At 36.2% G+C, this 61326-nt stretch overlaps 7 protein-coding genes across 7 annotated transcripts; 3 read left to right on the forward strand and 4 right to left on the reverse strand.

The window, feature by feature from the left end:
• Positions 1 to 370: 370 nt before the first annotated feature.
• On the reverse strand, positions 371 to 968 carry LOC140144989 (histone H2B.1, sperm-like). Its single transcript, XM_072166783.1, has one exon. The coding sequence runs from the start codon at positions 781 to 783 to the stop codon at positions 406 to 408; it is 378 nt and encodes a 125-aa protein (XP_072022884.1). The 5' UTR covers positions 784 to 968; the 3' UTR covers positions 371 to 405.
• A 271-nt stretch (positions 969 to 1239) lies between these two features.
• LOC140144988 (late histone H2A.1-like) lies at positions 1240 to 1608 on the forward strand. Its single transcript, XM_072166782.1, has one exon. It carries the CDS (start codon positions 1240 to 1242, stop codon positions 1606 to 1608), a length of 369 nt encoding a protein of 122 aa, XP_072022883.1.
• A 2140-nt stretch (positions 1609 to 3748) lies between these two features.
• On the reverse strand, positions 3749 to 4236 carry LOC140144991 (histone H2B.1, sperm-like). Its single transcript, XM_072166785.1, has one exon. It carries the CDS (start codon positions 4159 to 4161, stop codon positions 3784 to 3786), a length of 378 nt encoding a protein of 125 aa, XP_072022886.1. The 5' UTR covers positions 4162 to 4236; the 3' UTR covers positions 3749 to 3783.
• Positions 4237 to 4540: 304 nt separating this feature from the next.
• On the forward strand, positions 4541 to 4984 carry LOC140144987 (late histone H2A.1-like). The gene has a single exon (XM_072166781.1). The coding sequence runs from the start codon at positions 4616 to 4618 to the stop codon at positions 4982 to 4984; it is 369 nt and encodes a 122-aa protein (XP_072022882.1). The 5' UTR covers positions 4541 to 4615.
• Positions 4985 to 5679: 695 nt separating this feature from the next.
• LOC140144982 (uncharacterized) lies at positions 5680 to 6322 on the reverse strand. Its single transcript, XM_072166775.1, has one exon. It carries the CDS (start codon positions 6298 to 6300, stop codon positions 5680 to 5682), a length of 621 nt encoding a protein of 206 aa, XP_072022876.1. The 5' UTR covers positions 6301 to 6322.
• Positions 6323 to 7021: 699 nt separating this feature from the next.
• Positions 7022 to 7613, reverse strand: LOC140144990 (histone H2B.1, sperm-like). The gene has a single exon (XM_072166784.1). The coding sequence runs from the start codon at positions 7522 to 7524 to the stop codon at positions 7147 to 7149; it is 378 nt and encodes a 125-aa protein (XP_072022885.1). The 5' UTR covers positions 7525 to 7613; the 3' UTR covers positions 7022 to 7146.
• A 7049-nt stretch (positions 7614 to 14662) lies between these two features.
• LOC140144993 (uncharacterized) lies at positions 14663 to 25921 on the forward strand. The gene is made up of 4 exons (XM_072166787.1): positions 14663 to 14708; positions 19285 to 20174; positions 20517 to 20639; positions 21873 to 25921. The coding sequence occupies exons 2-4, from the start codon at positions 19332 to 19334 to the stop codon at positions 23055 to 23057; spliced, it is 2151 nt and encodes a 716-aa protein (XP_072022888.1). The 5' UTR covers positions 14663 to 14708; positions 19285 to 19331; the 3' UTR covers positions 23058 to 25921.
• Positions 25922 to 61326: the final 35405 nt, after the last annotated feature.

The raw sequence follows: 61326 nt of genomic DNA on the forward strand, positions 1-61326 counted from the left end.
TAGTGGTTTAGTGCACTACTTCATTTATATTGGGCTACTCTGAGGCAAATGCTCAAAAGATACACTATTTATTTATTTTTCTATTAGTTATTTACATGGTATTTGAACAAAATTACTGACACACTACCTTCTTGTTAACCTATGCGTTGCTCTTTTTTTTTAAAAGTATGACTAGGGCTAATGTGAACTACAAACAAATTACCGGTAACAAATTATGAAAAAAAATCTGCATCTACACGTGTAAAAAAAATGAATTTTTAAATCACATTAACACATAGACGTTTAAGACAAGACTTAATATTTAATTTATAATCTAAAATTGTGACAACACAAATCATTCTCTCTTTTAGGACTTCTTGGTGGCTCTGAAAAGAGCCGTTTGGTTTTAAAGATGCCTGTCACATTTTACCTGGAAGTGGTGTATTTAGTGACGGCTTTGGTACCCTCGCTAACCGCGTGCTTGGCCAGTTCTCCAGGCAGGAGAAGGCGGACAGCAGTCTGCACTTCACGGCTGCTGATGGTGCGACGTCTGTTGTACTGTGCAAGGCGAGATGCTTCACCAGCAATGCGTTCAAAGATATCGTTCACAAAGCTGTTCATGATGCTCATGGCACGGCTGGAAATACCAGTGTCAGGATGAACTTGCTTCAGTACCTTGTAGATGTAGATTCCGTAGCTTTCTCGTCTACGGCGGCGACGCCTGGCAGCACGCTTTCCCTTGCGACGTGGGCTGCCAGCTCTCTTGGCTCCTTTTCCACTTCTTGTCGGACTTTTGGGAGGCATTTTACTTGTCTCAAAAGGCACAAATTTCAATTTTCAACTGAAACATAAAATCAGCAATTGCCGGCAACGCGGGTATTCTCGTTTTTATATGCTGGCACAGGGATCTTGAGCTAGATAACTTTCAACCAATCAGAGGGTCGCTCGGTTCAACTAATTTTTTGATTGGACGATATCTTTATGGCTGCCGCTGGTCAGATCCATCAAAGTTTTTAGTTTTTCTCCGTATATTTGGCGCGTTGTTTGCGAACCAATCAAAAAAATTAAATACGCAAATAATTATTTTATTGGTTGAAAGATTTATTCTTTTGACCAATCCACGTCAATCTTTTTATTCTTTAACGTTTCAGGATCCTTTTTGAGATCCTGAAACAAATTCGAGGTATGGTATAAAACAAACTTTGTCACCGATCGATTACGTTTGCATCATCATTGCAGTGTTTTGATAAAGGTGTGAAAATGTCTGGTCGTGGTAAAGGAAAAGCAAAGAGCAAGGCTAGGAGCCGATCTAGCAGAGCTGGGTTGCAATTCCCAGTGGGTCGTGTTCACCGTTTCTTGCGGAAAGGTAACTACTCAGAGCGGGTGGGTGCCGGTGCCCCTGTTTATCTGGCTGCCGTGATGGAATATTTAACGGCAGAAATTCTGGAATTGGCAGGCAACGCAGCTCGAGACAACAAGAAGTCCAGGATCAACCCACGTCATTTGCAGCTAGCCGTTCGCAACGACGAAGAACTGAACAGGCTGCTAGGTGGAGTGACCATTGCCCAAGGAGGTGTACTACCCAACATTCAGGCTGTACTCCTTCCAAAACGTACCAAGTCCAAGTAAACCCTCTTAGTTGGATTAAACCAAACGGCTCTTTTCAGAGCCACCACATACAAAAAAGAGAAATGATTCTTATGTCAGACATGTAAAGAAGGTGAAAAGATATTGAAAATGTTGAATCTCTTTTTTCTAAATACATGACGTACTCATTTTCAAAATTCTATTTTGTTCGTTGAGATTAACCATGTTTAATGGTGGCAATCATGGAACATGAACATTATTGATAGCGTTTATTATTTTCAAACATTTTTTTGTCTGCATTTAATACTTCATTCCATTTTGTTCTTTTCAGTTCACTAAAAGTTAATTGATCATATAAATAAAACAACATGATAGGCCTACTCCCTAACTATAAACGTATACTACAATAAAATGAATAAATTTACAATAATTATAATGATCTTATGAAAATTAGAGTAGACCTTTTGGAAGTTTCAAAATTAATATTGTAGGCCTATCTAATTGTGTGTATTTTAAACCAAAATATTAGAAAATTTTAGTTGAAAATGCGCGTCTCTCTGAAAACATGGCCTACATGTTTGCTATATTTTGTTATTTTGTATCCTCTGATTTAAATTTGAACATCGGATCATCAAATGAACATGATGAATAGGTTTTAGGACAGTGGGTCATTGCTCTTTTAGATGAATTGGTGGCTCTGAAAAGAGCCGTTGGGTTTTTTTTTTTATGGCTGATAAAAGATCTACTTCTTTGCCGAAGTTCTCTTTGCTGCCTTCTTCTTAGGTGAAGACTTCCTCTTTGGCTTTGTCTTCCTCGCTTTCTTGGACGCAGCCTTCTTCTTTGGTGCTGCTCTCTTCTTTGGCTTAGCCGATTTCTTGGTAGCTTTCTTCTTCGGCTTCTTGGCCTTCTTCTTTGTGGCTCTCTTTGCCGCCTTGGCTGCTCGTTTTGCCTTCTTTGCTGCAGTTTTCTTCGCTCTTGATGCTGCTCTCTTGGCCTTTCTCTTTTGGACAGCTGCCTTTTTGCGTTGTGCTGCCTTGGCTCTCTTTTGGCTTTAGCTTGTGCAGCATCCGGACTCCTTTTACCCAGACGGAATGAACCGCTCGCTCCTTTTCCCTTGACCTGCACTAGCGTACCCTTGGCTACACCGTTGCGAATGGCGGCCTTGATGAAGGAATTCAATTTGGCTACATCGCATTTGTAATTGGCAGCGATGTATTTCTTGATTGCTGGAAGAGAAGAACCACCTCTTTCCTTCAAGCCAGCGATTGCAGCTTGCACCATGGCAGCACATGTTGGGTGTGAGCTAACTGCTTTTCTTGCCCTTTTCTTGGGCGATTTCTTTGGAGATTTTCTCGGCGAACCCATTTTGCTCTCAATATCCGTATGACTCGGTGCCAGAAACTAAAGAGCAACTTGTTTTATATTTCATACGGGATCGTAAATAGGATCCTAGCAAGTATCAAGAGGTGATTGGTTGATTATTTACCGCCGATTGACCAATGACAAAATTACTGAATTCTCATTGGTGGGAAGTTGTGAAATGCAACATGATAATGGTTACAAGGATGGCTGTGCTTTTTGTGGCATTGAACAAAAACACACACATTATTTTTTTAATGTATTTATTTATTTATTTATTTATTTATTTATTTATTTATTTATTTATTTATTTATTTATTTATTTATTTACTTATTTATTTATTTATCTATTTATTTACAATAATAAAGTATGTCATTAACAAAGAGAAGAGTTCTCAATACTTTTAACAAGTAGGCCTATATAGAGCTATTATAAAATGATAGGCCTACAATTTAGTGGTTTAGTGCACTACTTCATTTATATTGGGCTACTCTGAGGCAAATGCTCAAAAGATACACTATTTATTTATTTTTCTATTAGTTATTTACATGGTATTTGAACAAAATTACTGACACACTACCTTCTTGTTAACCTATGCGTTGCTCTTTTTTTTAAAAGTATGACTAGGGCTAATGTGAACTACAAACAAATTACCGGTAACAAATTATGAAAAAAAATCTGCATCTACACGTGTAAAAAAAATGAATTTTTAAATCACATTAACACATAGACGTTTAAGACAAGACTTAATATTTAATTTATAATCTAAAATTGTGACAACACAAATCATTCTCTCTTTTAGGACTTCTTGGTGGCTCTGAAAAGAGCCGTTTGGTTTTAAAGATGCCTGTCACATTTTACCTGGAAGTGGTGTATTTAGTGACGGCTTTGGTACCCTCGCTAACCGCGTGCTTGGCCAGTTCTCCAGGCAGGAGAAGGCGGACAGCAGTCTGCACTTCACGGCTGCTGATGGTGCGACGTCTGTTGTACTGTGCAAGGCGAGATGCTTCACCAGCAATGCGTTCAAAGATATCGTTCACAAAGCTGTTCATGATGCTCATGGCACGGCTGGAAATACCAGTGTCAGGATGAACTTGCTTCAGTACCTTGTAGATGTAGATTCCGTAGCTTTCTCGTCTACGGCGGCGACGCCTGGCAGCACGCTTTCCCTTGCGACGTGGGCTGCCAGCTCTCTTGGCTCCTTTTCCACTTCTTGTCGGACTTTTGGGAGGCATTTTACTTGTCTCAAAAGGCACAAATTTCAATTTTCAACTGAAACATAAAATCAGCAATTGCCGGCAACGCGGGTATTCTCGTTTTTATATGCTGGCACAGGGATCTTGAGCTAGATAACTTTCAACCAATCAGAGGGTCGCTCGGTTCAACTAATTTTTGATTGGACGATATCTTTATGGCTGCCGCTGGTCAGATCCATCAAAGTTTTTAGTTTTTCTCCGTATATTTGGCGCGTTGTTTGCGAACCAATCAAAAATTAAATACGCAAATAATTATTTTATTGGTTGAAAGATTTATTCTTTTGACCAATCCACGTCAATCTTTTTATTCTTTAACGTTTCAGGATCCTTTTTTGAGATCCTGAAACAAATTCGGGGTATGGTATAAAACAAACTTTGTCACCGATCGATTACGTTTGCATCATCATTGCAGTGTTTTGATAAAGGTGTGAAAATGTCTGGTCGTGGTAAAGGAAAAGCAAAGAGCAAGGCTAGGAGCCGATCTAGCAGAGCTGGGTTGCAATTCCCAGTGGGTCGTGTTCACCGTTTCTTGCGGAAAGGTAACTACTCAGAGCGGGTGGGTGCCGGTGCCCCTGTTTATCTGGCTGCCGTGATGGAATATTTAACGGCAGAAATTCTGGAATTGGCAGGCAACGCAGCTCGAGACAACAAGAAGTCCAGGATCAACCCACGTCATTTGCAGCTAGCCGTTCGCAACGACGAAGAACTGAACAGGCTGCTAGGTGGAGTGACCATTGCCCAAGGAGGTGTACTACCCAACATTCAGGCTGTACTCCTTCCAAAACGTACCAAGTCCAAGTAAACCCTCTTAGTTGGATTAAACCAAACGGCTCTTTTCAGAGCCACCACATACAAAAAAAGAAATGATTCTTATGTCAGACATGTAAAGAAGGTGAAAAGATATTGAAAATGTTGAATCTCTTTTTTCTAAATACATGACGTACTCATTTTCAAAATTCTATTTTGTTCGTTGAGATTAACCATGTTTAATGGTGGCAATCATGGAACATGAACATTATTGATAGCGTTTATTATTTTCAAACATTTTTTGTCTGCATTTAATACTTCATTCCATTTTGTTCTTTTCAGTTCACTAAAAGTTAATTGATCATATAAATAAAACAACATGATAGGCCTACTCCCTAACTATAAACGTATACTACAATAAAATGAATAAATTTACAATAATTATAATGATCTTATGAAAATTAGAGTAGACCTTTTGGAAGTTTCAAAATTAATATTGTAGGCCTATCTAATTGTGTGTATTTTTAAACCAAAATATTAGAAAATTTTAGTTGAAAATGCGCGTCTCTCTGAAAACATGGCCTACATGTTTGCTATATTTTGTTATTTTGTATCCTCTGATTTAAATTTGAACATCGGATCATCAAATGAACATGATGAATAGGTTTTAGGACAGTGGGTCATTGCTCTTTTAGATGAATTGGTGGCTCTGAAAAGAGCCGTTGGGTTTTTTTATGGCTGATAAAAGATCTACTTCTTTGCCGAAGTTCTCTTTGCTGCCTTCTTCTTAGGTGAAGACTTCCTCTTTGGCTTTGTCTTCCTCGCTTTCTTGGACGCAGCCTTCTTCTTTGGTGCTGCTCTCTTCTTTGGCTTAGCCGATTTCTTGGTAGCTTTCTTCTTCGGCTTCTTGGCCTTCTTCTTTGTGGCTCTCTTTGCCGCCTTGGCTGCTCGTTTTGCCTTCTTTGCTGCAGTTTTCTTCGCTCTTGATGCTGCTCTCTTGGCCTTTCTCTTTTGGACAGCTGCCTTTTTGCGTTGTGCTGCCTTGGCTCTCTTGGCTTTAGCTTGTGCAGCATCCGGACTCCTTTTACCCAGACGGAATGAACCGCTCGCTCCTTTTCCCTTGACCTGCACTAGCGTACCCTTGGCTACACCGTTGCGAATGGCGGCCTTGATGAAGGAATTCAATTTGGCTACATCGCATTTGTAATTGGCAGCGATGTATTTCTTGATTGCTGGAAGAGAAGAACCACCTCTTTCCTTCAAGCCAGCGATTGCAGCTTGCACCATGGCAGCACATGTTGGGTGTGAGCTAACTGCTTTTCTTGCCCTTTTCTTGGGCGATTTCTTTGGAGATTTTCTCGGCGAACCCATTTTGCTCTCAATATCCGTATGACTCGGTGCCAGAAACTAAAGAGCAACTTGTTTTATATTTCATACGGGATCGTAAATAGGATCCTAGCAAGTATCAAGAGGTGATTGGTTGATTATTTACCGCCGATTGACCAATGACAAAATTACTGAATTCTCATTGGTGGGAAGTTGTGAAATGCAACATGATAATGGTTACAAGGATGGCTGTGCTTTTTGTGGCATTGAACAAAAAACACACACATTATTTTAATGTATTTATTTATTTATTTATTTATTTATTTATTTATTTATTTATTTATTTATTTATTTATTTATTTACTTATTTATTTATTTATCTATTTATTTACAATAATAAAGTATGTCATTAACAAAGAGAAGAGTTCTCAATACTTTTAACAAGTAGGCCTATATAGAGCTATTATAAAATGATAGGCCTACAATTTAGTGGTTTAGTGCACTACTTCATTTATATTGGGCTACTCTGAGGCAAATGCTCAAAAGATACACTATTTATTTATTTTTCTATTAGTTATTTACATGGTATTTGAACAAAATTACTGACACACTACCTTCTTGTTAACCTATGCGTTGCTCTCTTTTTTTAAAAGTATGACTAGGGCTAATGTGAACTACAAACAAATTACCGGTAACAAATTATGAAAAAAAATCTGCATCTACACGTGTAAAAAAATGAATTTTTAAATCACATTAACACATAGACGTTTAAGACAAGACTTAATATTTAATTTATAATCTAAAATTGTGACAACACAAATCATTCTCTCTTTTAGGACTTCTTGGTGGCTCTGAAAAGAGCCGTTTGGTTTTAAAGATGCCTGTCACATTTTACCTGGAAGTGGTGTATTTAGTGACGGCTTTGGTACCCTCGCTAACCGCGTGCTTGGCCAGTTCTCCAGGCAGGAGAAGGCGGACAGCAGTCTGCACTTCACGGCTGCTGATGGTGCGACGTCTGTTGTACTGTGCAAGGCGAGATGCTTCACCAGCAATGCGTTCAAAGATATCGTTCACAAAGCTGTTCATGATGCTCATGGCACGGCTGGAAATACCAGTGTCAGGATGAACTTGCTTCAGTACCTTGTAGATGTAGATTCCGTAGCTTTCTCGTCTACGGCGGCGACGCCTGGCAGCACGCTTTCCCTTGCGACGTGGGCTGCCAGCTCTCTTGGCTCCTTTTCCACTTCTTGTCGGACTTTTGGGAGGCATTTTACTTGTCTCAAAAGGCACAAATTTCAATTTTCAACTGAAACATAAAATCAGCAATTGCCGGCAACGCGGGTATTCTCGTTTTTATATGCTGGCACAGGGATCTTGAGCTAGATAACTTTCAACCAATCAGAGGGTCGCTCGGTTCAACTAATTTTTTGATTGGATAGCCCAATACACCAAAAAGCTTTCCGTCTTTTACCGGAACTTATTAGGGTTGCACAAATGGCGCATTGATTTATAGTGGTGCTACATTGTACCCACTTTGCATAATACATGATTTTATATATTACACAGTCAAGTTAAACAGGGCCAGGGGGTACGGTAGTGAATAGGGTAGGCTGGGGTAAAATGGGACACATGGTAAGATCATGGAGGTATATAAATAAATGGAGAATGATCGCCAGAATTCTAATCTCTTAAGTGGAGATTATCCCGTTACCTCTATTCAATGAGTAACCGAATTTGAATTGACCAGCCACTTCAGCCAAGCTATTGATATCCACGATGGTTATGAGCCTCTACCATGGTTCATTGATTGTCACTCCCAAAATTTCCTCATAGGAATTGACCCTACATTGACCCGTACCGGAAGAGCCTTATAAAAGAGATCTGTATAATGACGTCAGCTAGTCAAATCAGATGTTCAAAGTCACCAGTTTTGATAGCTTATAGTTTCAATGTATGATCGTGCGAAAACCCGAAGAAATTCGGATGTTCTGTTCTCAAGTTATGAAACTGTTTTCTACACTAGTTGTGCCGTAACTTGACAAATATACTTAGTTTTCATGTTCATATATTAAGCTTTTAAGGGGTCTGAGGGAGTTCAAATATAGTGCAAATGAAAGCAAAACGTTTTTACCTTCCGATTGTGAAAAAAATTATGTTGGGCCAATTTGGGCCATTTGAGTTACGAGCGAGCAAAATTTACCGGAAGTACTTCGGAATTCAAGCAAAAGTGATGATCAGACAATCTTTTCTAGAGAGAAATTGATATACAGAATGTATAGGCCCTACATACTTTGTTTAAACAGTTTCTCATAGTTTAGTGTATGATAACCGTGATTTTGGTTGAAGCTTCCGGTCAAATTAATTGAGTGCCATGATGGATATGTCATGTTATTGTTTTTTTAATTTTTAATTCTGTATTTTCATGAAATCGTATAGGCCGCCTAAATCATCATCATTAAACTTCTCATTTTATAATAAATAATTATCAGTATTTAGGCCTAAATGATTATATTAATATTATTAGGGGGCTATCATTTTCTTTGGAGGGAGGGGTTCCAAATATACGGGGGGGGGGGGGTCATAACTTTTTGGGAAAAAAAGTCATAATTAAATTTTTCATGACCAAAATGTAGGGAGTCACAAGATGACAACAGATAAGGTGTTTCTTTTTTCAAAAAGACTGATTTCTTGATGCAATTTAACTGAGACTAGTATACCTAAACCTAGGTAGGCCTATACTAGTCTCAGAATTTAAGCACTCAATTTTTGGCGAAAATGAGATTTTGATATTTTGAGCACCTTCCAATAAGTATAAACTTCATTTTACCCCATTGAAATCAATGGCCAGTGAAACAGACTTCACAATGTAATAAGCTTAGCATAATCAATATAAACCTGAAATTGCCTATTCAACAATAATTGGTCATAACCAACGTAGTAAATATAGATAAAACTAACTTCATGATCTTTAAAAATAAATATAGCAATAAACCTGACCAAAATTTTAACATTGATATTGACAATAAACACATTGAAAACGTTGAAGTAACTAAATTTCTAGGAATCTTAATTGACAACAACCTTTCATGGAAGACCCATACCTCCCATATTTCTAAAATAGTCTCAAAGTATAATGGTATAATTAGAAAAGTCAGACCCTTCTTAAACCAGGATTCCCTCCAAACATTGTATAACACTTTGGTCCTACCATACTTATCCTATTGTACACTGGTATGGGGTGACAAAAATAATAGTAATCTAGAATCCTCTTCATCATGCAAAAAAAAATCATCAGAACTTGTACTTATTCACTTTGGCTGGATCATACAACTCCTCTTTTCATTTCCTTAAAAAATTAAAATCCGTGATATCTACACTTTTCAGCTTGCAACTCATATGTATCGTTACCACCATGACCTCCTCCCACACGACTTACCAAATAATCAGTTTATAACCAATTCTGATGTCCATAATTACGCGACCAGACAGGCCCTTGACCTTTACATCGCGACAACAAATACCCAACTTGCAAAAAATACAATCAAAACCCAGGGACCTACAATTTGGAATTCACTGAAAGACGAAATAAAAAACTCGCATTCCCTCTCTTCCTTTAAAAAAAGAATGACAAATCACATTTTAGATCAATATCACTCTGAACAAATCAATAACGAGTACGCATCAATCATGTAAATTCCCTTATCCCCTGCACCCTCGTTTTTCTGGATGTTCTAGTTTTATTCAAATCAATATTTGTTTCATATTATTCATGAGGTACACGCATGTACCTAATATGACATCCTCTTCATGTTTTTATTGTTTCATTAATACACTAGTTCACTTATTCTAGTTAAATTATTTATTCATTAATAGTTTTTTTTCTAGTGTTATTATATTCGTTGCAACTTTGGGTGCCATCAGCCACACGCCTAGCGTTCTTGATGGCATCCACATCTCATGTATTTAATATGTTTTTGCTAAACTTAAGATATTTACAATTTCTTGTATTTGATAAACTGTATTTATTTATCCTTATATGTATTATCTTGTTTTATAATATAACCTGTTATATGAGATGGAAAAAAATAAAATTGAATTGAATTGAATTGAATAGTACAAAGGAGGCTTGGCTGGATCATTCTCCATTTATTTATATACCTCCATGGTAAGATGGGACAGTGATTTTCGGAAATTTATACATTAAAATAGTCACATTTTGCCCATTTTTGCAACAAAAGAACAAAATATCTATTTACACAGCCGTGACGTTAGTCACGGCTGTGTCTTTTTTCTTACAGGTTCTTTACACAGCCGTGACGTTAGTCACGGCTGTGTCTTTTTTCTTACAGGTTCTTTCTTCTTTCTTTCTTTCTTTCTTTCTTCTTTCTTTCTGCCGACCACTACATTTGCCGCACTTACATGCTTGTACCGATTTTGACCTAACTTGGTCACAACCATCATTGACCATGCCCCTACATGTCATATGAAACTCGTGGGGTCAAAGGTCAAGCAGGGGTCATAGGGGTCAAAAACGTGATTTCAACTCAAAATGCTTCTTCTCTCACAGATTACGTAGGAGAGTGACACCACTGGCACACATGCATTGTTATTAGCAGGCGCCTATGGGTCCCCAAAAATTTTGACGTCAAAGGCCATTAAGGGTTCCCTCCCGGTATAAAACGAAAAACATTCAAATTTTTTTATTTGCTAAGAAAAACATAGGACAGTAACGGTATGTTCACAAATAAATTGTAGTTACTCTGTGCATATGTGGTATTTTTTTATTTAGAGTCAAATGTCATTAAGGGGCTACTTCCGGTATAAAACGAAATTCCTTTAAAATGCTTCTTCTCCCACAAATAACGTATGACAGTGACGCCACTTGCACACATGCATTGTTATTACCCAGTGTCTATGGGGTCCTCACAAATTTGGAATCAAAGGTCATTAAGGGGTCACTTCCGGTATAAAACGAAAAACCTTCAAAATTTTTTATTTGCTAAGAAAAACATTGGAGGGTGATGGTATATTCACACGTGAATTGTGTTTACCTATTGTACATGTGGTATTTTTTCATTTTGGGGTCAAAGGTCATTAAGAGGTCACTTCCGGTCTGAGACGAAAAACCTTCAAAATGCCCCTTTCTGCCACAAATAACATAGCAAAGTGGTGCCACTTGGACCCATACATTGACATTAGCCAATGTCTATGGGCGTTTTATGTATTTTGAGGTCAAAGGTCATTAAGGCGTCAAAACACGGCTGTGTTCGTGGTCTTAGACCACAGCTAAGTCTAGTTATTATTTCGAACCAATTAAAAGTACCGTTCTTCATTAAATAGGAACTTCTGAAGGCCGTAAGCCTTAAACATCAAAATAAATACCGTATTCCATTTTGTTATGTGTTAGCAGAGGTCAAGACTTGAGGCTATAGCTGAATCAATGGCCCCGATTAGTGTTTCTCAAATTAAAAAATAACTATATACTAAGCCAACTTTTCAATTAAATAAGACAAAAATTGTTAGGCCTTACTTAAAATTATAAGAAAAGTTTTCTTTTTGAAATGTCCCAAATTGGGGTAAAATGGGACACCATTGATGTGCTAACTCGCACTGTCCCATCTTGCCCAAACAAACAAAATCCCATAGTAGGCCTAAATCAATGGCGTCTCATGTGCGAGTATGGGGTTCAAGGGGGCGCAACACTAAATCACTACGCATTCGGCTAATATAGTCCATAGTGAGTATGAGATTGTAGCGACCATATGGTTCAAAGACGTGCTTAAATTGTTGTCTGTCACTAGTTTTAGTGAGTTTTGTGCAAACTCTCGCATATTGGAGGAAAAGTCGAAATATGCGATTTTCCGCGTTTCGGCACTGATCTTTAAAACAACATTTCTCTTGAACGAAATGTCGCAGAGACATGAAATTTTCGGTGTTGAGCTACAAATTTTCTCTAATTTAATTAATAAGTGATAAATGTGGATTTTGAAGACATTAAAATCCCTAGAAGGGGGCGCAACACTAAATCACTACGCATTTTATGTAAGAACGAAATTCGGCTAATATAGTCCATAGTGAGTATGAGATTGTAGCGACCATATCTACCGACATGTTCACTTTAAATCACTCAATATCAGCTCATATGAATTCGACAAGTGTCTTCAATGATAACATGCAGAAAAAACCGGACATTTTATCTCAAAAGCAATTCTCTGTGGCGGATGAAGACAACTTCCGATTTTGAAATGTGAGTGGTGAATTTAGTATATTTTTAGGCCATATTTTTGCACCGCGAAATAGCGAAAAAAAGTCAACGGTCATCGATATATGCCGACAAAAGTTTTGGAATCTACAGAAACAGAGCTTTAATTTGATACCAAATTTATTTTGCCAAGTATTGCAGGGACGCCAGGAATTGCGCTCGAAGTATGCCAAAATCACACGTTGTCCTATGGGACGCTTATTTAGTGTTGCGCCCCCTCAAAGGAGCGCACCACCATTAAACGCGCCCATTGAAATACACGGTAAAAGACCTACATTTGGATCTCGTTATGGCACTTGAAAAACGTAGGCCTATATATTTCAACTATTAAGCTTGTTATCAAATTAAAGCTGCTGATCAGGGGTAGCGCTAGGTCGCTTTTTAGGGTCCCGGATCCACCAAAATAGAGTTCGGACCCCCTGTTTTTCAATTTTCTGCAAGTTCAGGGGCCCCGGTTTTTCAATCTAGCGCTTTTGCAGACATAACTATTTATGCTGCATTTGTGCAACTCGGACTCACCAAACTCTACTCAGGACCCCTACTTTTTAATTTTCTGCAAGTTCGGGGGTCCCAGTGGACACTGGAGTATTTTAGTTCTAGCGCTACCCCTGCTGCTGATCATGTGTAGAATATATTGCAAAACATCGACTTTTTTTGTTATTTTGCCGCAAACAATAATTGAATTTAACCCTAAAAATCACTCAATTTTGGAAACCGAACGTTGTTTAAATTCGCGCCAGAACTTCAACTCTGAAATAAAAAAATTGGGACTTTTCTCAGATTTCTTCATGTAAACACTTGCCGGAAGCAAATGAGCTGACACTTGGCAACTCTTGACTATACGTTTAGAAAATAAAGCCGCAACAAGCTCAGATAAAAAGCGGTGGACTATTCTGTTCTGGAAATGAGGGGTTTTCCCAAACATCTAAATTTAGATATGATTTTATTCAATTGGTTTTGATCACTTGAAAGGGAATTCCCCTAGACATGTCATAACACACAAACTCTTGCATGATTACTTCCACGGTGTTTCCCCTTGTCTCATTTCAGCTTGTATGTGAACAACTTAAATAATTTAATTTAATTAAACTACTCAGGGCACAAGCCTTTGATCACGAAAACTTTAGTACTGGAAACCTTTTGCAAGTTGCTACACAATATAGGCCTATTACTGTCGAAAAATTTCTTGCAGATTTTCCTTTAGCAAAACGAACGTCAAATTTGAATTAGGCCTACTTTCTAGTAGGCCTATAGGCCTACCAGAACAAAATTACAACACAGTGGCATATGGAGCATGTGATAATCATGCATAACTAGGAATCAACTGAAATTTTGGGAATAACGTTTTTTTCGTGGATATGTACCAAACATGTCATAAAAAGCGGATGTAAAAAGATGAAATATATTAAGTGTAAATTAGGACATAAGCAGGTCACAAGTGTAAAGTCTCTGTAAACATTAAGTCAAAAAAATGGTTTGAAAAACATTTTTTAAGGGGCTGTGCAATAATTATGAGCCCCCAGGGTAAAATTTCAAACGGGTCGCCAAAATTGCTTGCCCCCCTCGGCCCGCCAAAAATCGCTTGCCCCCACCCCCCCACCCGGCCCGCTAAAAAATCTTTTTGCCCCCACGCCTGCACATGCCAAATTTTTGGCATCCCAATTTGCATACCGTACATACATGTTACCAGCGCAGCGAGCAGGAAAATTTGCATAGGCCTTTTTTCCTAAGCCTTTTTAGAGCGTTTTATTTAAAAGGCGCCCCAAGAATGTGTGCCAAAAATCACTTGCCACCCCCCTCTCGGGTTGCCAAAAATTGCCCCCCCCCCCTTCGGCTCGCCAAAAATTTCTTGCCCCGGCCCCCCAATTTTGGGCGCATAATTATTGCACAGCCCCGAAACTATCAATAAGTAGAACAATCACAATTCACAAACCACATGAGTGAGACAGATAATCCAAATAGGTTATGAAATGTGCATAGGATAAATTTGCTGAAGTATGGACCCGAGGATCCCGCAATTTAAGCTATTAAATTTACTCCAAAAATAAATTCCTACTTTCAAACGCCGGGTCATCCCCTTTTTAAAGTTTTGTTTTTCATAAAAATATAAACTGGCAACGTCAGACACTTGACCTTTGACCGATGGGTAATTCCCGGATATCGCAGCGGATCCGGTCACAGAAAAGAATATGTAAGAATTTTGATTTAGTTATTCTTTGCCAAGCATTATTACATAATATTAGCAGCATCTGAATTTGAATCTGATTTGGTACTGCCTAACACTCCTTGATTGCTTAGCAAATGTACATGTAGAAGTATTTAAATCCAGGCAGGGTTGTGACAGTGTCAGTGATGTTACCTGTGTATTAAAACTAAAAGGAGACAGATACAGTCTCGATACATACAGTGTGAGTGCTGATCATGATGGGTGATGTCTGATCAAAGTAAATACTTTTGTCTGATGATAGATGTAATTTAAAATGGTGTGGTTATTTAGATATATGATGTTTTAGGTATGAGAGGCAAATCTTAGTTGACACATTTGCAAGTCAGCCAAATTGGCCTCACGGGCCCGGGGGGCACATCAAAAATTTTGGTGGGTATGCTCCCATGCGTACCTGTAAAAGGGGTCTTTCGGAGCTTCTATCCGGGCTGTGAACAAGTAAAATGGGGTCTTTTTGAGCTGCGAAAAGTCAAAATCAAGGGTCTTTCTTGGCTTTTTGGTTGAAAATCGCCTGAAAAAACAAGAAATATGAGGAATGAGTACTTTTGGGTCTTTTAGAGCTGAAATTATCAAAATCAAGGGTCTTTCAGAGCTTTATTTTGGTCAAATATAGGGGTCTTTCAGACTGCGAAACCCAAAAGGGGGGGGTCTTTCGGGGAGCATACCCGTATGGTCATTTGTGTTGAGTGCCCAGGCCTACGGGGCCCAAACACAATACACATTGACATGGAAATTTAAAAGAAAAGGGTTGTTAAACCTACATAAATATCATTTAATATCATGATTTTTTGTGATGAGACAATCGCACATGGAATTTTAGAGGGATTTCACACAGAAAAGTTGCATTACATGTATCTCACTCTAGAGTACCATCAAAATATGTTGCAAGGTTTTGTGAAACCTACGTGAATACCCATGTACCCCGATATGTTAACACGTACCTTAGTAGTTGTTGCAAACACTGAAATTGAACCAAAGTGTCCTTAAATATACTGTTTATCATGCAAGCTATATGATTAATAATGTTTTCAGGTTCACATGATTTATGCATTTGAGAAAGAACTCCTAGGAAATTCGAAAATTCATACCGTATTAAACATACATTACCATAAAGTGCGGATTAAAACAAAAAGTGACTCTAAACTGTTGAGCAAATTATAGCTGCAGGTGCACTTGATAAACTTTATTAACATTATTTCATTAACGCATTTTCAACATACTTGTCGGGCATTTTGACGTCAAGTCAAGTCAAGTCAAGTCAAACTTTATTAATCCACAAGGGAAATTACACTCATGAGTGCTCATACATACAAAACACATAATTACAACAAAATATCATATCATATCAAAAACACAGTGAAAAAGATGAAGCTCTGTCAATTAGGCCTACGTGTTACTAAGAACGGCGCCCGAGTGTAGTTAGAGTTATGAAGTCTAATAGCTTGTGGAGCGAAGGAGGAAAGATACCGGTTTGTCAAGGCAAAGGACAAGCGCATCCGACCAGATCTGGGAATCAGCTGACATGAGAAAGCGATCGTGGAGTGGATGACCAGAGTCATCCATCACATCAGTCAACTTCTTACTCAACAGATCAGCATAAACAGCTTCGAGGTCCCGCCTTGACACACCTATGATCCTTCCAGCTTCATTCACAATTCTATCAATTTTGTCCCTATCCCTTTTGCAACATTCCTCCCCAACATAATAGACAATATCTCCAGACACTTTCAATGACGGAATCATAAAACAGAGCAATTATTTTTACATCAACATTAAAGTAGTTCAGTTTTCTGAGACAATATATTCTGGAGTTCAGTCTTTTGATCAAGTAATCTACATGTGCATGCCAATTGAGTTTGTCATCAATCATAGTGATGATAGTGCCAAGATATTTATATGAGGACACACGCTCCACATTACTACCCTTTACCACTATAGGGCTTGGAGTTGTACCTGACGTCCTAAAATCAATAATCATTTCCTAAGTTTTGGAAACGTTTAATTCCAGGTAATTGGCATCAAAGTATTTTACAAAATCAGCAAGCTGTTGATGGTAGACAGAAGCATCATCATTTGTAGTTAAAGCAATCATAGCAGTATCGTCAGCAAATTTAATTAAAGGACATGAAGGTTCTCCAGATCTACAATCAGATGTATATAGCGTAAATAAAAGCGGCGCTTAAGACTGTACCCTGTCGGGCACCAGTATTGGAATGGAGAACATTGGATAGTGTACCATTACATGATATTTTAAGATACGTTAAAATGTAACCTACATTGCTCGAGAACTCTGGCTTCGAATTTGCACACGATAGTTACGCATTCGATGCTAGAGTACTTTACTATGGTTTTTCAGGCGGACAGCGGTTCAATTTTTTACACCGGAGGTTATTTATTCTGTTAATGTTGAAATTTGGATGAAAGTTATTTCGATGAGTCAACTGTATCTTTTGAGCAAGATTTGCGTATTTTGGACAGTCTAAAATTTTGCTGAAGTGTAATTTTAGCAACTTTTTTGATGCAATCGCCTGTCGTGATCGGCTGTGTTTACTTCTGACCTTCCATTGCTTTACACGGTGTCATGCTGCAGCGAATCCGACTAGATTTTGAATGCAAAGGTCTCTAGCCTAGAATGTGAAGCTATCGGTGAGCAAATTCTTGGCTAGAGTTCTCGAGCAAAACCTACATGACAGAAACATACGTTACCATTAATTTAAAAACCCTAAATGTACTAAAACCGCGCCTGATTACCTGTGTATTGTTTTCTAAACGCTACCATGCATTATAAGATTACAGAAAATATGCTCAATGAAAAGTATCCTAATTGTAAGTTTCATCTAGAAATTTTCAATTCTTTTTCAACTCTTTTTTGAGGCAATTAATTCCCCTTTAACAAAAGTTTCTTTTGAACTAAAAGGCAACATTGCATTATTGTTGTATGCCAAAACAATTTTTTAGTTTTTGCATTTTCAACAAAAGAGCTTGCAGTAGTCCTTTCAATCTAATGGTAACATTCGTTTCCCTTAGTAACGTGAGTTTCCCAAAACACACGGGCATTATTGAAATTGATGTAAAAATTAAAGTTGACAACTGACAAGATTTGATAGTCATATTTTCCAGAATGAAGAAGGATGGCCTTTGATTTATAAATAAAAAGGAGTAGTTTAGAGATACTCTATTTTTGCAGATTTTTTCAATTCCAATAGTACTGCCGATTTATCCATAGGTTTGAAGTTTGGATTTGAAGGTTGCTTGTTTATCTGATCAAATAATGTTGAATGGTAGGCAGTTCCAGTCGACCACCATCCGCGGAAAAAAGGAATATTTAAAGCAGTCTGGTTTGTATTCTATGAAATATGAATTTGTTTGTAAAGCAGGATGGATGTGTCGTCGAGTGGAGAATTTTGTTTACCTTGGTCTAGAATCGGAAGTCTTCTCATTTTCCTTCTCAATGCTGGTGACTCTCAGCTTAGATATCATTTCTGATGGGGCTGCTGGTATAAGAGTAGTCATTGAAAATGAATCTGGCCCCCCTGCATTGTATTTTGTCAAGTTGCAAAATTTGTTCCTGAGTATACGGATCCCACACTGTAGAGCTGTATTCAGCTATAACTATAACTATAACTGCAAAGTCAATGATAAAAATACATTTACTCATTCAAGGTGGGGTCTGACAAGCGAATTGAATGCATTGGCTCTTGTTTTCCTCAAGTATAATTTTAAGCCGGAATAAAAAATGAGGTCCAATGAATGAAAATCACTTCATTGTCATCCCTGCTCATGCTGCTACAGCATACATACATCGACATAATCACAAACAGAGATTACATTTATGGCAATCTCACAGTGACATAAAACATCTAGACTATTATGTCTATTAGTACATACATGACCACATTATCTATAAGGCCTAGCCCTAGAACTCTGGCCATAGTAACTGTTTTTTACTTCTACTAAGGCCAGAGACACTTTACAAATTACATTGAAAAATACTGGTAGAGCATGCTTGAATGATCAGTACAAAAGTTGAAAGCACTTGAAATGCTTGATCAAACCAATTATACAAATGTGTGTCAGGTCACACACAATCGTCTGTAATTTCTAAAGATGCATTTATACTTAAATACTCAATCACTTTTGTAGAAAACTAAAATAGCCATCGATTTGCATGCTGATTGCTGAGCATGCACAATTTAGTCCGTGTTTTGCAAAAGCGACATCGACATGTATAGACTGACCCTCAGTCGGTGAATGTTCACCAACAAGTGTTACACACATAACTTGTGCAGTTGTAAACGATAAGGATTCAGTATAGCATGAGTGATACTCATACTAGCAGTTTAATGTGTAATCTGCCAATCAGATTTATATCGGTCATGACCCATGACATAAGGGTCACATAGTAAAGCTCTACAGTCTACTATCGTAGCATTTTGTTTTTGTGCATGAACTCATGATATATATTCAATAAAGATGTTTCATGTCAAGGTCAAGGAATTGATGAATAATTTTGTTTTCCTCTATTTCTATTTTACATTAATAGAAAACCAACCTAAAATAAGGTGTGAACCATCAAATGATCATTTGATAATGGATTCCAAGGATGAAAGCTCAACAATTCTCCAAATCCAACATGTGCAAGAAGAAGATACGACTGAAGATGAGACTGAAATGGAAGCTTCTCCTTCTATCGGAGCTTATGGAGGAGGACCATCACAGCCTGAAAATGGAACGCCAGTAGATGGCAGTCAAGGGAATGGTGGAACTCAAATCCAGAAACAAGTTGAAACTGAATTAACCTGTGCTGTGTGTCTAGGTCTGTTTGAAACTCCAAGGGCACTTCCTTGTCAACACACATACTGCGAAAACTGTATTAAAGGACTGGCTTTATCATCATCAGCTAATGGAACAAAGATACGATGTCCAGAATGTAGAAAACAGCATGATATCACAGATGGTGATGTCACTAATTTCAAAGTCAATTACAAGATCAAAAGTCTGTGTGATTGGATGAGAGGTCGCCAACCAGGCAAATGCCCCAATCACTTGGAAGAGTTTGATCACATCTGCCATGTCTGCAAGGAACCAATATGTAAGAAGTGCACCATCACAACCCATAATGGACATGATTGTGTTAGTATTGTTCAGTTTGCAGAGAACATGATGACGGAAGTGCGAATTCGCAAAGAAGCACTGAGAAAGGCAAAACAACGAGTTGAAAAGAGTCTGTGCGATCTGAACCGCAATAAAGAGAGTGCCATGCAAGGACTACAACAGCATATCCGTAACATCAAGCTTGCCATTGATCAGGCACAACAGGATCTGGATAATAAGATAACAGATGCTTACCATAGGAAAGAGGCCAATCTAAAGAGGCAAGAAAGCAAGTTTGATGCTGACCTGAAAGATCTTGATGGATTTGGAAGAGAAGATGTAAGCAAGAACACTGCTTGTATTTATAAATTCATTTAATACCATAATTTTTGAGATTTTATTATAAAGGTTCAACAATTTTAAAATTACAATGTAGAATCAATTGAGTTAAAATAATATTAAAAATGTGCAAGTGCACAAACAAGAGCATAAGCTGGCCGGGACAGTTCCTCAAAAATGGATAAAGTAAAGACACTACCGGTACATGTGATAATAAGCTGCATGTTGAGATGACATATTTATCTAGATTAATGACAGTGGGGATTGAGCCATGAAGTGATTATAATCTTATTTTGTGCATTTCAATTAGATTTAACAATGTCAAAACCATGATTTTTGCAGGTTTTGCGTGAGCTCCAGATGCCAGCTTCCCTTCCTTTGATGTGGAATACATTACAAACCAAGACCACCAAAGGCAGCTATGCTCCATGTGAGAGCAGTACCCTTATGGTAAAGTGGGATCAGGTAGGTTACTGTAATGATCTTTTGTGAATTAAGTGATTGTAGCCATATTGTATGATCTTGATGATATGAAAATTGTTAAAAAAATTCAAGCCTAATTTGTTGCCATACATAATATTTAAATATGTCCCAACTTATACATGTAAATGGGATCAGCCAAATGTGTTGTGTTAATAGAGCAATTTTGTTGTAATGTGATAATTACCACATTAAATCAAAATATTCACTTTACCTCATTATATGGCTTTATGGACAGAAACCCTTTCCGATAGTTATCACTAATATTATTTTATAATTTTTAGTAAATTGTGGGATAGGCTTTTTGGTAAAGTTGATGATTGTCATTCAGTTAACCAATAGCTGTGTTCAATTCAATTCAATTCAATTTTATTAAAAAATAACCTTGTGGCCCTAAGGCCAAATTGCGTATTTTTTTACATGGTATAAAAGGTACAAAATCAATACATGCTTTTAAAATCAAAATACATCAGGAATAGAAAAAACATTTAATAACAAAATAAATTTAAAAAAAAATATTGCACAAGAATCAAGCACTGATATTGCCACAACGCACCAAACTTATTTAAAATTATTCATGCCGCAAAAAACCCAAATTAGAAATCCTCACTCACTCATTTATATAACTCAAGCACTTATTACTTACAGGCAACGAGCAACATACAAAATTACTCTCACAATCATTGAAGCAACAATACATGGACACTCCTAAAATACACTCACCCCAACATACTCACATGCACAGAAACATTACACTCACTTCCCATCAGCCTCTCTGGAACATGAATATATATTGCACTTTAAAAACTGCTAAACACTTAGAAATACACATTAAATACAAGGAAAAAAATATATATCCTGAAAACAAACTTAAAAGGAAATTTTTTAAATAAAACCAAAATTATTACTCAAAAGCCAGGTGTACACCACTAATGATAAAAATGTTTTCTCTGAAATGATTTGGATTGAAAATGTGAATGATGTTGATCAGAGTTAATAATATTTGTCTTTAGACAGTTAGCTAAATTTGTTTCACTGTTGTTTCATCTTTAATAGCATACAGTTTTGGAAGGACCTTGAAATTGGTTTCATAGAAATAAAATTGTTAAATAAATTTTGTTTATTTTGCTGTTAAAGATCTCAAATGTCATTACATTTTTACTAATGAGTACTCTGTAATCAGAGCTCTCTCAATGTTTCCAATATGTTTTCATGCAGGCTCTATTACAGCAACTTACCCAAGAGATCAAACTTGGTGAGGTCAAGATGAAACCATTAGCAGTTGCCTCTGAATCCTTCATCGAAGTCAACAGATTGAATCCCGACACCAAAGACTTGGACATCATCATTCACCTGAGAGATCGTCTAGGTGCAGATGCTCAAAGTGATATCACTGCAGATGTTGTTGCTATGGTTTATACTCCTGGAGGTAAAAGGGGTCAGTTATGCGAAATTAGCCGCGTGCCACCAGAAGGAAATTACCGAGCTCGATTTTCACCCAGATATGTTGGGAAGTACAAGATAGAGGTCAAGGTTACTGGAGATGTTGTCAAGAATTGTCCTTATCCTGTCATGGTTGGTCCAGACAACAAGATGCTTGCAAACAGGCAAACAAGTCCATCTAAAATGTATGAGCCTCATGATATTCAAGTGATGAATGGTGACTACATCATAGCAGATAAATCCAACAATAGAGTTGTAATTACAGGTGCAGATTTTGAGATCAAGTCAAAACTCCCCACTCCTGAAGGGGATTTTAAGCCATACAGCATTGCTGTTGTTGGCGATGAAATCTTTGTGACAGATAACGGTACAGGTAGGGTTGTAGTTTATAAAGATAGGGTAATTGTCAGAGAGTTTGGTCAAGAGGATTTGGAGCGCCCAACTGGAATTGCAATTTTCAAGAATAAGGTGTATGTAGCTGATTGGCAACAAAGTTGTATTCATGTCTTTGGCATGGATGGTGGTCTGCAAAAGACCCTATGCAATGAAGGCAAAGGTGTGAATAATCTTGACCATCCTTGGATGATCACATTCAATACCCAAGGTCAGTTGCTGGTTGCCGATGGTTACAACAAACGCATCCAGATACTTGAACCAGAGCGATCTAACGAAGTTGTTGACACAATCCTTGTTAGAGTCAAAGAAACAGCTTTGATACCCCGTGGCATTGCTGTAGATGTCAACAATACCATATTTGTTACTGCTATGGAGAGAGTGAAAGGTATTATGCCATGCCTGCAATGTGTGGTAGTATTTACACAGGGAGGGTACCCTCTGGGCATCTTCGGAGATCGCTCTGGTTTTCATTGGCCTCGTGGGATTGCAGTGATCAACAATGCTGGTGATATTCCAATGGCTTTGGTAACAAATAATCACTGTATCAAGGAATTTGTTCTGTAAGTGGAATTTAAAGTGGGTTTTCATGTCACTAGGAGACATTGTCTGTGAAAAGTCTGTGATCAGTTGAAATATCCATGATGTGTTGGATTACAGATTTTTCACAGATTTTTCAACATCACAGATTTTTGACTCCTAGTGTGTACTGCATGATTTGAGGAATAAAAGGAAGAAGATTTTATTTCAAACTCTAATTGTGACCCGCAGGTCAAATTGCTAGAATTGTACATTAAACACACCTAAACAGACACAATGCAATTTGTAGGCAGCAGCTTAATCAGCGCCAATATTGCAACATTGAAACAAACAACTATTATACAAACATCCAATCCAACCCCCACCCACCCCCAGTAGGCAATGAGGATAAAGTGCCTTGCCCAAGGACACAACACATTGGCACGAGCGGGGCTCGAACTTGCTACCTATGGATTATGAGTCGGGCGCCTTATCCACTCGGCCACACGTGCTCCCCGAGACACGTGCTCCCCGAATAACTTTGATACTGTCAGTCATACTATCTCGATCAATTCTAGGTTCAACTGAGTGCAAAGTGAATGTGGGATACAGAGTAAATGCTGTAATGATTTAGATCTTATCTGTGAATCAGGACTAGCAGAGATTGCATCAGCATGATCAGTGGTATTTTTTCAGATGAGAGTTGAAATGTTACCAGACACAGGGGTCTATGTTGTGTATTGTGAATTTTCGCTTGCAACATTGGATTGTGTTATCAAATTATTTGGCCTGCCATACCTGATGTATGTAGACTGTTGCAGCATATAGCACCTTACCCCCGGGACCTTGCCATATATCCCAAGCTCAATTTGCACCTTAATAAGCAAGGCCATGGTTAAAAACAGGTTTATGTGTGAACAGTTTTGTAATATCTTGTATATTCATAGTCTTAAGGTATTCAGAATGAATTTGGTTGTGAAGCTGATATTTAAAACTCTCAAACATGATAATGCATGTGTAAAACAGTTACATTGGCATACAGTTGAAGAAGGCATAACATTCATTCTCTTGGTCGGGCTAACGTCACAAAGGAGAAATAGCCTTGTAAAACCAGTGTGCGCATGTGCAGTTCCCCTTTCTAGAGCTGGTTGCTATGCGCGCGCTTGTGCAAAGGGGACAAGGGTACAATGTTCCCGGATGTCCGACCGAGTGAATGCATAACATGATTTATGTGATTATATTAATGTTGACTTCTTAACTTTGTAGTCTTGGTTGTAGCTAGCCGGCTTGTGCTTGAGCTCTTTCATCACTTAACAAACCGTCCATTTTTTATGGAGTTAGCACACATCAAAAATGGAATGTATGTTACTTACAGTCAGTATTTTTGAGTGTTACTTCCAGGTTTGAAATAATTCGAGGGCGTCACCAGATGGTGTGTTTATAGTGACAAGCACAAGCCGGATGGGCTGGGACTAAGACTACAATCAACAAAATTAATTAATTAGTTGGCACACCTTGACAGTATGTTGGAACTCTTCACTGCCGCTCTGATAGTTCAGTGAAATTAGTATAATTATGTTTGATGAGAAGGAACCTTCTCCTTTCCCCTTCCCTCCCCCTTCCCTCCCCCATTCCCCCTCAATCAATGTTGGCATTTGATTTTTGATTTGCGCCCTCTTGTATCATTGCTATTGCTTCATGCCATCTAAAGACATCTGTGAGGGCAGCAGATTGACAGTAGGAAAGAGAAGAGTCACCAGCCATGGGAAATGTATGTACAGGCATGACTTTTCAACTGGGGATTTCAACAGGTTGGTGCTGCCTATAAAGCTCTACCATACTTTACCATATTTTTGAAAAGATCATACATACCAGCGACATTCAATATATAACAAAATAATTTGTATAATCAGCTCTCGAAATGTAGTGCATCACATATGTACTTTTAATATGGTTCTTTTGAAATGGACCTCACCTCTCCATTTTACATGCTTATGGAGATGAAGATTAGAGGCTCATAGTCATAGGGGCATGGGCGGTTAATGGAACAAATATGGTACTTCCAGCACAATCTGGCTATTATACCCTTGAGCACTTTCATACTAAAGTAATATTTTTAGTTTATGCATTGAAAAATGAAATTGAATAATTTAAAATAAAATGTACTTGTACTTCATACCTGACGTTAAGGACTGTGGTACAGTAGAAATAAGAGGACATCAAGACTCTAAAATTTAAATAAATACTCAAGTTGACTTAAATTTCCATTTATTAGGGCAGTCCCATCAGCTTGAAGGTGGTACTTATATTCCCAGATAGATGTATGGTGTATTAAACAGATATGAAAGTGGATCCTGATACTATCCTACAGATGTAGTATATTTGGATTCTGAAGTTGTAAACAGAAATGTGACGTGCCATGTCAAAAGGAGACACTTTTGGGCAGGTTATCAATTTTGAGGCTTTTACATATCTTACATAAAGAGATATTTTGCTTCACAACGCCGTTGTCCCCAATTAAATCGGACATTCCTAAGCGAAGATATAACATCACAAATTTGCAACAAACCCAAATTGTGAAAAAATCACCCCGGGCAGATTTTTGGCTATTTCTCCATTTACGATCCTGCCCAAAAGTGCCTCCTTTTGACATGACACATCACAAATGTGTGAATCAATTCATAATTAATCAATTAATTTTTCTAACTTTTTGACAAGTTACCCATCAAGTGCAAAAAGCAAGTGATGCTAGAATTGGAACAAACCTGGCTCAACTGTAAATGATTGTGAACCTACATGTGAAGAGTTCAGATGCAAAATGCAATATATGCCATTTTCAAACTTTTTACATTTAAGCCACCAACATCTGCCCTGTAATGTAAACTTAAAAAAAAAATCCACTGTATATTTTTGAAACTTATTTGCCAAATTGTGGTTATGTAATAGTGATGCGCCCTTATCTTGATAGTAACATCAATTCACCAATCACTGATATTTTCATTCCACCAATAATATTTTACCAGTAACACATGTTTGCCATATGACTATGAGTGATTACTAAATTAACCCACAAACCCAGTACAAATGTAGTATTTTAACATTTGATAACACATTAGTGTATAGTACTGTATTACATGAACAAACTGGTATATTTGTGATGCCTTTAAGGGAATGAGTCCAGCCCTCGAATTAAGGATCTGAAGGGCCACGGCAACTTATTTTAGGGCAACTTCATAATTGCCTTCGATTTTCACTGAAAAGGCAAGGCAGCACGGCAGTTTGTAATATTTTAAGAGGACATCATGGCAACTGTTGACAATTTGAGAAGGGTACGCAATTTCTCAAAAGTGAAGAAAACACACACAAACATAGATAGATGATTTTATAATGAAGTTGCAGGGCTGGGGCACCGACGGCAACTTCATTAGAGGACATGACAAGTGACTGCCTTGGGTAAAGGACATATTTTGAGGGCATTACCTCAGTGGGGATGGGCACCCACGGCAAAATGCCATGGGTGCCGTGGGTTAATTCGAGGGCTGAATGAGTGTAATATGTCACAGTATTGATTTTGATATTATATAGATTTATATAAAACATTGCTTAAATTCTCTTGTCTCTTGTTGTTTTCAGCACTTTTTAAATTGCCTATAACATGGTAACCACAAAACAGCATTTGTCAATGTCGCTAGTTACTGATGTAAACAGCACCATTGAAATTGAATATTTTTTGACATTGGAACCCTTTCCAACAAGTGTGCCCCATAGAGACTGATTTTGCATGACTTTACAGAAAACCATTATTGGAATGAAATTTTATTTTTGCTAAAGTTATAATTATATATCTTTATGCCTGGAACAGGAGCTAAAATGAGCATCTGGTCCCAAAGATGGCTGCTGGTCCTATAGTTTGTAGTGTAAAATATTGGACACACCAGAAGCCTCACCCCTGATTAATATAAGCCTTTGTGTTACTGTATGCAAAGACTATAATTAATGAACATTATGTTACCTTGTTCAACTTAATCTTTCCTAATAAGCACCCATTAGGAATTTTTCAAATTACAACTGTCTAATGTAACGAAAATGGATTTTCGCTCATTCTCTAAAATTGGTTATTTGAGCTTGTGTGAGGCTTATGGTCTTATTTTTGTATTGTTACACGTACCTATCTCTGTTGGACTAGTTATCATGATTTTTATAACCAAATTTGATCAATTTTGATGAGTCCTCGATTCCGATGTTCTGGTCATGCATTTTTATAGGTTTACTGAATGAAGAGTATTGTATTACTCACCAGTTACTGATTTGGTCGCCAGATTTTCATGATCCAAATTATTTTATTGTGCAAATTAATAAAAGTTTATAGTAAAGCACAGGTGGAAATACTATCAAAATTACTTTTATTGAAATCTGAAGTGAATTTCAGCTCAAATTAATTGATTTAAAATGATGTGTTTCGTGCATAGTTTTCGATCTGGGAAAGTTTTGACTTGTTTACTAGTTGCCAGTTCTTTGTCGATTTTGGGTGTAATTCTCTGAATCTAGTAAAGATTCTGTCAAATTTGCGGCCCTGGCAACTCGCTTTTAATTCTGGAGATCGACCCCGTCTGGGGATGTCTGGTCGGATTCTCGCTTGTCTGGGTTTGCGCCGCGTTCGTTTTTCATGTTTTTCAGTCAATCAGAAACGAGCAGAGTGTGCTGTTTTCTTGCTCACGAGAAAATACGATAAATTGCTCGCGAGCAAGGAAAGTGATTTTTCTGCTCACTCAACTCTCGTTTTGTGCGTGTTTTCGCGATAAATTGCTCACTATAAAAGCGGCTGCTCGCCAAAATTGCTCACTTTTGGTTTGACGCTGCCAGGGGCAGTCACGCCCCTGGTCAGCTCTGTCACAGCAGATTTGAAATGAGACTCATCGGGCATTGGAAGTGATTGCCACTCACTGCCGTAGCCTCGCTTTCCTTGACATTGGTTCAGTAAACTTCAGCTTCGATGTGGAAGACATTTAATGCAATTTATGGGAACTTTCAGCCAAAAATGATGGTCACAATGTAGCAGACGACATGCAGCCGTGTCAGCAGTGTAAAGTGGGTTGTCATCATCGAGCCTTTTTCAAGGCTAGCCTAGCTTTCTCCGCTTTGTAGTTTAATAATTTTTGGTTCCCATGAATGCTTAATTGTCTCCCTCGAAGATAGGCCTATAGAACTGCACCATTTTCAGCATCTTTACAGTCACAAATCGTCATAAATCGGTAAGCTTAGGTGGCCTAGGCTGCTGCCTTGCGACTTTTAGCGCCTGTAGGTGGCCTGGAAAGTTTAAGCTTACCTAGGCTCTTGGGCCTTCTACTTCTCTTGGATATCATGGTTCAACGTGACTGATAAAGCTTCATTTTAATCATATTTAATTACGATAGAATATAAAAGGGGAAGTTCCTAGTCTTAAGAAAGGCTAAGCTTAGCCTTGCATTATGATGTGCATGCATGCCATGCAGATGGTGGCTCTGAATTTAGGTGTTATGGATTAAAGGCACACTCGTCGTTTTATAAATTAAAAAAAAAGAACTTCCTGTTTATTCTATCAATTGTGCAGTTCTATACTTCAGAATCAAGGAAAGTACGTGGAAAATCTGCCAGTGACTTCAAAATTAATCAGATAGGCTGAACTTGCCTATTATTTTTGGATTTTATTTATTGATTTTTATATCACAAAGAAATTTGACTTCTGATTGGCTTAAATTGCTCAATTGCCAAACTAATAGACAAGCTGGCATCAGTCTAAAGCTCCCGCCATGAGTAATATTTTTAAGAACCAGTGAAATTAGCAATAACAGTAGTTCACCATTTTAGATGGCATTTCGTACAGTTTGTCTTTTTGTCCAGTCGTTCCAGGTTCCGGATTCTCAGTATTCACCCAGCGGCCCAGCCGTTACAAATTTTTGGTGGCAGCTTGTGTGGATGAACTTTGCTTCTTAGGAGAGTTGACCTTCTTCATCGATGATAGACCTACCGAGTACTGAGAGCGTCCGGAACAGCCTGGACATGAATTTCGACATTCCATGGTAAGCTTACCTGGCTGTGCTGTGGCTTCGCATCTCTATTTACATGTTTAGCCTATGGTGTTGTATGTATACTGATTCTACGCCGCTTCAGTTTCTACGCTACCCATGCCGTGTCTACGCTACCAATGTCAGCCTATGGTGATATTTGTGATGTCAGAACTGAGTGAGTCTGAAATGCTTCAGAGCCTTTTGAGCATGTGAGTGCCTGTATTCCTTGATGTAATTATGGCCTAAAAAATGCAGCTTCAGAATTGAGTAGTACCAAATGACCAGTCTTATCATCTTTAATATGCAATGATGTAATTGCAAGTAGGCCTATTTACAACTGCATAATGTTCTTCATGTTAACTTTTATCAAAGTTTTTATACTTTTAGTGTTGCCAGATGGCCTACAGTCACAGCCTCATCTTACATTATCTGGTGGAACAGCAATCCTAAGGCTGGTAGACAACCCAACTACAAATTAAATAGAAAATCCTGTGTAGATGCAGGTGAGCCAGGCGCTGTAGCAGGGGCTGCAGGCGCAGTAGCATGTGATCCAAGCGCTGTAGCAGGGGCTGCAGGCGCAGCAGCAGGGGCTCCAGGCGCTGTAGCAAGGGCTGCAGGCGCAGTAGCAGGGGCTGCAGGAATATGGATACAGTAGTATTGAACTGGTAGTAGTAGGCCATGTAGTAACCACCCGTCGTTCCCAGAGAAGGTGCTCGATTAAAGGAGTGAGGAAGAGGGAGATATAGCGCCATGCCTGGAAGATGTATTTATTTAGACATGTGTATTTGTTGGAAAGGACCGGTCCGCTTATGTTGATATTTTTGGTACCTCACTGTAGCTAGGACGAGCAGGGTAAGCTCAGCAGCCAGTGGAGGTTTTTGATCGCAATGGTTGCGTAAACGTGTGCGTAAACGCATTGCTTGATCTGGTACTACGCCTTGAGACGACTACTACACAATGGGTGGAACCTTAGGATGATTACCAGGAGACACTGAGGGAGAGTTTGAGACTGCTATCATACTTTATTTGCATAAACCGAGAGAGGTAAGATGTGGCTGTATCAGCTGTGCTGTACTAATTGTACAGTGCTGCTGAGTGACTGGAAATTAAGAATTGAGTGGCTACCAACCAACAACTGTTTTCACCAATTTTATTAGATTTGGCATCTTTATTGATTTCTTCAAATAGATCTCACCTGGGGTGATGTTGAAGCATACATACCAATCTTTCATCTGTATGCCTTCCTGGTGTTGCTGATCACAGCATCAGAAAGTTCTACAATGATACAATGTTGACATTGATTTTTGTGGTACTGATCACACTATAAAATTCATTACCAATATTTCTTCCACCTATACCTTTCAGAGAGAGATGGTTTGGCTGCAATCAACCGTGATGGGCAACTTGATTTGATGGAGAAGAAAAGTCTAACATGTACCTTCAACTTTACAAAATAACTGCAAAATGTCATGTTTTATGATATTTTATTGTTCAACCAACTTTATTAATTTGGTACTACACATTGTACATGTACAATACATGTATGATGCTATCAACTTGACTGTGTTGATGTGAATTACAGAATGTACCATTGCTTTGCTTGTGTAAACAACCATCTTTACTAGTTGTACCTTTTCAGCAATGGTTCATCAGTCAGCATGTGGTGACGGTGGTTCTTCAGTCTTCAATGGTTCTTGTATTTAACCTGGAGATGGCACGCACCTGGGACATGTTGCAATGAGAAGTTTGACACTGGTATTACGGTATTTATTCTCTACCTTGGGCTCTATGTGGGATGTCATGTGAGTGATGGTCTGAACCTGTTCTGATGAGAGCCCTGTGCTAGCTACATGATGTGATGGGATGACTGCGCTACCGAGTGTGTATGGTGAAACTTTGATGGTTCTTCCAACAATACCATGTGTTAAATCTTTTCAAAGCAACATTTCCCAACTTGAGTCTTGACAGGGTGACTCTCACTGCAATCTGGAACCTGGTTCAGCATGATGTCAGATGACAGGCTACCTGTGTGATGGTGTACCAATACAAGCTGATGAACATCTGTGATAACCTGCAGAAGAAGACTATACAAAGATTCAGTTAATTCAGCATGTAAAATTTGTAAATTCACATCAAAAATCTTGCAAAAATTTTGGACACAATTTTTAATTGATAAATAAGTCATCTTTGAATTTTAAAAATTGGATTTTTGGAAAATGAAATTTATATGAATTTTGGTTCTTTTGAAAAGCTCAAAAAGTAAAATACTATTACTTCTGATATCAAAATTGTGTGATGAATGGAACATTCAAAGATTTTAGTTCATTCTGGTTAATTGGAAATTCGAAAATTGATTGAAATTTTGAAACTTGAAATTTTGGAAGATAAAAATTAACCTTTGTTTATATTTTGATGATTTCGAAATAGATTGCTGGAAATAGTTTTGACTTTGAGATGTTTTGAAAACCTTCGATTATATTTCTGGAATAACTTTTTATACTCAATTTCAGTTAAATTTGAAATAAATTTGCAAAATTAAAATAATAATAATAAAAATTCTTTTAAAAATCAAAACAAAATTAAACCAAATTGTAGAGTAAGATTTTATAATATGTATTGTGTGCTCAATGTTGACAGGGATTGTCTTGCAAAGGTCTTCCTAGTACGGTGTTATGTCTTCTTTAAAATGTTTCATAAAGCAAGCGCTGGAGACCTCAGTGGTGGAAATGTTCACGTGTCACAAGACTAATAATTTTGGCAATGATGAGTGCACTAAAATGACTTAGGTATGGAATTGGTCGATCTAACCAGTTTAAATCCTGTGCATTTTTTTAAATGAAATTTTGGCTTTTATTCAAATTTTTTGCAAATTTGATTCTCTTTTGAATGTTTTGAATTTGATAATAGTTCACAATTTAGATTGTTCACTTAATTCAGAAATTAAATTAAAATTTCGAGGACGAAATTCTTTTCAGAGGTGGGGGTAGTGTAACGAAAATGGATTTTCGCTCATTCTCTAAAATTGGTTATTTGAGCTTGTGTGAGGCTTATGGTCTTATTTTTGTATTGTTACACGTATCTATCTCTGTTGGACTAGTTGTTATGATGTTTATAACCAAATTTGATCAATTTTGATGAGTCCTCGATTCCGATGTTCTGGTCATGCATTTTATAGGTTTACTGAATGAAGAGTATTGTATTACTCACCAGTTACTGATTTGGTCGCCAGATTTTCATGATCCAAATTATTTTATTGTGCAAATTAATAAAAGTTTATAGTAAAGCACAGGTGGAAATACTATCAAAATTACTTTTATTGAAATCTGAAGTGAATTTCAGCTCAAATTAATTGATTTAAAATGATGTGTTTCGTGCATAGCTTTCGATCTGGGAAAGTTTTGACTTGTTTACTAGTTGCCAGTTCTTTGTCGATTTTGGGTGTAATTCTCTGAATCTAGTAAAGATTCTGTCAAATTTTGCCCTGGCAACTCGCTTTTAATTCTGGAGATCGACCCCGCCTGGGGATGTCTGGTCGGATTCTCGCTTGTCTGGGTTTGCGCCGCGTTCGTTTTTCATGTTTTTCAGTCAATCAGAAACGAGCAGAGTGTGCTGTTTTCTTGCTCACGAGAAAATACGATAAATTGCTCGCGAGCAAGGAAAGTGATTTTTCTGCTCACTCAACTCTCGTTTTGTGCGTGTTTTCGCGATAAATTGCTCACTATAAAAGCGGCTGCTCGCCAAAATTGCTCACTTTTTGGTTTGGCGCTGCCAGGGGCAGTCACGCCCTGGTCAGCTCTGTCACAGCAGATTTGAAATGAGACTCATCGGGCATTGGAAGTGATTGCCACTCACTGCCGTAGCCTCGCTTTCCTTGACATTGGTTCAGTAAACTTCAGCTTCGATGTGGAAGACATTTAATGCAATTTATGGGAACTTTCAGCCAAAAATGATGGTCAAAATGTAGCAGACGACATGCAGCCGTGTCAGCAGTGTAAAGTGGGTTGTCATCATCGAGCCTTTTTCAAGGCTAGCCTAGCTTTCTCCGCTTTGTAGTTTAATAATTTTTGGTTCCCATGAATGCTTAATTGTCTCCCTCGAAGATAGGCCTATAGAACTGCACATTTTCAGCATCTTTACAGTCACAAATCGTCATAAATCGGTAAGCTTAGGTGGCCTAGGCTGCTGCCTTGCGACTTTTAGCGCCTGTAGGTGGCCTGGAAAGTTTAAGCTTACCTAGGCTCTTGGGCCTTCTACTTCTCTTGGATATCATGGTTCAACGTGACTGATAAAGCTTCATTTTAATCATATTTAATTACGATAGAATATAAAAGGGGAAGTTCCTAGTCTTAAGAAAGGCTAAGCTTAGCCTTGCATTATGATGTGCATGCATGCCATGCAGATGGTGGCTCTGAATTTAGGTGTTATGGATTAAAGGCACACTCGTCGTTTTATAAATTAAAAAGGAACTTCCTGTTTATTCTATCAATTGTGCAGTTCTATACTTCAGAATCAAGGAAAGTACGTGGAAAATCTGCCAGTGACTTCAAAATTAATCAGATAGGCTGAACTTGCCTATTATTTTTGGATTTTATTTATTGATTTTTATATCACAAAGAAATTTGACTTCTGATTGGCTTAAATTGCTCAATTGCCAAACTAATAGACAAGCTGGCATCAGTCGAAAGCTCCCGCCATGAGTAATATTTTTAAGAACCAGTGAAATTAGCAATAACAGTAGTTCACCATTTTAGATGGCATTTCGTACAGTTTGTCTTTTTGTCCAGTCGTTCCAGGTTCCGGATTCTCAGTATTCACCACCGCGGCCCAGCCGCGTTACACTAATTAGTGCCCCTTTTCAATGCACCTGTATAATAATGTAATAAGTGCACCCCAAAATTGACTGACTTTAAGTGCCTTGGTGCTAATTGATTGAACACAGTACTGTGTATTAAAAAGGAATGTTTTTAAAGTCATATCTTAACCACAATTTGTGATCATGTAGATGAACTATTAATGAAATATTAGTGTACACAATGCTGTGGACCTGTGTGATGAATATTGTTAATTCAAGGTGTTATTAAAAAACTTGAAGAAGTGTGGGATGGGCCTTGCAATCAAGTGTGTTTCTCATCTAAGCGGGAAAATTAATACCTTTTGCAATATATTGTAAGGGAGTGTTCAGAAATACTTTGGTGGGGGGGGGGGGCTGGTAAAAAGGGGGGGGGCCAAAAAAGTTTTGGACCTTAAAAGAGGGGGACCAAAAAGTTTTAGGTGGTAGGAAAGGGGGCCAAAAAAGTTTTCCTCTTCAAAACCCAAAATTTTTAAAGGCTTGGCAGCGCATTGAGACTCTCTATATCACTTTTAACATGGCCAAGTTTTGGTTTTCAGTGCTTTTGTTTGAAAAAATGATGGCGCTTAGTGTCAAGGGCTTAGGCAGTCAGCCGTGTAGGGAGTGTTTTACACACCAAAATTTGTAAATACACACCCAGTCTTTGCTCATATGGCCTATACTTTGTACACAAATCTTACACACCCAGTTTTTTGAATATACACACCCAAACCTTCAAATCCTGCCTAAAACCCTGCTTAGTGTACACATATCTATTAATTAATATAACATTAAAGATGATCAGCAACATGCAACATCTGGGTTGGTCTAAGAAATACTGGCACTTTTTATCATAGAATTTTATATCTCTTCAAAGTAGACAAAGATATGATTATGTACCAATCTGATCAAAATACAACTAAATCAAGAAAATATTGCAAATAAATTGGATTTCTTTTTGCGTGACCAAATTAATCTCATATTTGACCATTTTAGCTTTTTGCATAAATTAGTTCCAATTTTAACAATATTTGACCATTCAAGCTTCAATATGGCCAATTTTTTGCACGGTTCGCGTGCATTTGTACTATCATAATAGCCACGGATCCAAATTATGCTGATGTGCCTATGAACCTCCAAATAAATCCTCTATTTCATTTATCCATGTAAAATCAGATAAACACCATGATTTGGGACAAATCTAAATTAAGTATAAAATGAAAACTTGTATTTCATGCGCAATTTTCCCACTGGGAATGTTTCAAACATTTGCCTCCCTCAATGACATGTGACCCAGATACCACATCACTGGAAACAACACTATTAAGTATGTTTGTTATACAATGGGGGGGGGGGGTCAAAAAAGTTTTGTCTGTCAAAAGAGGGGGGCCAAAAAAGTTTAGCGGTCCATCGAGGGGGGTCAAAAAAGTTTTCGAGTGAAAAATTTGAGTTAGACCAGCCCCCCCCTACCAAAGTATTAATGAACACTCCCTAATTGCCATATAGTGATTTTGACTCAAAGTGTATTTTTTTGCATGTTGCATGTTACATGATAAGCACTTATAAACACAAATTATTGATCAATTTTATATCCTGATGTAAGGATTTTACTGTACATATTCTAAGTTGTTGGTCTTTTGCGCGATTATGACAGCAAAAAACACACCAGTGTTTTTCTAAAAATAAGAAACCTAAAGATATTTTATTTAAAAAGTTTAAAACAGGCCATAAAAATTGTTTAATTTTCTAGTTCATTTACAAAATTCAAGTTACTTCCAGTTCAATATCTGGGTTGGAATTCAAAATGGCTGCACCCATTTTGCAACATGTTGTCCAGATTTATCTGTAAATATGAGACAGAATTGCAATATGTAAGTATATGTATCAAACCAGAAAAATTCGATGATTTATGTGTGATTTTCGGCAAATTTTAGACTTGCCCAAGATTTTTTTCTGAAAAGTGCAATAAATATCAAAAAGACGTCAAAACACTTAAGGCTTTATTTTTACTACATGTATTATACAAAGCCAAAGTATATGTATTACGGTATTGGAATGAATGAAATAAATGGCAGCATTGTGATCACTCAAGAGTAAGATAAACAGAATGTTTTTCAGGGGAGCAATTATTGGGATCCAGGGGTTCCCAGCTTTGACCATTTTGGGGATGAAAAATCATATGCCCCAAGGTAGGATGAAATGGAAAAATAAATAACATTTTGTATTCTGCAACATTTGGCACATGATGAGATGATTTAGGGAAACGGGCTTGCCCTCTTCTTCCTGCTCCACAGAAGCTTGTTTTGGTGTGCATAGTTTTCTTTTTTATGAATTTTGCTTCTTAAAAGGGCATTTCGTGATCCACAGCCTCATCCCCCACTTTTCTCAAAAAAAAAGTTGAGATTTTTATATCACTGGAAACCTCTGGCTACATAATGTTTATGTACAAAATATTTCTTGCAGATTAATTCGTTTAGTAAAGCTATCGTGAAATTTGAAATTTGAAAATTTAAAATTTCGTTCTGGTGCACCAGAACGAAATTACAACGCATTGTCTATGGAGCAGTGTAATACACATAATCATGCATAACTCGCGAACGCAAAATCGGAATCAACTGAAATTTTGGGAATAGGTTTTTTCGTGGATATCTAATGAAAAATGACATAAATAGAGGATGCTAGGATCACGAAATACTCCTTGAAGACCATCAATTTCAAAGAAATGTTTACAGGCCCTCTGTTAGCATCGAGCATTTTGAGATATGGAGTGTCAAAGTTCATACAGAGGTTAAAATTAAAAACTGCTGGAACGTTGTTGAGAATTAAGTTTTCCAAATTATTCCTCTTGTCATAAGAGTCCAGAAGACGTATACTTTGGAGGTCAGATAAACTTTGATTTTCTGCTTATCCGGGGGATTTGTATTTCAAGGTGGACACCATGCTCGTTTAAAAAAACAAGTAAAAAGGGTTGTTTTTCAGCATTGCGCAAGTACAGCGCTGTACCTGTTTAGGGTGTCAAAAACGCCAAAAATCAGGAAAAAGGTATACTTTTCCAAGCAAAATACTTGCTTAGGCCTTTTTAGGGTACCAAAGTTTAATGGCAAAATAAAAAAGGGTGCAATAGGCTATGTTTGGCTTCTATCAGAACAAATCGTAGAGTAAAACATTAAGAAACATCAAACTACTTATATTAAACAAGAACCTGAACATGCATTTTTACTTTCTTAGTGTTAAAAAAATGGCAAAATACTTGTTTAGGGTATGTTTTGCACGCGCTGAGTAATACTCGTTTAGGGTGCGTTTCGAAAGTCCATACATGAGCATGGTGCCCCCCCATAATTTGGGGTGCTTTTCAATAGCATTTGAGCAGTTTGGATACTCCATATCTCCCTGGGATATCTCCAAATGCTCAGTATGCTGTCAGAGGTCCAGCAAACATATTTTGAAGTTGGTGATCTTGAGAAGCAAAATCTATCAAAAACAAAACTATGGACACCAAAACAACATCAAACCAACTGGTAACCAGAATATGTTACATGTTTTGAAGTTTCTGTTCATTTACTGAAGCATACTTTATGTTTCTGCATCCCTAAGTACATAATATGAATTACACATACTGTATTCAGGGACATGTCCAGAAACTGTCAACAAAGGGGATGAGTGGATTATTGTAAGCCACATTATGCTGGTTTTGTATAATTTTACAGAAATCCAATATTACTATAACATTTATATAAAATATATATATATTACTGTATTGCAAAGGAATGTTTTAAATGTTAAATCTATTATAATTTTGAATATAGAAATATTTAATAAAATAAGTGTACAACATACTGTGGGCCTGTGTGATGATTATTGTTAATGCAAGGTGTTATTAGTAAACTTGTAGAAGTCTGGACCTGAAGTCTGTTTGCTTTTAATAATTAGCAAAAGAAATGGGATTCATAACATTGTGTATTGATATACAGTAAGCCAAAAAATTAAGGTACCAGTTATGTTTACCCCCTGTATATCCTAAACAAAGAGAGATATGTCATAATTGGAACCAGCAGCCAATAGCTGCATCTTTTAGCTCGAATTTAAGACCTCATTTGTTGCAATTGTTCTGGAAATAAAAGCCAATTATAAGCAGAACAAACTTACTCATAGCTGGAAAAATAATAGCTCTGCATAGTAAATGCCATGAAGTGGCAAACTTTGATTCAATGTGTGTGCTTGCTTGTTTGTTTGTTTGTTTTGTGTGTGTGAGTGTGTGGGGAGGGGAGGGGGTGTTTTGTATGTAGTGCTTTGTGTTGATAATTAATACTGTCATAAGTACTTAATAAAAATTCCTTTAAAAAAGGAATGGGCGCCCAACTGTTTGGATACTTTTTTTTTCTCTTTAAAACAATAATGTAATATTAGCATAGAAAGAAGTCCATTAATTTTGTATTTTAAACAAAGAATATACGCACAACATTTTATCCCAAACATATCAGAAAACAATAATAAAATCAAATCCAAGCAAATTGTGGTTTTATTTCTAAGCTGGGCATACTTTTAAGCAAAACAGTTGCGAAGTAAATCTAGCAAGACCGAAATTAGACGCTCTTTGCAAAGTCAAGCCAAACAAGAGAAATGTGTCTGATTGGGGAAGGTGTTCTGACAATCCAAATATAAACTTAGTCCACCTCAAATGACCTGTAACAATTTGTGATTGACATTACTTAATTCACCTCGGATGACTTTGATCTGACATTCAACTTTTTGTGGCGCCCTCTACGGAGGGGCCACAATATAGGCATGTCTTTGTGAACGGCTTCTAATTTCACTCTTGCTAGATTGCCTTCGCAATTGTTTTGCTAAAATTATGCCCAGCTCAGAAATAAAACCACAATTTGCTTGGATTTTATTTTATTATTGTTTTCTGATATGCACGGGATAAAATGGTGAGCGTATATTCTTTGTTTAAAATACAAAATTAGGATTTATAAAAACACCAAATAAATCCTGACCTTTGTATGCGTTCAACCAGTTTACCGTGTGCCTTAGAACCCGATAGACGGTGACATTTGACCATACACTAGGATCCACAACATGCTCATCTATCATGGGAACAGTTCTTAAACCCTAATACATTTGTACATTCATCCTTTGTACACAAACTCATACTCTGCAACTTGAGGTCAAATTTTGCACTATGATTATGTAATTGAGGTTATTGGACTATGCCATTGGGATGAGACTCTTATGGTCCATAGTGTTAAGATCAATTAACGAGCTTTCTTAAACTGATGGCTTTTGTTTGCTAATTACCATAGAATCTATATAGCGGTTACTCCATGATTGGATTAAGTAAATAACTAAATCCTGTTATCTATCCAGCAATGTTTGCTTATCTTAATTATTGTAACAAACTGTAGTGTACTAAATGGCACAAGACAGAAAAGGCAAACATACAGAGATTTAAAGTTTTAAATTAGAGAGTTGACAGGAAGTTGTAAGAGTTAAATTGTTATGGATATATGATTGGTGTAAGCGCGAAAATGTTGAATGTCATATCAAAGTCATCCGAGGTGAATTAAGTAATGTCAATCACAAATTGTTACAGGTCATTTGAGGTGGACTAAGTTTATATTTGGATTGTCAGAACACCTTCCCCAATCAAACACATTTCTCTTGCATTTGATCATCTTCTACTCTTCCCTAGAAAAATCATTATAATACCAAATCTACACACCATGGAATTCACCATATCACGTCCAAGTTCACATTGGGCGCCACATTCCTTTTTTAAAGGAATTTTTATTCGTTCTTACACCAATCATATCCATAACAATTTAACTCTTACAACTTCCTGTCAACTCTCTAATTTAAAACTCTAAATTTCTGTCTGTTTGCCTTTTCTGTCTACAGTTTGTTACAATTATTATGATAAGCAAACATTTGCTGGGTAGATAACAGGATTTAGTTATTTACTTAATCCAATCATGGAGGTAGTATAGCTACAACCTTGGCGAAAAATGTTGCCACACCTGAGCGTTAATTGGCCAACATCCTTCCCCGCTCCCCTATTGCAATGTTGATTTGGACAAAATCGTCATCATGTCGGCATTACAGTCTCCCAACATTGGAAAATGGGGGGTGGGGGGGTGGGGAAGGGGCAAGTGTAATCTGAATGTGCATTTGCAACTATTATACAAAATAATACGGAACTATCCCATATTTAGCTTCGATTGCGTGCTTTTAACACCAGAACGTGCTGGTGTGGCCCTGGTGTGGCAACGAATTTCCGCCAGAGTTGTAGTAGGCTTACTACCTCCATGATCCAATCATGGCAATAACGTCAATTTTGGTCTTCAGTGTTTTAAAATACAACAATGTAGAACATGTATAATTAATATGCCGTGTTGTTTGCATACAGTTTTCCGCCCAATTGTGCTACCATATTGCAACTTTGGCAATAACCGCTATATAGATTCTATGGTAATTAGCAAACAAAAGCCATCAGTAGAGTCCTCGTTAATTGATTTTATCACTATGGACCACAATAGTCTCATCCCAATGGCATAGTCCAATAACCTCAATTACATAATCATAGTGCAAAATTTGACCTCAAGTTGCAGAGTATGAGTTTGTGTACCCAAATTTTCAAAGGATGAAAGTAGGCCTACAAATGTATTAGGGCTTAAGAACTGTTCCCATGATAGATGAGCATGTTGTGGATCCTAGTGTATGGTCAAATGTCACCGTCTATCGGGTTTCTAAGGCACACGGTAAACTGGTTGAACCCATACAAAGGTCAGGATTTATTTGGTGTTTTTATAAATCCTAATTTTGTATTTTAAACAAAGAATATACGCTCACCATTTTATCCTGTGCATATCAGAAAACAATAATAAAATAAAATCCAAGCAAATTGTGGTTTTATTTCTGAGCTGGGCATAATTTTAGCAAAACAATTGCGAAGTCAATCTAGCAAGAGTGAAATTAGAAGCTTTTCACAAAGAATCACAAAGTCATGCCTATATTTTGGCGCCAAAAATGCAAAATTATGTTTCTGTTGTAGACATCACTGATAAATGGGAGAAGTACAATATGTGTCATACTGGCTGAAGCCGAAGGCTGAATCCAGATACCGATACTGAGCGCACGGTAATTTCCCGTACTATACCGATGCTGAATTTATCATAGCACTTCATCATTTTAAATATTGAAATAATTAAGTTTTTAAGCATTCTAATTGTTGCTGAAAAAAAGGAAAAACATTACAAAGATTGGATGACTGCCCGGTAACACAAAATGCCTATACATGTATATGAATTATCTTTAGTGTTATAAACCCGCCATAATTGCTATCATCAATAGATAGCAAAACAAATCAGAAAACATAAAATTATACCAAAAAAGTTTCTTTTAAGAAACTTTTGAAGACAAAATCTGTTGAAGGTATTAATTATTTTCTTTGTAGGCCACGAATGTTATCTTCAGAAGATAACAAAGCAAAATAGGCCTACATGAAAAATAAAAAACTATTCAAAAACAATTGCCTAATATGCGTTTTAGGTTGGTGCGCATTCAGGAAAAAGATATGCAATAAAGAAAGAATAGGCTGATAAAAACTTAAAACGAAACTTATCATAGCAGAGACTATCAGGAACTTGATGGGAATAAAATAAAGAAACAAAAATGCAAAATGTGACTGATATGTTAAAAAGAGATGATGATTCAGGGCTATAATAATTGGCTGATCAAAATGGCTAATTCATTGGTTGTGTTTTATAAACCCGCTGTAAATGCTATCTTCAGTAGATAGCAAAACAAATCATCAAACATGTTAGTTTTTCCGCTATCTACTCAAGATAGTATTTATTTATAAAAAAGAAAGAATTTAAGAAAGGTTTGAAAATATTTGGTTATCTACTGATGATAGCATTTGGAACCTTATGAAATAATTACAAAAATTCATAGATTTAGCATGAGACTAGTCAGAAATTTCATTTTGTATATTTTTTTTTATTGTACATGTTTGTTTGCTCGTTTGTTTGTTATCTATTCAAGATAGCATTTACGGTACGATTTGCAAATCATTATAGGCCCTTTGCGACATGCATCATCTGCTCTCAAACACTCGCACGCAAAGCCACTTACGATCTGCATCATTTTCTCAGAACGCGCAAACAGCTATTTTCTGAAGATAACATTGCGGGCCTAATAAAACAACAAAGAAATTATTTCACAAATTTAGAAAACGTCTGTTAGGAAAGTTTATTTTGATGTCTTTAGTTTGTTTGTATATTTGTTTGCTAGTTTTTCCGCTATCTACTCAAGATAGTATTTAGTTATAAAAAAGAAAGAAATTAAGAAAGGTTGAAAAATATTTTGTTATCTACTGATGATAGCATTTGGAACCTTATGAAATATTTACAAAAATTCATAGATTCAGCATGAGACGAGTCAGAAATTTCATTTGGTTTTTTTTATTGTACATGTTTGTTTGCTTGTTTGTTTGTTATCTACTCAAGATAGCATTTACGGTGCGATTTGCAAACCATATAGGCCCATTGTCACATGCATCATCTACTCTAAAAATAAAAATATGTATACCACGTCAAATTTCTGAGAAAGAAATTAAGAAAGGTTGAAAAATATTTAGTTATCTACTGATGATAGCATTTGGAACCTTATGAAATAATTACAAAAATTCATAGATTTAGCATGAGACGAGTCAGAAATTTCACTTGGTATATATATTTTTATTTTTATATTTGTTTGCTCGTTTGTTTGTTATCTACTCAAGATAGCATTTACGGTGCGATTTGCAAATCATCATAGGCCCTTTGCGACATGCATCATCTGCTTTCAAACACTCGCACGCAGAGCCCACTTACGATCTGCATCATTTTATCGGAACGCGCAAACAGCTATTTTCTGAAGATATCATTGCGAGCCTAATAAAACAACAAAGAAAATATTTCACAAATTTAGAAAACGTCTGTTAGGAAAGTTTATTTTGATGTATTTAGTTTGTTTGATTATTTGTTTGCTAGTTTTTCCTCTATTTACTCAAGATAGTATTTAGTTATAAAAGAAAGAAATTAAGAAAGGTTGAAAAATATTTAGTTATCTACTGATGATAGCATTTGGAACCTTATGAAATATTTACAAAAATTCATAGATTTAGCATGAGACGAGTCAGAAATTTCATTTGGTATATATTTTTTTATTTTTCATGTTTGTTTGCTTGTTTGTTTGTTATCTACTCAAGATAGCATTTACGGTGCGATTTGCAAATCATTATAGGCCCATTGTCACATGCATCATCTGCTCTCAAACACTCGCACGCAAAGCCACTTACGATCTGCATCATTTTCTCGGAACGCGCAAACAGCTATTTTCTGAAGATAGCATTGTTAGCCTAATAAAACAACAAATTTAGAAAACGTATGTTAGGAAAGTTTATTTTGATGTCTTTAGTTTGTTTGATTATTTGTTTGCTAGTTTTTCCGCTATTTACTCAAGATAGTATTTAGTTATATTAAGAAAGGTTGAAAAATATTTTGTTATCTACTGATGATAGCATTTGGAACCTTATGAAATAATTACAAAAATTCATTGATTTAGCATGAGACGAGTCAGAAATTTCACTTGGTATATATATTTTTTAATATTTTTTATGTTTGTTTGCTCGTTTGTTTGTTATCTACTCAAGATAGCATTTACGGTACGATTTGCAAATCATTATAGGCCCTTTGCAACATGCATCATCTGCTCTCAAACACTCGCATATGAGCCCATTACGATCTGCATCATTTTATCGGAACGCGCAAACAGCTATTTTCTGTAGATAGCATTGCGGGCCTTATAAAACAACAAAGAACATATTTCACAAATTTAGAAAACGCCTGTTAGAAAAGTTTATTTTGATGTCTTTAGTTTGTTTGTTTATTTGTTTGCTAGTTTTTCCGCTATCTACTCAAGATAGTATTTAGTTATAAAAAAGAAAGAAATTAAGAAAGGTTGAAAAATATTTTGTTATCTACTGATGATAGCATTTGGAACCTTATGAAATATTTACAAAAATCATAGATTTAGCATGAGACGAGTCAGAAATTTCACTTGGTATATATTTTTTTAAATATTTTGTATGTTTGTTTGCTCGTTTGTTTGTAATCTACTCAAGATAGCATTTACGGTACGATTTGCAAATCATTATAGGCCCTTTGCGACATGCATCATCTGCTCTCAAACACTCGCATATGAGCCCATTACGATCTGCATCATTTTATCGGAACGCGCAAACAGCTATTTTCTGTAGATAGCATTGCGGGCCTTATAAATCAACAAAGAAAATATTTCACAAATTTAGAAAACGTCTGTTAGGAAAGTTTATTTTGATGTCTTTAGTTTGTTTGTGTATTTGTTTGCTAGTTTTTTGCGCTATCTACTCAAGATAGTATTTAATATGAAATATTTACAAAAATTCATAGATTTAGCATGAGACAAGTCAGAAATTTCATTTGGTATATTTTTTTTTATTGTACATGTTTGTTTGCTTGTTTGTTTGTTATCTACTCAAGATAGCATTTACGGTGCGATTTGCAAAGCATTATAGGCCCATTGTCACATGCATCATCTGCTCTCAAACACTCGCACGCAAAGCCACTTACGATCTGCATCATTTTCTCGGAACGCGCAAACAGCTATTTCTGAAGATAGCATTGCGAGCCTAATAAAACAACAAATTTAGAAAACGTATGTTAGGAAAGTTTATTTTGATGTCTTTAATTTGTTTGATTATTTGTTTGCTAGTTTTCCCGCTATTTACTCAAGATAGTATTTAGTTATATCAAAGAAAGAAATTAAAAAAAGTAGAAAAATATTTTGTTATCTACTGATGATAGCATTTGGAACCTTATGAAATAATTACAAAAATTCATTGATTTAGCATGAGACGAGTCAGAAATTTCACTTGGTATATATATTTTTTAATATTTTTTATGTTTGTTTGCTCGTTTGTTTGTTATCTACTCAAGATAGCATTTACGGTACGATTTGCAAATCATTATAGGCCCTTTGCAACATGCATCATCTGCTCTCAAACACTCGCATATGAGCCCATTACGATCTGCATCATTTTATCGGAACGCGCAAACAGCTATTTTCTGTAGATAGCATTGCGGGCCTTATAAAACAACAAAGAAAATATTTCACAAATTTAGAAAACGTCTGTTAGGAAAGTTTATTTTGATGTCTTTAGTTTGTTTGTTTATTTGTTTGCTAGTTTTTCCGCTATCTACTCAAGATATTATTTAGTTATAAAAAAGAAAGAAATAAAGAAAGGTTGAAAAATATTATGTTATCTACTGATGATAGCATTTGGAACCTTATGAAATATTTACAAAAATTCATAGATTTAGCATGAGACGAGTCAGAAATTTCATTTGGTATATATTTTTTTATTGTACATGTTTGTTTGCTTGTTTGTTTGTTATCTACTCAAGATAGCATTTACGGTGCGATTTGCAAATCATTATAGGCCCATTGTCACATGCATCATCTGCTCTCAAACACTCGCACGCAAAGCCACTTACGATCTGCATCATTTTCTCGGAACGCGCAAACAGCTATTTTCTGAAGATATCATTGCGAGCCTAATAAAACAACAAAGAAAATATTTCACAAATTTAGAAAACGTCTGTTAGGAAAGTTTATTTTGATGTATTTAGTTTGTTTGATTATTTGTTTGCTAGTTTTTCCTCTATTTACTCAAGATAGTATTTAGTTATAAAAGAAAGAAATTAAGAAAGGTTGAAAAATATTTAGTTATCTACTGATGATAGCATTTGGAACCTTATGAAATATTTACAAAAATTCATAGATTTAGCATGAGACGAGTCAGAAATTTCATTTGGTATATTTTTTTTATTGTACATGTTTGTTTGCTTGTTTGTTTGTTATCTACTCAAGATAGCATTTACGGCGCGATTTGCAAGTCATTATATAGGCCCATTGTCACATGCATCATCTTATCTCAAACACTCCCACGCAAAGCCACTTACGATCTGCATCATTTTCTCGGAACGCGCAAACAGCTATTTCCTGAAGATAGCATTGCGAGCCTAATAAAACAACAAAGAAAATATTTCACAAATTTAGAAAACGTGTGTTAGGAAAGTTTATTTTGATGTCTTAAGTATGTTTGTTTATTTGTTTGCTAGTTTTTCCGCTATCTACTCAAGATAGTATTTAGTTATAAAAGAAAGAAATTAAGAAAAGTTGAAAAATATTTAGTTATCTACTGATGATAGCATTTGGAACCTTATGAAATAATTACAAAAAAATAGATTTAGCATGAGACGAGTCAGACATTTCACATGGTATACATATTTTTATTTTTTATGTTTGTTTGCTCGTTTGTTTGTTATCTACTCAAGATAGCATTTACGGTGCGATTTGCAAATCATCATAGGCCCTTTGCGACATGCATCATCTGCTTTCAAACACGCGCACGCAGAGCCCACTTACGATCTGCATCATTTTATCGGAACCCGCAAACAGCTATTTTCGGTAGATAGCATTGCGGGCCTAAGGCAGCAACACAGAAAATATTTCACAAATCTAGAAAACGTCTGTTAGGAAAGTTTATTTTGATGTCTTTAGTTTGTTTGTTTATTTGTTTGCTAGTTTTTCCGCCATCTATTCAAGATAGCATTTAGTTATAAAAAGGAAAGAAATTAAGAAAGGTTGAAAAATATTTTGTTATCTACTGATGATAGCATTTGAAACCTTATGAAATATTTAAAAAAAATCATAGATTTAGCATGAGACGAGTCAGAAATTTCATTTGGTATATTTTTTTTATTGTACATGTTTGTTTATTTGTTTGTTTGTTTGTTTGTTATCTACTCAAGATAGCATTTACGTTGCGATTTGCAAATCATTATAGGCCCATTGTCACATGCATGCATCATCTGCTCTCAAACACTCGCACGCAAAGCCACTTACGATCTGCATCATTTTCTCGGAACGCGCAAACAGCTATTTTCTGAAGATATCATTGCGAGCCTAATAAAACAACAAAGAAAATATTTCACAAATTTAGAAAACGTCTGTTAGGAAAGTTTATTTTGATGTATTTAGTTTGTTTGATTATTTGTTTGCTAGTTTTTCCTCTATTTACTCAAGATAGTATTTAGTTATAAAAGAAAGAAATTAAGAAAGGTTGAAAAATATTTAGTTATCTACTGATGATAGCATTTGGAACCTTATGAAATAATTACAAAAATTCATAGATTTAGCATGAGACGAGTCAGAAATTTCACTTGGTATATATTTTTTAAATATTTTTTATGTTTGTTTGCTCGTTTGTTTGTTATCTACTCAAGATAGCATTTACGGTACGATTTGCAAATCATTATAGGCCCTTTGTGACATGCATCATCTGCTCTCAAACACTCGCATATGAGCCCATTACGATCTGCATCATTTTACCGGAACTCGCAAACAGCTATTTTCTGTAGATAGCATTGCGGGCCTTATAAAACAACAAAGAAAATATTTCACAAATTTAGAAAACGTCTGTTAGGAAAGTTTATTTTGATGTCTTTAGTTTGTTTGTTTATTTGTTTGCTAGTTTTTCCGCTATCTACTCAAGATAGTATTTAGTTATAAAAAAGAAAGAAATTAAGAAAGGTTGAAAAATATTTTGTTATCTACTGATGATAGCATTTGGAACCTTATGAAATATTTACAAAAATCATAGATTTAGCATGAGACGAGTCAGAAATTTCATTTGGTATATTTTTTTTATTGTACATGTTTGTTTGCTTGTTTGTTTGTTATCTACTCAAGATAGCATTTACGGTGCGATTTGCAAATCATTATAGGCCCATTGTCACATGCATCATCTGCTCTCAAACACTCGCGCGCAAAGCCACTTACGATCTGCATCATTTTCTCGGAACGCGCAAACAGCTATTTTCTGAAGATATCATTGCGAGCCTAATAAAACAACAAAGAAAATATTTCACAAATTTAGAAAACGTCTGTTAGGAAAGTTTATTTTGATGTATTTAGTTTGTTTGATTATTTGTTTGCTAGTTTTTCCTCTATTTACTCAAAATAGTATTTAGTTATAAAAAAGAAAGAAATTAAGAAAGGTTGAAAAATATTTTGTTATCTACTAATGATAGCATTTGGAACCTTATGAAATAATTACAAAAATTCACAGATTTAGCATGAGACGAGTCAGAAATTTCACTTGGTATATATATTTTTATTGTTTATGTTTGTTTGCTCGTTTGTTTGTTATCTACTCAAGATAGCATTTACGGTGCGATTTGCAAATCATCATTGGCCCTTTGCGACTTGCATCATCTGCTCTCAAACACTCGCACGCAGAGCCCACTTACGATCTGCATCATTTTCTCGGAACGCGCAAACAGCTATTTTCTGAAGATATCATTGCGAGCCTAATAAAACAACAAAGAAAATATTTCACAAATTTAGAAAACGTCTGTTAGGAAAGTTTATTTTGATATCTTTAGTGTGTTTGTTTATTTATTTGTTTGCTAGGTTTTCCGCTATTTACTCAAGATAGTATTTAGTTATAAAAAGAAAGAAATTAAGAAAGGTTGAAAAATATTGTTTTATCTACTGATGATAGCATTTGGAACCTTATGAAATATTTACAAAAATTCATAGATTTAGCATGAGACGAGTCAGAAATATCACTTGGTATATATATTTTTTTAAATATTTATTATGTTTGTTTGCTCGTTTGTTTGTTATCTACTCAAGATAGCATTTACGGTACGATTTGCAAATCATTATAGGCCCTTTGCGACATGCATCATCTGCTCTCAAACACTCGCATATGAGCCCATTACGATCTGCATCATTTTATCGGAACGCGCAAACAGCTATTTTCTGTAGATAGCATTGCGGGCCTTATAAAACAACAAAGAAAATATTTCACAAATTTAGAAAACGCCTGTTAGGAAAGTTTATTTTGATGTCTTTAGTTTGTTTGTTTATTTGTTTGCTAGTTTTTCCGCTATCTACTCAAGATAGTATTTAGTTATAAAAAAGAAAGAAATTAAGAAAGGTTGAAAAATATTTTGTTATCTACTGATGATAGCATTTGGAACCTTATGAAATATTTACAAAAAATCATAGATTTAGCATGAGACGAGTCAGAAATTTCACTTGGTATATATTTTTTTAAATATTTTGTATGTTTGTTTGCTCGTTTGTTTGTAATCTACTCAAGATAGCATTTACGGTACGATTTGCAAATCATTATAGGCCCTTTGCGACATGCATCATCTGCTCTCAAACACTCGCATATGAGCCCATTACGATCTGCATCATTTTATCGGAATGCGCAAACAGCTATTTTCTGTAGATAGCATTGCGGGCCTTATAAATCAACAAAGAAAATATTTCACAAATTTAGAAAACGTCTGTTAGGAAAGTTTATTTTGATGTCTTTAGTTTGTTTGTGTATTTGTTTGCTAGTTTTTTGCGCTATCTACTCAAGATAGTATTTAATATGAAATATTTACAAAAATTCATAGATTTAGCATGAGACAAGTCAGAAATTTCATTTGGTATATTTTTTTTTTATTGTATATGTTTGTTTGCTTGTTTGTTTGTTATCTACTCAAGATAGCATTTACGGTGCGATTTGCAAAGCATTATAGGCCCATTGTCACATGCATCATCTGCTCTCAAACACTCGCACGCAAAGCCACTTACGATCTGCATCATTTTCTCGGAACGCGCAAACAGCTATTTTCTGAAGATAGCATTGCGAGCCTAATAAAACAACAAATTTAGAAAACGTCTGTTAGGAAAGTTTATTTTGATGTCTTTAATTTGTTTGATTATTTGTTTGCTAGTTTTCCCGCTATTTACTCAAGATAGTATTTAGTTATAAAAAAGAAAGAAATTAAGAAAGGTTGAATAATATTTTGGTTATCTACTGATGATAGCATTTGGAACCTTATAAAATAATTACAAAAATTCATAGATTTAGCATGAGACGAGTCAAAAAATTCACTTGGTATATATATTTTTTTATTTTTTATGTTTGTTTGCTCGTTTGTTTGTTATCTACTCGAGATAGCATTTAAGGTACGATTTGCAAATCATTATAGGCCCTTTGCGGCATGCATCATCTGCTCTCAAACACTCGCACGCAGAGCCCACTTACGATCTGCATCATTTTATCGGAACGCGCAAACAGCTATTTTCGGTAGCTAGCATTGCGGGCCTAATAAAAGCAACACAGACAATATTTCACAAATTTAGAAAACGTCTGTTAGGAAAATTTATTTTGATATCTTTAGTGTGTTTGTTTATTTATTTGTTTGCTAGTTTTTCCGCTATTTACTCAAGATAGTATTTAGTTATAAAAAGAAAGAAATTAAGAAAGGTTGAAAAATATTTTGTTATCTACTGATGATAGCATTTGGAACCTTATGAAATATTTACAAAAATTCATAGATTTAGCATGAGACGAGTCAGAAATTTCATTTGGAATATATTTTTTTATTGTTCATGTTTGTTTGCTTGTTTGTTTGTTATCTACTCAAGATAGCATTTACGGTGCGATTTGCAAATCATTATAGGGCCATTGTCACATGCATCATCTGCTCTCAAACACTCGCACGCAAAGCCACTTACGATCTGCATCATTTTCTCGGAACGCGCAAACAGCTATTTTCTGAAGATAGCATTGTTAGCCTAATAAAACAACAAATTTAGAAAACGTATGTTAGGCCCATTGTCACATGCATCATCTACTCTAGAAATAAAAATATGTATACCACGTGAAATTTCTGAGAAAGAAATTAAGAAAGGTTGAAAAATATTTGGTTATCTACTGATGATAGCATTTGGAACCTTATGAAATAATTACAAAAATTCATAGATTTAGCATGAGACGAGTCAGAAATTTCACTTGGTATATATATTTTTATTTTTTATATTTGTTTGCTCGTTTGTTTGTTATCTACTCAAGATAGCATTTACGGTGCGATTTACAAGGCATTATAGGCCCATTGTCACATGCATCATCTGCTCTCAAACACTCGCACGCAAAGCCACTTACGATCTGCATCATTTTCTCGGAACGCCAAACAGCTATTTCCTGAAGATAGCATTGCGAGCCTAATAAAACAACAAATTTACAAAACGTCTGCTAGGAAAGTTTATTTTGATGTCTTTAGTTTGTTTGATTATTTGTTTGCTAGTTTTTCCGCTATTTACTCAAAATAGTATTTAGTTATAAAAAAGAAAGAAATTAAGAAAGGTTGAAAAATATTTTGTTATCTACTGATGATAGCATTTGGAACCTTATGAAATAATTACAAAAATTCATTGATTTAGCATGAGACGAGTCAGAAATTTCACTTGGTATATATATTTTTAAATATTTTTTATGTTTGTTTGCTCGTTTGTTTGTTATCTACTCAAGATAGCATTTACGGTACGATTTGCAAATCATTATAGGCCCTTTGTGACATGCATCATCTGCTCTCAAACACTCGCATATGAGCCCATTACGATCTGCATCATTTTATCGGAACGCGCAAACAGCTATTTTCTGTAGATAGCATTGCGGGCCTTATAAAACAACAAAGAAAATATTTCACAAATTTAGAAAACGTCTGTTAGGAAAGTTTATTTTGATGTCTTTAGTTTGTTTGTTTATTTGTTTGCTAGTTTTTCCGCTATCTACTCAAGATAGTATTTAGTTATAAAAAAGAAAGAAATTAAGAAAGGTTGAAAAATATTTTGTTATCTACTGATGATAGCATTTGGAACCTTATGAAATATTTACAAAAATCATAGATTTAGCATGAGACGAGTCAGAAATTTCATTTGGTATATTTTTTTATTGTACATGTTTGTTTGCTTGTTTGTTTGTTATCTACTCAAGATAGCATTTACGGTGCGATTTGCAAATCATTATAGGCCCATTGTCACATGCATCATCTACTCTAGAAATAAAAATATGTATACCACGTGAAATTTCTGAGAAAGAAATTAAGAAAGGTTGAAAAATATTTGGTTATCTACTGATGATAGCATTTGGAACTTATGAAATAATTACAAAAATTCATAGATTTAGCATGAGACGAGTCAGAAATTTCACTTGGTATATATATTTGTATTTTTTATATTTGTTTGCTCGTTTGTTTGTTATCTACTCAAGATAGCATTTACGGTGCGATTTACAAAGCATTATAGGCCCATTGTCACATGCATCATCTGCTCTCAAACACTCGCACGCAAAGCCACTTACGATCTGTATCATTTTCTCGGAACGCGCAAACAGCTATTTCCTGAAGATAGCATTGCGGGCCTAATAAAACAACAAATTTACAAAACGTCTGCTAGGAAAGTTTATTTTGATGTCTTTAGTTTGTTTGATTATTTGTTTGCTAGTTTTTCCGCTATTTACTCAAAATAGTATTTAGTTATAAAAAGAAAGAAATTAAGAAAGGTTGAAAAATATTTTGTTATCTACTGATGATAGCATTTGGAACCTTATGAAATAATTACAAAAATTCATTGATTTAGCATGAGACGAGTCAGAAATTTCACTTGGTATATATATTTTTAATATTTTTATGTTTGTTTGCTCGTTTGTTTGTTATCTACTCAAGATAGCATTTACGGTACGATTTGCAAATCATTATAGGCCCTTTGCGACATGCATCATCTGCTCTCAAACACTCGCATATGAGCCCATTACGATCTGCATCATTTTATCGGAACGCGCAAACAGCTATTTTCTGTAGATAGCATTGCGGGCCTTATAAAACAACAAAGAAAATATTTCACAAATTTAGAAAACGTCTGTTAGGAAAGTTTATTTTGATGTCTTTAGTTTGTTTGTTTATTTGTTTGCTAGTTTTTCCGCTATCTACTCAAGATAGTATTTAGTTATAAAAAAGAAAGAAATTAAGAAAGGTTGAAAAATATTATGTTATCTACTGATGATAGCATTTGGAACCTTATGAAATATTTACAAAAATTCATAGATTTAGCATGAGACGAGTCAGAAATTTCATTTGGTATATATTTTTTTATTGTACATGTTTGTTTGCTTGTTTGTTTGTTATCTACTCAAGATAGCATTTACGGTGCGATTTGCAAATCATTATAGGCCCATTGTCACATGCATCATCTGCTCTCAAACACTCGCACGCAAAGCCACTTACGATCTGCATCATTTTCTCGGAACGCGCAAACAGCTATTTTCTGAAGATATCATTGCGAGCCTAATAAAACAACAAAGAAAATATTTCACAAATTTAGAAAACGTCTGTTAGGAAAGTTTATTTTGATGTATTTAGTTTGTTTGATTATTTGTTTGCTAGTTTTTCCTCTATTTACTCAAGATAGTATTTAGTTATAAAAGAAAGAAATTAAGAAAGGTTGGAAAATATTTAGTTATCTACTGATGATAGCATTTGGAACCTTATGAAATATTTACAAAAATTCATAGATTTAGCATGAGACGAGTCAGAAATTTCATTTGGTATATTTTTTTTATTGTACATGTTTGTTTGCTTGTTTGTTTGTTATCTACTCAAGATAGCATTTACGGTGCGATTTGCAAGTCATTATATAGGCCCATTGTCACATGCATCATCTTATCTCAAACACTCCCACGCAAAGCCACTTACGATCTGCATCATTTTCTCGGAACGCGCAAACAGCTATTTCCTGAAGATAGCATTGCGAGCCTAATAAAACAACAAAGAAAATATTTCACAAATTTAGAAAACGTGTGTTAGGAAAGTTTATTTTGATGTCTTAAGTATGTTTGTTTATTTGTTTGCTAGTTTTTCCGCTATCTACTCAAGATAGTATTTAGTTATAAAAGAAAGAAATTAAGAAAAGTTGAAAAATATTTAGTTATCTACTGATGATAGCATTTGGAACCTTATGAAATAATTACAAAAATTCATAGATTTAGCATGAGACGAGTCAGACATTTCACATGGTATACATATTTGTATTTTTTATGTTTGTTTGCTCGTTTGTTTGTTATCTACTCAAGATAGCATTTACGGTGCGATTTGCAAATCATCATAGGCCCTTTGCGACATGCATCATCTGCTTTCAAACACGCGCACGCAGAGCCCACTTACGATCTGCATCATTTTATCGGAACCCGCAAACAGCTATTTTCGGTAGATAGCATTGCGGGCCTAATGCAACAACACAGAAAATATTTCACAAATTTAGAAAACGTCTGTTAGGAAAGTTTATTTTGATGTCTTTAGTTTGTTTGTTTATTTGTTTGCTAGTTTTTCCGCCATCTATTCAAGATAGCATTTAGTTATAAAAGGAAAGAAATTAAGAAAGGTTGAAAAATATTTTGTTATCTACTGATGATAGCATTTGGAACCTTATGAAATATTTACAAAAAATCATAGATTTAGCATGAGACGAGTCAGAAATTTCATTTGGTATTTTTTTTTTATTGTACATGTTTGTTTATTTGTTTGTTTGTTTGTTTGTTATCTACTCAAGATAGCATTTACGTTGCGATTTGCAAATCATTATAGGCCCATTGTCACATGCATGCATCATCTGCTCTCAAACACTCGCACGCAAAGCCACTTACGATCTGCATCATTTTCTCGGAACGCGCAAACAGCTATTTTCTGAAGATATCATTGCGAGCCTAATAAAACAACAAAGAAAATATTTCACAAATTTAGAAAACGTCTGTTAGGAAAGTTTATTTTGATGTATTTAGTTTGTTTGATTATTTGTTTGCTAGTTTTTCCTCTATTTACTCAAGATAGTATTTAGTTATAAAAGAAAGAAATTAAGAAAGGTTGAAAAATATTTAGTTATCTACTGATGATTGCATTTGGAACCTTATGAAATAATTACAAAAATTCATAGATTTAGCATGAGACGAGTCAGAAATTTCACTTGGTATATATTTTTTTAAATATTTTTTATGTTTGTTTGCTCGTTTGTTTGTTATCTACTCAAGATAGCATTTACGGTACGATTTGCAGATCATCATAGGCCCTTTGTGACATGCATCATCTGCTCTCAAACACTCGCATATGAGCCCATTACGATCTGCATCATTTTATCGGAACGCGCAAACAGCTATTTTCTGTAGATAGCATTGCGGGCCTTATAAAACAACAAAGAAAATATTTCACAAATTTAGAAAACGTCTGTTAGGAAAGTTTATTTTGATGTCTTTAGTTTGTTTGTTTATTTGTTTGCTAGTTTTTCCGCTATCTACTCAAGATAGTATTTAGTTATAAAAAAGAAAAAAAATTAAGAAAGGTTGAAAAATATTTTGTTATCTACTGATGATAGCATTTGGAACCTTATGAAATATTTACAAAAAATCATAGATTTAGCATGAGACGAGTCATAAATTTCATTTGGTATATTTTTTTATTGTACATGTTTGTTTGCTTGTTTGTTTGTTATCTACTCAAGATAGCATTTACGGTGCGATTTGCAAATCATTATAGGCCCATTGTCACATGCATCATCTGCTCTCAAACACTAGCACGCAAAGCCACTTACGATCTGCATCATTTTCTCGGAACGCGCAAACAGCTATTTTCTGAAGATATCATTGCGAGCCTAATAAAACAACAAAGAAAATATTTCACAAATTTAGAAAACGTCTGTTAGGAAAGTTTATTTTGATGTATTTAGTTTGTTTGATTATTTGTTTGCTAGTTTTTCCTCTATTTACTCAAGATAGTATTTAGTTATAAAAGAAAGAAATTAAGAAAGGTTGAAAAATATTTAGTTATCTACTGATGATAGCATTTGGAACCTTATGAAATAATTTCAAAAATTCACAGATTTAGCATGAGACGAGTCAGAAATTTCACTTGGTATATATATTTTTTTTTTTTATGTTTGTTTGCTCGTTTGTTTGTAATCTACTCAAGATAGCATTTACGGTGCGATTTGCAAATCATCATAGGCCCTTTGCGACTTGCATCATCTGCTTTCAAACACTCGCACGCAGAGCCCACTTACGATCTGCATCAATTTATGGGAACGCGCAAACAGCTATTTTCGGTAGATAGCATTGCGGCCTGTAATAAAGCAACACAGACAACATTTCACAAATTTAGAAAACGTCTGTTAGGAAAGTTTATTTTGATATCTTTAGTGTGTTTGTTTATTTATTTGTTTGCTAGGTTTTCCGCTATTTACTCAAGATAGTATTTAGTTATAAAAAGAAAGAAATTAAGAAAGGTTGAAAAATATTTTTTATCTACTGATGATAGCATTTGGAACCTTATGAAATATTTACAAAAATTCATAGATTTAGCATGAGACGAGCCAGAAATATCACTTGGTATATATTTTTTTAAATATTTATTATGTTTGTTTGCTCGTTTGTTTGTTATCTACTCAAGATAGCATTTACGGTACGATTTGCAAATCATTATAGGCCCTTTGCGACATGCATCATCTGCTCTCAAACACTCGCATATGAGCCCATTACGATCTGCATCATTTTATCGGAACGCGCAAACAGCTATTTTCTGTAGATAGCATTGCGGGCCTTATAAAACAACAAAGAACATATTTCACAAATTTAGAAAACGCCTGTTAGGAAAGTTTATTTTGATGTCTTTAGTTTGTTTGTTTATTTGTTTGCTAGTTTTTCCGCTATCTACTCAAGATAGTATTTAGTTATAAAAAGAAAGAAATTAAGAAAGGTTGAAAAATATTTTGTTATCTACTGATGATAGCATTTGGAACCTTATGAAATATTTACAAAAATTCATAGATTTAGCATGAGACGAGTCAGAAATTTCACTTGGTATATATTTTTTTAAATATTTTTTATGTTTGTTTGCTCGTTTGTTTGTAATCTACTCAAGATAGCATTTACGGTACGATTTGCAAATCATTATAGGCCCTTTGCGACATGCATCATCTGCTCTCAAACACTCGCATATGAGCCCATTACGATCTGCATCATTTTATCGGAACGCGCAAACAGCTATTTTCTGTAGATAGCATTGCGGGCCTTATAAATCAACAAAGAAAATATTTCACAAATTTAGAAAACGTCTGTTAGGAAAGTTTATTTTGATGTCTTTAGTTTGTTTGTTTATTTGTTTGCTAGTTTTTTGCGCTATCTACTCAAGATAGTATTTAATATGAAATATTTACAAAAATTCATAGATTTAGCATGAGACAAGTCAGAAATTTCATTTGGTATATTTTTTTTATTGTACATGTTTGTTTGCTTGTTTGTTTGTTATCTACTCAAGATAGCATTTACGGTACGATTTGCAAATCATTATAGGCCCTTTGTGACATGCATCATCTGCTCTCAAACACTCGCATATGAGCCCATTACGATCTGCATCATTTTATCGGAACGCGCAAACAGCTATTTTCTGTAGATAGCATTGCGGGCTGTAGCGGACTCGGGGTGTAGGCAAATAACTCGAATTATCTACGTGAGGTCGACACCACTAAGCCTCTACTAATGTGATAAAATTAAACCGGAAGTCTCGGAAAGGTTGGCTGTGTATGTCAGGATGACCGGGGTGACACCATCCCTCAAAGAGGGCACTGCAATTTTGGGTAGAGGCGTAGGTATCGTGTGGAGGGCAGAACTCCACGTTTGACTCAGTGCAACTAATGAGTATCTCAAAAAGCGGTAGCTGTCACTTTCTGTACTAATTTATTTATCACCACACTCCAGGTATACATTACTACGTCTTTGGAAACATTAGCTACACAACCTCCCTGCATCCCGTCACCTCATCTCCGTCACCTCCACCTAATTGAAATTAGCACACGTTCTGGTCGTTAATACATAACAAAGTTTAACATGTTTTACACAATACATAACTCAGGCCTACTGCACCTGCACGATTTTGGCTCCATAAGGAGAATTCGGTATTTTAACTATCCAAACGAAAAATTGGGCAGCATAGCCCCCCTCTAGGTGCAGACCAGAAATTCGTAATAGCATACAAATGGGGTGCAGAGCACGTATTTGTATGTATTACTACTATATACATCACATAACCAATTTCCGCACATATACTTATTGAATGAAAACATTTACCCAATTACCGCCTACGTAATTAATGAATGAAAATTTGGGCAGCATAGCCCCCCTCTAGGTGCGGACCAGCATTCGTAATAGCATACAAATGGGGTGCAGAGCACGTATTTGTATGTATTACTACTATATACACAATATATTTACATTACTTGGGCCTAAAATATATTTAACACAACTAGGGACAATAACTGAGCTCCAACAGACTGATGACATCCAAATGCGCAGCCCAACGTCCCCCGGCCTGTTCACTTTCAAGTTGATGTACGTGGCCAGACACAGTAACGGCCCCCGGCACGTTTACCGTTCCGTCTTGCAACCACTCCTGGTACTGATGTGCGTGGCCAGACACAGTAACGGCCCCGGCACGTTTACCGTTCCGTCTTGCAACCACTCCTGGTACTGATGTGCGTGGCCAGACACAGTAACGGCCCCGGCACGTTTACCGTTCCGTCTTGCAACCACTCCTGGTACTGATGTAGTCTGCTGGAGTCAGTTATTCAGGGGGCACATAATAATAAGTGGTAATAGTATACCTTCAACCTGTAACTCCACTTCGGTAATTGATAACTCACATTAATTTACTCACCAAAGTTATCTTGTGAAATAATGTATAGGCCTAATTAGATTCTTCACTTCCCATAATATAACTCTACTACTTTAGTTTATAACTCGCCTTGATCGTCCTCATAAAATGTGCATACACCTACAACTCCACATCTGCAATTGATAACTCGCCTTGATTAATACTCTTCATAAACTAATTAGGCCTATTATAACTCTACTCTTTAATTTGATAACTCGCCTTGATCGTCCTCATAATATTATTTAGATGCACTTTAGCACGTAGTATACGAGTTGTTATGAAGTATAATTAAGTAACGATTGAAATATAAAGATCTGAGTTTATATTTCCGCAAGATTAAATTGTAATAAACGTGTTGACATGACTTGGAAAAACTAATGGTTATTTATTTACAATACTGATTATCACATACCTTTCCCTAGTCATGGTTGTTGGGCGAAGACACGGCGCGCGTGCGCGTTTAAATGTGCGAAGTTTGCAAAGAAAGAGCGTTTCATTTAATTATTTGAAGTCCAAAAGGAAAAGGATGATCAAAAATATTATCTCAAGTTACATGCAATCGTGATTAATATAAGAGATAATAATAATAAATGACAAGAGAGCATTTCAATTTACAATGATCTCATGTACAACACGCCGCCATCATGTACATGTACACGAGTACGTTACTCTCAAAACGACAACTTGACCGCCATAGGCCGCCTGTGTAAAGTTTGACCTCCATAGCGCAACACAGTAACATGGCGACTCTATACTCAAGACAATTAATTTATAAACTGACATGATTTTATACACACTCTTTCAATACATTCCGCAAAACGCAAGAGACTGGTTCTAATCTCAAAATGACCAGTAATAGCTGCTGAATTGCATAGGTGCATATTTTTGGCGACATCTAAAAGCAAACTGTGACTTTTGAAGCCAAAAAGGAACTGCCGCGGCGAGATCACATTACACATGCATGAAACGCTATACACGCTATACTGAGACAAACTGACACACAAAATCCTCTATTTAAACCATTTCTTCTCGACATAATATAACAAAACATATACTGCAAGTGCTCGTAATATTTCCCGACAATATCATATAATTAATAGCTCGTAACAGTGCATTTTCGAGGATTTTGAGTGAATTATTGCAAGAGCTCTGAAAAATGCGACTTACCTAATTGAAATTAGCACACGTTCTGGTGCGCTGTGCATGTGGCGCGAAGTGATCACGCAGCCGGCAATCGCGCTGATTGGCTGACATGCCGTATGCATGCCTTCCAAATAAGGGCAGGAAAATTTAGCCCGCGAAAGCGTGTGAAAGCACACAGGGTGAACAGGGTGATCCAATTCCGTTTCACAGCCCCCCTCCCACAGTGTGCCGTCCCGGCACACGGATGCGCACTAAACGGAATTGAGGGAAGAGCGTCGCCCAACAACAACACCATTATCCTTAATACTACAATGAAAGCCTAAAGTCTTCATCCGTCTTCTTCTTGTCAGGCTGTAGTTTGCTCAGTCTGTCAGTTCTGAGAGCCATCTGTTCTGAAGCTGGATGTCCTTCATCAACTGCGTAGCCACTCGAACACAACACTACCATCACAGTCTTGGGTGTGGCTCTGAAAAGAGCCGTTTGGTACGACCAACTAACTAGTCGTGGTGGCTCTGAAAAGAGCCGTTTAAGAGATATCAGGTTGCATCTCAGCCAACCCATCTAATCACATCGTCCGCGGCCATGAAATCCCATCATATGTCTGGAACTTCAAATAGGGCCTATAGCATACGACGACAGCACTCATATTCCTTCACGTTGAGGGTCATCCGCCGAGTGGGGGTCGGATTGCCACGGTGTATGGAGAGCTGGGGCCCCTGGAACCAGACTAGAGGGGCCAGGGACTCGCATCAATTCGGGCTCTTGTCACTGCGAATCGTCGCCATGAGTGTATCGAGACCTTAACTTAGGGGGTCTCAATCTGAGGTTGATCCACGAAAGCACCACTTTGGGCAGAATCATCTCTACGGGCGACCCGCGATACTGCAATGCCGTAAGTTTTATGTAATTAAAAGAAATTCTTTATAGCCTTTACTTTACGATTTCTGCTTTACTGCACTTCCTTTATCATTATTTCAACAAAAAAAAATTTTCTTTACAAAATCTTAAACGTTGCTTTACGTTTTCCTTTACTTATTATCAGCAATCAATATTTTATCTTCATCAATTAGTTTGGTTGAATACGCTTTGATCTCCTGTCACCTCCTCTCTCTCCTCTCATTAGTATAGCTGTTCGTGCGTCAAAGCACAGTTCCAGGATCTGTGGTCAAAGATACCAAGGACAAAGTCAAACCAGTTACGTCGATGGTACACCTCCCGCTGAGAATATCATCCACGGTAATACTCCCCAGAGCAAAACCAAAAGGGGGGACCCCAGGACACGTCACACGTACGTACGTCAAGGGTACCAACAGCTAAGGCAACACATACACCAACCACATCGACGGTGCACCTCTGTTGAGAACTACAGCCACGGTAAACTTCTCGGAGCGGAACAACAAAAACAGAACCCAATGACAGCCACGGGCACGTCAAAGGTACCAACAGCTAAGGCAACACGTACACCAACCACATCGACGATGGCCCTTCGCTTGAGAACACAACCACTTGCAGTGGCCGCAAGAACGAACATACTCATCCAAGACACCACACGGGATCGTGGCATTAGAACAATAACTCCTTGATTCGCACGTACGTGCACCTATATGTGCACT

Source organism: Amphiura filiformis, unplaced genomic scaffold, assembly GCF_039555335.1.
Source record: "Amphiura filiformis unplaced genomic scaffold, Afil_fr2py scaffold_109, whole genome shotgun sequence".
NCBI classification, from domain to species: Eukaryota; Metazoa; Echinodermata; class Ophiuroidea; order Amphilepidida; family Amphiuridae; genus Amphiura; species Amphiura filiformis.

Excerpts from the sequence above, each read along its gene's own strand:
- LOC140144990 (XM_072166784.1), bottom strand. The coding sequence starts at position 7,524 with ATGCCTCCCAAAAGTCCGACAAGAAGTGGAAAAGGAGCCAAGAGAGCT.
- LOC140144988 (XM_072166782.1), top strand. The coding sequence starts at position 1,240 with ATGTCTGGTCGTGGTAAAGGAAAAGCAAAGAGCAAGGCTAGGAGCCGA.
- LOC140144989 (XM_072166783.1), bottom strand. The coding sequence starts at position 783 with ATGCCTCCCAAAAGTCCGACAAGAAGTGGAAAAGGAGCCAAGAGAGCT.
- LOC140144993 (XM_072166787.1), top strand. The coding sequence starts at position 19,332 with ATGGATTCCAAGGATGAAAGCTCAACAATTCTCCAAATCCAACATGTG. Across the intron at positions 20,175-20,516 it reads ATGGATTTGGAAGAGAAGAT|GTTTTGCGTGAGCTCCAGAT; the intron begins GTAAGCAAGAAC and ends TGATTTTTGCAG. Across the intron at positions 20,640-21,872 it reads TTATGGTAAAGTGGGATCAG|GCTCTATTACAGCAACTTAC; the intron begins GTAGGTTACTGT and ends GTTTTCATGCAG.
- LOC140144991 (XM_072166785.1), bottom strand. The coding sequence starts at position 4,161 with ATGCCTCCCAAAAGTCCGACAAGAAGTGGAAAAGGAGCCAAGAGAGCT.
- LOC140144987 (XM_072166781.1), top strand. The coding sequence starts at position 4,616 with ATGTCTGGTCGTGGTAAAGGAAAAGCAAAGAGCAAGGCTAGGAGCCGA.
- LOC140144982 (XM_072166775.1), bottom strand. The coding sequence starts at position 6,300 with ATGGGTTCGCCGAGAAAATCTCCAAAGAAATCGCCCAAGAAAAGGGCA.